At 58.5% G+C, this 68,659-nt stretch overlaps 3 protein-coding genes across 6 annotated transcripts; 2 read left to right on the top strand and 1 right to left on the bottom strand.

Moving 5' to 3' along the window:
- Nucleotides 1-21,863: 21,863 nt before the first annotated feature.
- CCDC194 (coiled-coil domain containing 194) lies at nt 21,864-29,026 on the top strand. Of its 4 annotated transcripts, none has more exons than XM_050934103.1 (5): nt 21,864-22,199; nt 24,594-24,690; nt 25,220-25,352; nt 25,914-25,979; nt 27,014-29,026. In XM_050934103.1, exons 1-5 carry the CDS (start codon nt 21,870-21,872, stop codon nt 27,021-27,023), a joined length of 636 nt encoding a protein of 211 aa, XP_050790060.1. In that variant the 5' UTR covers nt 21,864-21,869; the 3' UTR covers nt 27,024-29,026. The 4 variants fall into 4 exon arrangements, with proteins under 4 accessions (XP_050790060.1, XP_050790059.1, XP_050790058.1 ...); XM_050934102.1 differs by having other exon boundaries at nt 25,914-25,994; XM_050934101.1 differs by having other exon boundaries at nt 25,914-26,003.
- Nucleotides 29,027-38,496: 9,470 nt separating this feature from the next.
- PLVAP (plasmalemma vesicle associated protein) lies at nt 38,497-49,293 on the top strand. The gene is made up of 6 exons (XM_050934068.1): nt 38,497-39,299; nt 42,881-42,977; nt 45,911-46,557; nt 47,181-47,367; nt 47,946-48,033; nt 48,959-49,293. Exons 1-6 carry the CDS (start codon nt 38,919-38,921, stop codon nt 48,963-48,965), a joined length of 1,407 nt encoding a protein of 468 aa, XP_050790025.1. The 5' UTR covers nt 38,497-38,918; the 3' UTR covers nt 48,966-49,293.
- A 5,608-nt stretch (nt 49,294-54,901) lies between these two features.
- On the bottom strand, nt 54,902-67,796 carry GTPBP3 (GTP binding protein 3, mitochondrial). The gene is made up of 9 exons (XM_050934113.1): nt 67,556-67,796; nt 66,398-66,636; nt 62,182-62,268; nt 61,540-61,742; nt 60,799-60,871; nt 59,632-59,775; nt 57,948-58,113; nt 56,610-56,900; nt 54,902-55,494 (listed from the first exon to the last, which is right to left on the bottom strand). Exons 1-9 carry the CDS (start codon nt 67,618-67,620, stop codon nt 55,263-55,265), a joined length of 1,500 nt encoding a protein of 499 aa, XP_050790070.1. The 5' UTR covers nt 67,621-67,796; the 3' UTR covers nt 54,902-55,262.
- Nucleotides 67,797-68,659: the final 863 nt, after the last annotated feature.

Genomic DNA, 68,659 nt, shown 5'->3' with positions numbered 1-68,659 from the left:
AATTAACCTCCAAGCCTCAGCGGGAGTTTAGTGTGTTTGCCAGGGTATTAAGTGGGCTAGGGACACTGTGTGCCAAACCCTGGACCTTAACGCTGGTAACGCTGCTTCATGCTGGACAGTGACAGGCTCAGGGGAACACTCTGGACTTATTCCATTTAAATTAATACAACAGGCCTGTAGGTACTTGCAGAAAGAGACTCCCCAGCATGGCTGGGCACAGCAGAGCCAGACCTTCCCCTCAGCCACCTCCTTCAGCCCAGGACTGGGCTGGTTCTTCTAGTCACTCGGGCCCACGCCACGTCCTGGCCACAGTTTCACCCCTTCTGGGGCACCAGATTCCGCTGTCCAGGTGTGAACACAAACCGTACCACAGCCAGCTCTGCCAGCACGTGGCAGTGAACCCCCAGTTGGTTGAAGATTTAACTCACTCCAGCTTATTGCATCCCCTGCTCCTCCAAGACCCAGGACAGAGACCTGCCCCTCCTGCAGCTGGGGCCAGTCTGTCTCTCCTAACACTGCTGCAGGGGCTGCCTGGCGTCCTGGAGCCCCGGCCAGCTGCGCTGAGCAAGAGGCAAGCCCTAGTGTACCCCTACCCCAGCCAGGGCCGGTGCAAGAAGTTTCGTGCCCTAGGTGAAATTTCCACCTTGCACCCCTCTAGCTAACCCGGCCCCCCCATAGCAGCTAACTCAGCCCCCCACCTGGGGAGCCCCCCCCACAGCAGCTACTCCCCCCCACCGCGACAGCTAACCCCTCTCTCCCCCATCCCCCTGTGGCAGCTAACCCTGCCTGGGGAGACTCCCCCCTGCCATGGCAGCTAACCCTGCCTGGGGAGACTCCCCCTTCCCCGCCGCCACGGCAGCTAACCCTGCCTGGGCAGCCCCCCCAGCTCACCTCGGCTGCGCCTCCTCCACTCAGCACACCGGCGCAGCTCTAATTCTCCAACCCACCCAGGCTTGCGGCACTGATTGGAGGAGACAGAGCTGGGCTGTGTGCTCAGCGGAGGAGGCTGAGTGGAGATGAGCTGGAGCGGGGAGCAGTTCCCCTATGCGCCCCCCCCTCGTTATTGCGGGCAGCCCTCCCCACGCTCCCCCCCCACCCAGCTCACCTCCACCTCCTCGCCTGAGGGGGCTTTTAGGCACCCCCAACCACTAGGCGCCCGCCTAGTTTACCTACATGGTTGCACCGGCCCTGACCCCAGCACCCCTAAGCTTCCTCCTCCTAGCTCCACCCTGCCTGACACCCCCTTCCCCAGGTGCAGCAGTGTAGGTCTGACAGGGCTCTGGTGCTCTCATTAACCCCTTTTAGGTCCAGCTCCCATGCCTGTCCCCTCCCAGGGGGTCGGAGAGGGGTGAACAATCAGCCCCCTCCCCTGAAAGGGGGAGACACCCCGTGACAGTACTGTTATTAGCTGTCCAGTGGTCGAGCCAAAGAGCCCCAGCAATGGGCCAGGACCCCGCTGCGCTAGGGGCTCTACATGATAATAAACATCAGTGCAAAGTCCATTATCTACCAAACACCCCCAGCTCTTGCCAGGCCAGCAGGCGGGTTGGCCTGTGGGGTTCTCTGCCAGGCAGCAGCCAAAGGCCGGGGGCTACAGAACAGGGGCGGGTCTAGTGGGTCTGGACTAGCGTTTCTTCCTCACCTGCTCCCCGGCGCTGAAGCCCAGCCCCTGCCCGTGGATCTGAGCAGGCTGGAGCAGGGGGGCTGGTTTGGGTTTTGGGGGGAGGGGTCCAAAGAAGGGGCTGGCTCAGCAGGGGGGGAAGGAATGGCCTGAGGTTATTGTGTTTGGCTGTGGGGGACCCTGGGAATATTGGGGAGTCTTTGGGGGGCGAGGATTGAAAGGAAGAAAGAAAAAATTCTGTAACTAACAAAAGAGCCAACCAGCTCCATGCTCCAAGTCCCCTAGTCCCTCCGCATCGCTCGGGCTCTCTCCTCTCAGCCCCTCTGGCAAACAGCTTCCGCAGAGAAACTAAACCTAATGGGGGGGGGCGAGCAGGGGGGAAACCGAAACTGATGAGCCCTGGCCACCCCCAGCGGATGGAAGCTGACGGGGGGGGGTGGAATGCAGCCTCTGGGCGGGAGGGTGGATTGGGGGTTTTGGGGCTGATGGGGAGGGGGACCACGGTCCCATCCTGGGGCAAGAAACGTGTTTGCAGTGGGCTGGTAGTCACAGCCTCTCTGTGCCTCAGTTCCCCCCCACCAAGTGAAGCAGGGATGATCCTCACCTGCCCCTTCCCTGGGTGGGGGTTGAATTTATCCCAGCTGGTGACCAGATTGAGGGGGCAGCGGGTTATTAATTGATAATGTCCCACTATTTCATCTTCACGCAGGGGAACGGGCATAGAATAAAACGTAGCTCAAAGGAAACCCCCACAGCCCCGGGAGTCCAAGACCCAGAGTCCAGGGGGCTGGCATGGCTCCCAGCAGGGGGCCGCACCCCCCACTCCAGCAGCATCTCCTTTCTCCAGGGGAACTCCGCTCACAGACCCCCCCAGCACCCCAGGGCATCTCACCCACACAGCACATCCCAGATACCCGCAGGCTGCCCCAGGCAAGGCTCCTCTCTCTGTCCCTGCTGCCCGCCCCTAACAGAATGGAGCACAGACCACAGCAGGGCAAAGGGTGTCTACTCTGCACCAGCCTAGGGGGATGGCAGAGTGGGCCTGGAACCCGGTGCCAAGCCCCAAGGCTGTCTGGGCTGCAGGGCTCCCAGCCTCTGCCAATGCAGGGGAAGGATCCAGCTGGGTCATAAAGCAGCCCAGGGGCCTCACCGCATGCAGGGGCACAAAGCCCAGCCCCAGTCTGCCCTGTGGGGTAGCCCAGAGCGCTAGCCACCATGGCCAGCTTCTGCAGCATGCCCACCTGTTGGCAGCTGGGGAAAGAAGTGGGACCAGGAATCAAACCCAGGTCTCCCCCAGGGCTAATCACAGCGCTAGCCAACAGCCCTCACCGGCTTCTGCAGCATCTGGCTACAGGGCCATCAGAACAACGGATGGGGAACTGGGTCTTCAGCCAACCAATGCTGACCTCAGCGCTCCCTAGCTGCCTTTAACAGGAAACCATGTGATTTTCTGGAAAGCCCCGTTCCAAGGGGAGTCCATCCTCCCCAGCCGAGGAATCTGGAGCTGTACCTCCCAGCTAAGAAGGAGCACAGCGCTGAACACTAGGGGGCCAGAGAAACTCTTCTGCAGGGAGCAGCTCGGTGGGGTTGGTACAAGGGCAGCAGCTGCATCCAAAGACATGGTGACAGGAGAGGAACAAACTGTGAGGAACATTTGTCGCTCAGCTTCCTCCCTTCTGAGTCTCTGGCGAGAGAGCTGGTGGGGTTCATGCCCAAGCCCATCTGTTTAGGGAGCGAACAAATGGGCAACAAGCGGAAGAAACTTTGCATCTGCCTGGTAGGTGCCTTCATCCTCATATTAGCTGCCATATTAATCACTCTCACCTGCTGTGTGGTCGAGTGCCAGGGGCAGCTGAAGACCTCAGATCTGGATGAGAAACTCACCAGCCTGGAGGAGGAGAAGAGGTCCCTGGAAAAGCAGCGGGATGGGGCAAGGGCAGAGGTCACGGCGCTGCGGTCAGAGCTGGCCGACACCAATCAGACCCTTTGGGAGACGCGCGGGCGCTGGGACTTCTGCAGGAACCTGACGGTGGGTGCTTTGGATGTTGTTGCTGTTTAATATTGGTGTACGGTAGCGCCCAGGAGCCCCAGTCCAGGATCAGGGGGCGCAGTGCTGGGTGCTGTACAAAGGTGCCGGGCCCTGCCCTGGGAAGTTCACAGCCTAAGGACCTTTCCAGGCTGCTGTTGGGGGAGTGAATGTGCTTGTCTAATCCATACCCCCACCAGGCCCAGTACACGAAGTTTCTTTCACAGGCTCTGACACTGGTGCTATGCCCCTCACTCCCCACGACACCTGATCCAGCCCTGGGCTCCCCACACAGTGACGGGCATCACTTCCCATTGGCCCATTCGTGACCAGTGCAACCATTTAGGTGACCTAGGTGGTGGCCTAGGGCACTGGGATTTGGGGGGCACCATTTTCTTTGGCAGCAACCGCGGCGGCCGGCATTTAGGTGGAGGGAGCTGTGGCAGCAAGTAAGGATGGGGGGCTGCACGCAGGAGAACTCCCCGCCCCAGCTCACCCCTGCCCCGCCTCCTCCCCGAGCACGCCGTGACTGCTTCACTTCTCCTGCCTCCAGGATTGTGGCACCTAAGCTGACTGGCACCACAAGCCTGGGAGGCGGGAGAAGTGAAGCAGCGATGGCGTGCTCGGGGTGCTCGTGCTTGTGCACGGAGCAGGGGCGAGCTGGGGCGGGGGGGGGGGGTGCCTCAGGGCAGAGGGTGGGGAGCTGCCACAAGGAGGGCGCCTCAGGGCGGGGGGGGAGGGCGCAATGTGGAAGTTTTGCCTAGGGCTCGAAACATCCTTGCACCGGCCCTGTTCGTGACTGTTTCCTAATCAAGGAATTTGTCCTGCTGCTCTGTGGGGTGGGGTGGGCTGGGGCCAGGGGCCCCAGTCCAGCAGCTCATGTCACTTTCTCCCGCTGGGGAATTTGAACCCCGCCTTGCAGGGATGGAAGGCTGCTGCATGGACCCTGGGGGCATCCAGTGGCCTATGTGACCAATATCATGTCACTGAATTCTCCGTATCTGCGTGGACGTGGGGTTGGGGATTCCATAGGCAGCTCCAGATCGAGCCAATGACCCCACGGGTGTTGTGCGGCTGCACGTGCTGTGACTCAGGTCACAGGAAAGCTCCCCTTCTCTATTGCATCTCCATTAACTCCGCTCTGCCACCCTGAGGTGCCAGGGGGCTAAAAATGGGTGATTAAAAAAATATATATATATTTTTAAAAATCCAGTATTTTTATAATGTAAATTGAACACCGTTTTCTTTTAAAAAATAAATCTATTTAAAATCCTGTTTTGAGACCTAAACGTGCTATAATCTGTTAAAATCCTGTACATTAAATAAATCAAAGTCAAACAGTGAGTGGTTTCTGCCAGGTTTTAAAGAAAGCTGCCCACTGAACTGGTGGAAGTCCCTGGAGCCAGAGAGGGCTGAAATGCTGAACCAGCTGTTGATATTAGTAGTAATTTCTGGACATGCAGAGAAAATATTTTCTTCTGTTCAGTTTATGCCCCTAGTTCAGTTCAATGAATAGTTCATTCAAAGTTGAGAAACTAGTTGGGAGTTGAAAAAGCAGGAAAATGACATGTGAGGGGATGAGTTCTTAAATCTTAAAGGACACAGTGGCCAGAAACGATCAGTTTCACACGTGGATAAGGGCTTTCTGTGTGGCTTGCACAGTGAGTGATAATGGTTCCTTTTCCTCTCTCTTCCTCCTCTTCCGGTTCAGCATAACCTGCAGAACAACATCACTGCCCTGAGCGACAAAATCACACAGCTGGAAGCCAGAGACTCTGAGCGGGAGGTCAAGGAACAAGGTTTACAAGGTGAGATGCTGTTCATTCCATGGGGCCTGGATGGCTTGGCAGAGATCCCTAGTGTCAGAGGGGGATGGAGACAGACTGGGTGGGATCTAGGGGTGAAGGCAGATGGAGAGGGGTGCATGGAGCTAGGGAATGGGGAATGTTGGGGTGAAAAGCAGGCTGGGTAACACACTGACACCTGGCTGCTTTCCCTTCATCTCCTTTTCCAGATGAAAATGGCAGGCTCAGAGAGCAGCTCTCCAGCCAGTCCCAGCAGCTGCAGGATTCCCAGCAAGAATTCCAGAAGCAAAGGTAGAGACCTGCCAGTCCCAACCCCGTGGGGCTGAGGTGGGGCCCTCCCCCCAGAGCTCTGAGTTAATGTGCATTTTCCTTTCGCTTGTTCCCCCAGAGATCAGCTCGAAGCTAACATCCATTGGCTGAAAATGGAGCTCCAAAGCCAGAGGAATCAGCGCTCCAGCACGGACAGCCTCAGGGGTTACAATGTGTCTCTCTGCCTGGCTCTGCCCCTCCTTGGGACCCTTCTCCTTTAAGAGCAGCAGCTTTGTACAGGTATCGAGGAGCCTGGCTTGTCCAGAGACCCCTCCTGCTGTCTGACCCCCAGATTCTTGGGCAGAGGGGTCTCGTCCTGTCACCTCAGCCACCTCTCTCTGTGCCTGCTCATCTCTGACCACTCCACATGCTCTCCCCACAGCAGGCGAGAGAGCTGTCTCCTGTGCAGTTCCCGCTGCCTCGCCTGGCTTCACTGAACAGTCCGTCTCATTCCAAGTCTCCTCCCAGCGCATAGAAGCGCTGCCAGGTCCCAGCTGAAGTCAGGGCCCACCTGTGCCAGGCCAGAGACACAGCTCGCAGACCAAATAGCAGCACAGGAGAAAAAGAAAGATCATTATCTCCTTTTTATAGATGGGAAACTGAAGCACAAGGTGATTAGTGAGTCGCTCAGGAGACTTGAACTCAGCTCTCCTGAGCACCAGCATGTAACCCTAAGGCCACACTTCCTCTCCAGTCCTCCCTCGCCTACATCTCCTTTCTCTCCCCCTCTGCTGTTCTTTAGCTCAGTGCATTGGGTCAGGGGATGGGGACACAGGACTGTCTCTCTCTCTCTCCGTTTATTTCCATCATCTGTCCCCAGTGCCCTTTCGATCCCTCGGGGTTTGTGTTTCAGGGCTGACCAGGCAGTGGAAGAGTGGAGAATCCCCACGGGAACACGGTGCACGGCGCAGCCAGCTCGCTCCCCTCCAATTCACCCTCAGGTCTAAGCCACTAGCTTGCTATGACCTCAGTCCTTCCCTGGGTCGTGCAGGGAGACGGGTTCCTGCGCAGCCCAGCCCTGGCGGAAGGATCCCGTTGGCTCCTGCCCAGCACTGGACGACAATGGGAAAACAGTGAAGAAGATCCAGCCGGTGAAGGGCGCAGGGAGGATGGAGCCGCTTCACCCAGAGCCAGAGCCCCTGGGGTTTCTTGGACTCAGATTATCCCAGACAACAATTGCCCTGAGCGGAGTCAAGCCCCAGCTGGGGTATTTGCTGCTCCCTTAGGGTTTCTGTTTTTCTAATGCAATTTTGCCAACCCCAAAGGTTTGTGGTGTCATTTAACCTCCCACACCCTGCTGGTCAGAGACCCGGGGCTCAGAGTGAGCAGCCCCGGAGCTGTATTCGTGGCCATCCCACGCCTGACCTGCCTTCAGAGAGCAGGGAAGGGGCAGCTCGAACTTTGCTGCTAGTTTGAATCACGGGGCAAACCCGTCTCCCTGCTCCTGGGCTGGGGTGACGGGCTCTGCACAGGGTGCTCTTAGGGGAAAGCCCTGTAGGCCTAGGCCTAGGGTCCTGCCCCAGGAGCCAGGCGATGGCATCAGACCTGGGACTTCCATATATATGTCAGTTTTTAATCCTCAAGGATGCCAAGAACAACTCACATGGTGACCCGGTTGTAACCAATGCAGTGACACTGCCTGAGTCTGCAGAGAGCCTGAGTCAATTGGTCTGGATGGACAGGAAATAACAAGACAGTGACCGATGCAGCGACCCCTGTCCACATTTACTGAGAGTCTGAGGTAAATACTTATTGCCCTTCTCCAGCACCTTCCACTGATGAGCTCAAAGCACCCATCCAACATGGATGAACTGAACCTTGCAGCACACCCTGGGTGATCAGAACCATTAGCCCCATTCTACAGGTGGGGAAACCGCAGCAGATAGAGGGAAAGGGACGTGCCCCAGGGCACCCAGTGGCAAAGCTGGGAATGGAACCCAGGAGTCCTGGCTCCTAGCTCCCAGCGCTTTAATTCACAGACCACAGTTTCATAGAGTCTCAGGCCAGAAGGGATCATTAGGTCATGTAGTCTGATCCCTTGCATAGCCCCAACATTAAATTTCACCCTCTTCCCCTGAATGGAGTTCAATAACGTGTTTGACTAATGTAACTTCCCGGAAGGCAGCTGGTCTGAATTGGACGACACTGAGAGATGGAAAATCCACTGCTGTCCCCAATACCATCCAGTCTCCTTGACAACCACAGCCCAACTACCATCCCTTTGTCCAGAAGGGGAACAGATGGGAGGGAGGTGGGAAGGGTAAGCGGGGCTGTGGGAGGAAGAGGAAGAGAACTGCCCCCGATCATTCCCAGAGAAGATCTTTTAGAAAATCAGCCAATCTTTAAAAATGGCGAGTGAGGGGGAATCCACCCCGACCCCTGGTACATGGCTCCAGTGGTTAATTATCCTCACTGTTAAAAATGCACAGCTTATTCTAGCTAATAGCCTTCTAGGTAGAAGAGCATCTCACTGGCCAGCATTGCAGGAACGGCCTTTGAGGGCCATTCAAGCCCTGTGGTGGTCTGGTTCCCCTAGTGCCTCAGCCCCTGGCTACATGCTGGCCACAGTCTCCTCCCTTCGGGGTACCAGAGATCCAATGTCAGGGTTTGAACACAAAACATACCATAGCTGGGTCTTCTGTCCCTATTTCCCAGGGCTGGGAAACCCCCCAGTGCCTTCCCCAGCGCTCCCTCAAAACAAACTAAAGGAAAGACACCAAGGGGAAGGGCATCCGCTAGTGCAGTTATACTCAGCCCTCAGGGCGATAAGGCAATATGCCGGGTTTATTGAGAGTTTACGTGTACACACACCCCCACAACCACCCACCCCCCCAAAAGGTTCTGCAGCTGGATCTCATAGTTACCAGTCCTTAGTGTTGCTCGGCACACAAAGGAGGTGGAGCTGAGCTCCAAGGTTGATGCAGAACGAACCCAAAGTCCCATGGCAATATCCTCTTCTTTTACAGTGCTAAGTTCCCATACAACCCTACGGACCTTGCTGTGTCACAGCAGAGCTGTCAGTCATGAGGTATTCAAGGTTGCTCTGTTTAGCATTATTCTGAGTTGTTACTGAGAGGATCCGCAGCTGTTTCTTATCTGTCCCTCTGGCTCAACTCCTTATCTCCTCCTTGGGACTTATGGGTGATTGATAATAAAGTTGGTGCCTCTTGACTCCTCTACTCCCATCTGGACCATCCGGCCCAGCTGTCCTGGCTCAGTTAATCACCGGACATTCTTCACTCACACCAGCCAGCAAATAAAGCAATTACAGCCCTAAACCTGCTCCCCTGTTAGGAACGATTTCTTCTCACTAATTCAAAGCTGGCAAAATAAGCAACATGGAGTACAATTGGACTTGAGACAATACCTTCCCCTTAGGCTTTTGGCCTACACCATTACCCTAAAGGGCCACCGTGGTGGGAATTCAGTGTTTCATTTCCTATTGTGCTCACTAGTCCTATCTGAACAGTGCGACGGGGAAATATTTCGTGTATATGATTCTCCCACAGCAAAATGACAGACCAGCTATTATTATTTTCTCAACGATGATCAGCCATGCTTCTGACTTCCGTGCTATCCAAACTTCAGGTGAGGAGCCTGACCTTTGAAGGCCCTTCGTGGGCTGGAGCCTGGTTAACAGCATGGTAAGAGCCACCTGATTGGTTAATAATTAAATCACCCGGTGGTTTAATATCATGTGCTGCAAAGAGCTGCAGGAGACACATTAAAGAGCCACTGGTGGCTCCCAAGCCTTGGGCTGAGTATCGCTGCCCTAGCGTGTTTAAAGACAGAGCCTGTTCCAGCTTATACTGTCATCCTCTGCTCCTCTCTCAGCCCCACAACAGAACCCCTCTCCTGCAGCCAGTGCCAGCCCTCTGTCTCTCCCCAGGGCCCGCCACAGGGACTGTCTCACTTCCCCCAGGCAAGAGAAAGCACTAGTGTACTGTCTGTCCCAGCACCCCATAGCTTCCTCCTTCTAGCTCCACCTGGCCTGACACCCCCCCCCCCCCGCCCCGCAAGTGCAACAGAGAGTGTCTGATAGGGCCCAGATGCTCCCATTAACTCCTTCTTAAGTCCAGCTCCCATGGCTGTTTAACGCCCCCCCCCCCCCGGGGAGGGGTGAACAATCAGTCACAGGGGGCTGGATCAGTCCCCTACCCTTAAAGGGGCAGCCACCCCATGGCAGTACCTATCAAAAGAGCCCCAGCAATGGGCCAAGACCCCACTGCGCTGCGGGCTGTACATGATAATAATCATCAATGCAAAGTCCATTATCTACCCTATGCCCCTGGCCACCCCCAGCTCCTGCCAGGCCAGCAGGCGAGTGGGCCTGTGGGGTTCTCTGCCACGTAGCAGCCACAGACCAGGCACTCCAGAACCAGGGGTGGTTCTAGTGGGTCTGGACCCAGCATTTCTTCCTCACCCGCTCCCCAGAGCTGGAGCCCAGCCCCCACCTGTGGATCTGAGCAACTTCTCCCCCTCTTCCCCCGCAGTCTGGAGCAAGGGCCTGGCTAGTTTTGGAGGGGGAAGGGCCCAAGGAGCTGGCTGGCCGCTGCCTCAGCAGGGAAAGAGGAATGACCTGGGGTTATTTATTGTGTTGGGGAGGAGGGGTATAGAGAGCAGCCCAGGGGCCTTGCACTGCACAGGAGGCACAACCCAGCCTGGAGCCAGCACTCCCGAGTTCTGCCGGTGGTGGTGGTCCAGGGATCAGACCCGTGCCCCCTGCGTGGCGGAGCTCTACCCAGCAGCACCTCTGGCATCAGCAGAGCAGAGCAATGGGGATGGATTCGGAGCTAGGTGTCCCGCTGGGCAGAGTGCTGCTGGCAGCTCAGGGAACGGGAGGGACAGGGACTCAAATCCAGGTCTCCTGCAGGGTAGCCCAGAGCACTACTAGCCATGAGGGTGGCTTGCAGCATCTCCCAGGCAGCCCGGTTACATGGCAGCTGGGCAGAGCACTGGGGCTACAGCCAAAATCTGTGCGAGCCCAGCACTCCCCGACTCCCTCGAACCACATGATCTCCGGGAAAGGGCCGTTCCTGAGGAAGTCCATCTCCCTCCAGAACAGGAACTCTGGGGAACACGTCCAATATGCTAATGAGGAGCACCACTAGAAAACACTAGAGGGCAAAAGAAACTCTTCCTTTCTGCAGGGCGAGGCTGCCGGGCTGTCAGCTCAGCTAGATTCACATCCTGGGATGAGCACTGGCTGCTAACTTCCCCTCCCTGCCTTCCCTTTTTGGAGAACACAAGCATGGGGAAGAAGTGGAAAAAATGCTGTGTTTTCCTGTCAGTTGCCCTCACCCTAGTGTTCATCGCCCTGATTGCCTGCATGGTCTACATCTCCTTTGCCCCGACCCAGCTGAGACAGTGCCAGGAGCAGCTGAAGAACGACACCTCCACTCTGATGGGGAAACTCACCAACCTGGAGGAGGAGAAGGGGGCCCTGGAACAGCAGTGGGACGGGGCGAGGGCAGAGGTCATGGCGCTGCGGTCGGAGCTGGCCGGCACCAATCAGACCCTCTGGGAGATGCGTGGGCACTGGGACTCCTGCAGGAGCCTGACGGTGGGTGCTTTGGATGTTGTTGCTGTTTAATATAAGTATATGGTAGCGCCCAGGAGGCCCTGTCCAGGATCAGGGTGGCACAGTGCTGGGGGCTGTGAAAAAGTGCCAGTGCCAGGCCCTGCCCCAGGCAGCTCGAGCCAGGGGACCATTCCAGGCTGCTCTTCAAAATGCTGCAATGATTTGTCTTGTTGGGGCAGTGCCTGTGCTTGTCAATACCCATCCCCCAGCACAAGCAGCTTTTTCCAGGGTCCCTCCCCACAGCCCCTAGTGCTATTCCCCACACTGTCATGTGCATCGCCCCGTTGGTCCACCCCAGAGCTTCCCTGAGCAAGGAATTTGTCCCGCTGCTCTGTGGGGTGGGCTGGGGATGAGTCCCAAGCAGTTCATTTCATTTGCTCCCCGATGAAGGATTTGCAGGGGTGAGAGGCGGCTGCTGGGTCTCTGGTGGCTTTTTGTTACTGATCAAATTAATTTTCATCTCTGCACATGTTTGTGTAAACATGGTGCAGGGACTCGACCGTCTGGGGAGCTGCGGTTTGCAGGGTGGCCTGGGGAACGGACTGTCTTGTTCTGTGGCGAGGAGATGGTCTCTCCCCTCAGAGAGAGGGAAAGTCACAGCTGGAGGGGTGGGGGTGGGGGACAGCGGCAGGGAGGCAACTTGGAGCCTGCAAGAGACAGAGAGAAACTGAGTCTGTGACTAAACTGGGAGAAGCTGGGGGAAGGAGGGAAGCCAAGAGTAAGTGAAGAGATGGGATTGAGTGGGACAGACAGACATGAAGATGAGGGTCCCTTTAGAAGAGTAAAGCTGGCTGGTCTAGTCAGTCCGTGTTTGATGGCCTGTTCCTGACCCTCCGTTCCTGAGCATCGGAGCTGGGCATCTCCTATCATTGGTCCAGGCGGTCCTGGAGATCCAGAACGGGAGAACCACAGGTCCTGCAGGTCCAGTACGTCTGGTCTAACGTGCACTCCCCTACACCAGCACCACTGGAGTCGAGTTCAGTTCTCCACGAGAGGACGAAAGGGTGATTTGGGCATTAGCAGCACCCTGGGAGAGAGCTGGGGAAAGGGGAACCTTGAACTAGGATAAAATAATATGCACTTGTCAGATAATAGCTGAGAGGCCTGTTCCCCTAGGCCTGAAGGACATGGGGTTGGTGCCGCAATAGGAGGCTCCATTCCTTGTGAATCCACACAGAGCAGTGCCCGGCGCTGGGCTATGGTTATTGCTGGAGGTGCTAGCTTTCAGGTCTGATGCAAGCACCCCTTGGCCTGCTCTAAGGGCAGGAATCCATCTCCAGTAACTCCACTCCGCTCCCCCTGGAACAGCAAGGAGTATGTGTCCACGGTCATTAAGCTGCCATGTGGTGTTTTTCTGAGCTGCTGCACAGCTGCCACCTTCCGCCTCAGAGGTGGCTGCACAGCACAAGTGGGCAAGCGCTTTCCTGTGTGCATCGCTGTCAGAGATGCTGATTCTTCTCTTTCGTTTTCTCACTCAGCACGTCCTGCAAAACAACATCACTGCCCTGAAGGATGAAATCACCCAGCTGGGAGGCCGAGACACTGAGCAAGGATGGGGACAAGGTGAGACGACCGCTCTGAGCAGCTCCTGGCTAATGGCCAGGAGAGGTCCTGTCTAAGGCAGGGGATGCCATTCTGGGGTGCATGAGTGGAGCTTCCAGGGCCAGGGTCAGGGAAGTGTGAAGCCGCCTGTGCTGGGCCCACTCCTTCCAGCCAGATCCAAGTAACATTCCAGGAGCAGCAGCACCAGGACAAACCCTCCAGAGTCAATATAACCTGGGCCCAGCCTGCTCAGAGCCAGGTCACTCCAGGTGGGGGATTTTCTGCTGCCCTGAGTTGGGACCTACTTCCACACTCCTTGTGGGGGCAAGGGGACTGGTTGGCTCGTGGGGTTGCTAATCGGCTATGGAGCCTTGCACCCCTAGGTTGCTGGGTGCCCTAGATGCTGTTTGCTGACAGTTACGATAAGCTTAGCCGGGTTCAAAGGGGACATAGGTCCCAGGCGCTGACATAATCCAATAAATTATAATCATCAACTGCAGAAGGCCAAAATCTTCTTGGCCGATAAAGGGACGGGGGAGGTGAATAGGCAGGGCCCGTTCCTGTGTTTATCTCAGCCCCCAACCTTCTCCTCGGACCCTCAGCCCCATTGACACAGAGGCCTGGCTCATCAGAACTAGAGGCAGGAGGTACACTGCAGGCAGCTGTCCCCGATGAGACCGACGGAGGGGTGGGGGTATCGAGGGGGACGTGTTCGAAGGAAGGGGCACACCCTGGGGGAGAAGCACGCTGCCTTATCTGACTGGTACTGCCTCTGTGTCCCGTCTGTCATTTTCCAGATGAAATAGACATGCTCAGACAACAGCTCCAGGAGGCTCAGCAGCACAGGTGAGACCAGCCCATCCTTGCCCCATCGGGCTGTGCTGTGGGGGGCCCCTCCCCCAGAGCTCTCTGCTACCATCTCCTTCCCTTTCACCTGTTCTCCCAGTGATAAACTCCAAGCTGACATCTGGCAGCTGGAACAGCAGCAGCTCCATTGCCAGAAGAATCAGAGGTCTGGTGGGAGCAGCCTCCAGATCCCCATTGTGGCCGGCTACCTGAGCCTGCTGGCTCTGTTCCTCATTGGGATCCTGTTCCTGTAAGAGAAGCAGGTTTGTACAGGTACTGAGGAGCCTGGATGTGGACTCGGTTCAATTCCCCATCCTCCTGCTATGTTACCCCCATGCGCTTAGGCTGCAGGGCCCCATTCTGTCACCTCCACCTCCACCCAAGGCAGCTCCTGCCTTCAGCCACTGCCTCCATGGGCATGAGAGCTTCCTCCTGCCCTGCAGCGCAGCCTCCCTGTACCTCTTCATCCCATGCCAAGCCCCTCCCCAAGCTCAGCAGCACTTACAGGGCCCAGCTGTACCAGGCACGGAGAGACAGCCCTGCCCAGCTCACACTGTGAGTAGCCAAGCCAGGCACAGGAAGGATCCTTAGCCAGCTTTTACAGATGGGTGGGGGGCTGAGGCCCGAGGAGATGAGTGAGTCACCCCAGGAGCACAGGGCAGTGACCCTAGAGCTGCAGAGTACCAGCCCCGTGCTATAAACACAAAGCCGCTCTCTCTCTGCGGTCCCCTGCCCCTCACTCCCCATCTCCCCTTTCTCTCTCCCTCGGCTATTAGGTAGCTCAGTGCACTGGTTTGGTGACGGGGGGATGCAGGACTCTCTGTCCCTTGGGATTTGTGTTTCAGGGCTGACCAGGCTGCAGGAGAGTGGAGAATCCCCATGGGAACACGCCACACTGCATAGCACGGCCAGCTTGCCCCCACCCCAAAACGGTCACGGGAACTATTCTAAGTCACTAGCTTGCCCAGCCCAGCCCTGGCGGTCGGCGGAAGGATCTTGTTGGCGCCTGCCCAGCACTGGAGGATGATGGGGAAATGGTGAAGAAGATCCAGCGGGTGAAGGGTGCAGGGAGGATGGAGCCAGTTCACCCGGAGATTGCTCCAGACGACGGTTGCCCTGAGCAGGGTCAAGCCCCAGCTGGGGTATTTGCTGCTCCCTTAGGGTTTCTATTTTTCTAATAAAATGTTGCCAACCCCAAAGGTTTGTGGTGTCATTTGTCCTCCCACGCCCTGCCCGATCAGAGACCCAGGGCTCAGAGTGAGCAGCCCCGGAGCCGTGTGCGTGGCCATCCCACGCCTGACCTGTCTTCAGAGAGCAGGGAAGGGGCAGCTTATAACTCTGCTGCAAATTTGGATCACGGGGCAAACCCCTCTCCCTGCTCCTGGGCTGGGCTGCATAGGGCACTTAGGGGAAAGCCCTGTAGGCCCATGCCTAGGGCCCTGCCCCAGGAGCCAGGGGACGGCATCAGAGCCAGGGTTTTCCTTGAAAATCAATCAATGTAAAAGGTCAGTTTCTAGCCCTCCTGCTGGCCAAGAAAAGTTTAAAAACGTGACCGGAATGTAACCACTGTAGCGCTGCTGCCTGAGTCTGCAGCCAGCCTGAGCCCATGGCTCTGAGAGGGCCCCTTGTATGTCAACGGGGTGCTAACCCCCAGCCCACAGGGGGACCCTGCACTGCTCAGCACAGGATTCTGCACCTAGCCAGAGAAATGTGCAGTGAACCCCCTGTCCCCCCCCACAGATGCCCCCTAGGTGAATACTGGGGGGACCCACTGCCAGCGCTGCAGAGACGGGACCCCAGCTGCTCCTATGGGGAGGGGGCTTCGCTGCTGCTCCTGGTAGCTGGGCGCCCCATGTCACTGCCCCGCTGGGGCAATGGGAGGGGGGGCCAAGCCCGAAGCCAGCTGCCCGGCCCGCTGTCCCCAAGGCTTTGGGGGTCCCCCATGAACTCCGCAGCGCCCCCTCTGGCCCCAGGGGTTCGCCGCCTGCACGTCCCCGCGGGACCGGCCCAGTCCCGCCTCCCTCCCCTCCCCGCGCAGCTTCTGCAGAGAAACGAAACCGAAGCGGGGGCGGGGCGGACCCGAAACCGACCAGCTGGGATTTCCCGGCCCTGGCGCGTCCCGTCGGGCCGAGGTGAGACCGGGGGGGCCAAGATCCCCCGCGCCCGGAGGTGCTGCGGGGCCGACAGGGGTTAACGCAGCCCCCCATGCACCCGGCTGGGCTGCCCGGGACCGGGACGCAGCGTCCGGCCCCCACCCCCTCCGCTCTGCGGCCTCTGCACTGCCCCAATTCGCCCCCCCGCCCCGGGGAGGGCTCGGGCCCAGCCGGGGTGACGTGTTAATGAGGGCTATGCTAATAATGAACAAGCAACGACAACGATGGATATGTTAATGAGGGGGTTGCTAATCACCGTGTTAAATATGTTAATTACTGGTGGTAATGAATTCTGCTAGCGGGTGATCTGCTAATCTGGGCTGTGCTATTAAGCCATGTGTTAACGAGGGGTATGCTAATAAGGAGGTTGCTAGAAACACTACAGGGCCAAACTGCCCCTTTCCTTTGCAGCGTGTGGCCCCCGCTAGGCCCTCTGACCCCGATGGGTGACCCTGGGGGTCTCGCCTGCGGCAGCAGGAAGGTCTGGCTCCCCGTGGCCATCGCGGAACTCGCCATCATCCTCATCCTGGTGGCTGGGCTGGGCCACTTTGTGGCCAAGGAGCAGTGGCTGCACAGCGGCATGCTGGGGCTGCGGGAGGACATGGCCAGGGCCAACTGGACACTGCAGAAGAAGCAGGAGGGCTGGGACTTTTGCAGGAACCACACGGTATGTGGGGCAGCTGCCCCAGCCACGCAGTTCTGCCACCGACGCCCCATCCCAGTGCACGGCCCCCTGCGAATCGAGCCTGAGGCTCCCTGTCACCAGCCCCCTGCCACCCTCAGTCCTGGCCCGCAGCCCCACCTCTTTCAGTCCTGGGTATCTGTTGAGCAAATGGAGATGAGCCTTGCTCTTCGCTCCATGATCCTGACCAACACCTACCTGGGGTGACTATGTCATGCCTGTCTCCTGTTCCACTTGGATACAGGTGCCTCTTCTTTTCCTGTCCTGAATTGTTCAGTGTCAGCTGATGAACAGATGTCATGCCCCACCCCAGAGGTGGCTGCATCTCAGTGCTGGGCTGAGTGAGTCCCAAGCAGTTTGGAAAGTGCTTTGAGGATGCAGGGCTCTCTGAACATCTAAGGTGTTTCTTCTCTCTCTCTTCCTTCAGCACGTACTGCAGAAGAATGTCATTAACCTGACCCAGGAGGTCACCCGGTTAAATAGCGACATTGCCCAGCAAGAGGTGGAAAAAGGCAGGTTACGAGGTGAGACAGCTGCTGTTCTCAGCCCCTCTGCACAGGCAGAGCCTGCTCCTAGTTCTGCAGGTGCCTGGGGGGTCATGGGAAGTGCTTCCTGAGGGAGGGGGTGCCTCATTGGGGGGATAAGGCAGGCAGAGACCTCCCTGGGATGTCGCCCAGTGCCAGCATCTCCAAGGATTGCACACACTTGCCACTGCTGTGTGCTGGTCACAACCTGGACAGGTCTGAGCTCTGGCACCCCCAGGGCAGCCCTGCAAAAACAGTCCCCTGGTTCTGTCCCTCACCGCATCCCTCTCCTGTCCGGTGACCTCATGTGAGGCCTCATCCAGGGTAAACCGCCTGGGCCAGGGGCCTGGTCTGGAGACTGGATGGGCTTCACAGGCAGTGGGAGAGCTCCTAGGAACAGAGAATGATAAAGGGGGGGAGTGGGTGGCTGATGGGAAAGGAGAGGAGGATGCAGTGTGATACAGGCAGCAGGGACAGGTCCCTGATGACTGATGCTGCAGATTCAGGTAAAGGGTAAGCAAGTGGCGGCCAGTCCATCCAACAGAACAAAGTGGGCGGCTGGGGGGTCAGCAACGCATTGGGAGCGGCTCAAGGTGCCCAGGCATCCCCAGTGCTAGGGGTCAGAGCAGCACCTCAGCCCTGCACAACACCATCTGGTGTTTGATTGGCAGGGGTGGAGAGAGGAGAGGGTTAATTCTGGCCCTGATGATGGGGAGTGGGGGACTAGCATTGTGGCGGTTCTGATCTCAGCTTCCCTCCCACTCCTGTTTTCCAGATGAAATTAGCGCCTGGAAAAACACAGCCCAGCATCTCCAGGAGCAAAAGTAAGGCCCACCTGCCCCCTTGGGCGCTCCCTGCACTGCAGTTCTCCCCTGGGGGCCCTTCCCCTGGGACCAGGCCTTGGGGTTAAACGCCTGCAGTCCCTGGCTCCCAGGGTTGTGCTCACCCCGTTGCCCTTCTGGGCAGCATGCTGTAGAGAGGGAGGGTCTTGAAATGAATGAACGTTTCCAGGGGGCCAGCATGGAAACATGGCACAATGGATGCAGAAGGTCAGGGTGAGTCACCCTTCCCTGGGGGCTCCCGGAGTGGATGAGTAGTTGCCCCCCATGACCCAAATCAACAGAGCAGGGGATATGCACTGGCAGGGTACGAGGAGCATCGAAGGGCTATTTTTCACTCTTCTGCATTTCCCCTCCTCCTCCCGCAGGGATCAGTACCACAGGGAGGTCAGCTGGCTGCAGCAGCAGCTCGAAAAACACCAGGAACTTCGCTCCAGTGTGGGCAGCGCCAGGCTGCTCAGCCTCCTGCCTCTGCTGGCAGCCCCCTTCGCTGCGCTGCTTGTCTGAACGGCGCCAGGCAGGGAGCAGAGTCAGCACCCAGGTATTTAAGGCCCTCAGGGGCCCTGTATTCCAGTACCTGCTTTCGGGGGATGGCAGAGCTGTGGGCGTCCTTGACCCGTTCTTCCTGTGCCCTCTGCTCAGCCAGGCCCTGACCCCAGGGCCATTGAGACTATGGGCTGGCCAGCCTCTTCTCTGGCCCTTCATTCAGGCTGGGGTGAGTCCTCTCTGCAGCGGCGCTCCAGCACCTCCTGCATTGACAGAACTGCTGGGGCTGGTTCTGGCCTCTCCTGGGGTGGGGGGAACCCAGAGGGCATTGATACCCCAGGGCCCAGGAATCGCTGTCTTTACACAGACAGGCCCCGGTTCTCAGCTTCATTGGAAGTCGGGGGAGGCTGATTCTCCATTCACGCTGGTATCCCTCCATTGGAGTCAGTGGGGCCAGATCCCTAGCTCCACTGGAGTCAGATCCCAGCCAGCACACTGGTGCGGTCACACTGCCATGAAGAGAATTAGGCTGTGTGTGAACAAAGGCCAGAGCCACCCAAGTATTCAGGCACTGAAATCAGTGGGAATCAGGAGCCTAAATACTTTTGTAGATCTGGGCCAGACAGCATAGCCAGAGCCCCAGGGATTCACTGGCAACATGAACCCAGCCTGACACCTCTTTATTTGATTGGTCTGTTTCAGGACTGAGTCCCCCAGCTGGGAGAGCTGAGATCTCCCAGGGAATAAGCAGCACTGGATCCTGTGGCTGGCACACACGCCTTCTCCATGTGATCTGTACTGAGTGATCAGTGAGACTCCAAGCTGGCTCTTCCCTGGGCGTGCATGTGGAGGACTGCCAGAGGACTGTTTACTGAGGGAGGGGGGCTGTGACGGACGAGGGGGACGCAGTGATGGGTCCATGGATGGAGGTGATCCTGTGCTACAGTTTAGACATGTCACCCAAAGCTCCAGATGACTGTTGCAGCAAGTTGGGCCTGTGACATCCTGCTTGGGTAGGAAACACCAGTGGACTGCCAACATTTTTTCAGAGGTGGCCACTGATTTGGAGTGACCGGTTTTGGGGTGCCCCTGGCCGCCATGTGAGTCACACCCAGTCTAGGACCCAGCGACAGCATCATCTGCTCTCACGCTTTTGGGGGGGGCGGGGATTTAAGTGACTAATAAACTGGCCCTCGGCAGGGAGAACATTTGCAGAATAAATAGGCTTTGCCATTCACCATGCATTCCGCTCCCATTCTGCACAGGGGTCAGTTTTGATTTGGATTTGCCATTATGGGGCCTGCTGGGAGCACAGGGAGCAGTGTCTCGGAGCTACAGGTTGGTAGGGATGGAAGCTCCTTCTGTGGAATGGGAAATACCAGCCCTCTGGAGCCACAGCCTCCGTCTGAGTCTTGTTCTGCACCCTAGGATGCCCCACAGATCTCTGAGCGACGCTGCTCTCTGCCTGCTTGGCATGCAAGTGAGATAAATCATTATCTGCCACTGTCTGCGGCGCACCTCACTCTGAAGGACCAGGAGGGAGGAAAGATGCACCACCCCAAGGATCCTTCCCCCTTTCTCTAAACAAAGCACCAGGCCTGGGCCAGTGCCAGAGGCAGGATACAGGAATGGCTGGAGCAGGGCACTGAGCTAGTATCTGCAGTGGTGAGGATGTTTCACCAACCAGCTGGCCTCGCGCCTGCTGTAATTATCTCTTCCTGAGGCACCAGCCGACTCACACATGGAGGAAAAGTCTCTCTTGATTCTGCCTCCTTCCAGTGCAGAGGCCAACAGGCCAGATTGCAGCCCTGGGTTTTGTCTGCAACTGAAATCCGTGTTTCCCTTAATCAGGCGGCGCTCGTGGGCAGGAGGGGTTGGGCCGAGCGGCTGCAATTCATCTCCCCAGCCACACTCAAACTCTTCCCCTGCCACGTAACAAAAGATCCCCCCATGCAGAGCGCTCTGCATCTGAGGCCAGCAGAAAAGAGACAAAGAAAGTAGCCCGAAGTTGGAGGAGGCAGTCTGACCCACTCGCTGGTTCCAGTGGGTCTGGCTGTTGGGTGGCTGCATGACCCAGGAATTTGGGGAGTGCTGGCTGGAGGCACCAGAGCTGAGTCTCCCCTGCAAATCCTGCAACATCCAGCAGGGAGGAAACCTTAATGGAGAGGAAGGATCGCCCAGTGCTTAGCGTACGGGCTTGGGAAGCCGCACTCGGGGTTTCTATTCTTGGCTGTAGGAGGGAGCTGTTAGAGTAAGGGAATGGAGAAACAGGACTCCTGGGTTCTATTCCCACCTCTGCCATTGTGTGACCTTGGGTGAATCAGTTCCCTGCTCTGTACCTCGGTTTCCCCCTCTATCAATACAGTGATGCGTGCCTGCCAGGAGAGCTGGTGCCTCCACTGGTTGCTGCTCTCCACCCCAGAGGTGGCTGAATTTTGGTCTGGGAAGCGCATTGGGATCCCAGAAGGGAAGAGATCAGTGTAAAATGTGGTTTATTTTCCCATCCTTTGGGATGCAAAGTCTGAACCCAGGAACTGAGGCTGGACTCTCCCTCCCCTCCCCCTCTCAGGAGCACATGGGATTGCTGTAGAAACTACTGAATGAAGATGGGTCGCGGTGCACAGATGGGGGGTTCTCAGCCACAAGTCACTGTACAGGCAGTCACCCCACAGGAGAGCAACCGCCGCTTCCTGCCCTGCTCAGCACCACAGACTGACACACCGGCTCAGCCTAGGGTCTCAGCTTTTAATTCCTCTCAACACTTCAAACCAAAGAATCTGACACTGGCTAGAGCTAGGGGCTGTACACGTGTCCACCAGCCAGCTCTGCTGCTGCCCTTCGATCCTGACCCACGGTCCCCGCCACTGTCCCAGCCCTGGGCACCCCCACGCTTTGCCGGTGCCCCCAATCCCAATTCACAGCCTCCTGCTATTCCAGCCCTGAGCTCCACCCGTTATTCCAGTTGTAGCATCCCCCTGCACTCCCAGCTGTCTGTAAGGGAGGGACCATGGAGACTCAGCCCTTGGCTCCCCAAAGCCTAGGGGCAGCCAGCCCCCTCCCCTTTAGACCCACCCAAGAACAAGCCCCAGTTGAAGGGTTCCCTCCAGGCATAAGCAGCCGAGGCAGCTTTTCCAGGCTCAAGGCAGGTTCTCCTCCTGCTTCATCCCAGGGATTTTAACCCTTTCCTCTCCCTGCTGGCCTGGGGCATGCACATCCCACTGCAACCCCCTCTTTGGGGACTGCAGAGCCCCCCAGGGCCCAGTCCAGGGCCCTTTCCAGCATGTGCCAATTCTATAATGGTCCGTGGGCCGTGACCTGCAGAAACCAGAGGCAGGAGCTTTTTTGGTGAAGGAAGCCCACACGTAGTAATTAAAGTGACACAGGCAGTGACCTGGCTGCTGGCTGCCAGCACACGGCAGCAGCAGCTGCAGGCAGCAGGTCGCGGCACCGTGACCATGGACCCTTCAGTGACCAAAGCCACCCTGAAGGTGCTGGGGCTGTGCGTGGTCCTGCTTTTCCTGGTCGCCGCGGTGATGGTCTCTGTGGCGGTGATGATGTGGCACTCGGAGGCTGTACGGATGCTGCAGGGATGCCGGGAGCAGGCAGCCAATGAGACCTCAGCCCTGGGGGGCCGCGTGGCCGAGCTGGAGCGGGATGTGGCCGAGCTTACCGGGCGGCTGCAGGAGGACGCCCAGAAGAAGAAGCAGCTTCAGAGGCAGCTGGGCCAGGCCATGGATGAGAGCAGGAAGCTCAAAGCCACCTTGCTGTCCTGCCGGGAGCGTGAGGTATGAGCCAGATTATGGTGAGGTTGGGGGAGTGGTCCAGGGAGCCCAGGATTTAGGGTAATGCTGGGCTCCCTAACTGGCCCCTTACAGATTCTCCTAGGGGCATCTGACAGTGAGTGCCCAGCTGTGGCAGTGGGGCTGTAAGAGATTCATAGATTCTGGGACTGGAAGGGACTTGGGGGTCAGTCTGGGTATTATTTCACTCGTAACCCAACCAGTTGGCACAGCCTCCCCCCACAATAATGACTTTCTCAGCTGTGGGTCTCAGGCACTGGCATGCTGCAGCAATATTCAGCTTGCCAACTGGGCAGGGCCTAGGGCTGAGCTGGTGGGTGAGTTGAGGGGTTCCCTGGCATCCTTAGGGGCACTGGTCTCCTCCCCAGGAGGAATCGCATCCAGCAAGCGAGGAGACCAGAGCTCCTGGTATCTGGGCTCTGCAAAAGACTTAAGGGCATTAAAAAGGCCAGTGAAAAGTGTTGGCGCTGATGCATACCCAGCACCATCCCCAGGAAGCTGCCTTGGGCTTTGCCCCTGGTCCACCCCGGATTTCACAGCCTGGAACGCAAGGGAGCAGGAGGGATATGCTGAGATCCCAATAATGCCCTGACTTTCCTCCATCCCTGCTGTGGGATAACTGGGCTGCTGAGGGTCTTTCACCCAACAGGGCCATTTCCTGAGCAAACAGGATTGAGCCCTGGGGCGTGACCAGCAGCTGCTCTCGGGGTTCTGCTCAGGCCAGGCCCTGCCCACGACTGCAGCAGAGATTGGAGCAGGAGCCCTGCAGCTATTCCTAGCTGAGACACAGACCAGAGCCATTTGGGACACGTATAATTAGGTGTCTTGCAGCCTGTTCTTTTCCCCACGTCATTGTTAGCTCCAGCTCCCAGCTGGGAAAGGGCCGGTCCCAAGGGGCAGCCAGTCCCACCCGCCTCTCCTTGCTCTCAGCCCAGACCGGACCAGTCCAAAGGGCTGGCTTTGGATGCTTCCTGCTCAACAATGGGCTGCTGTAGGCAATGAAGGGTCTGGAACAATCACTCCTGCTTCCCATTGTTCTCCCAGCCCCTCTTCCTGTCCAGCTGCTGGAGGCACAGAAGACACACCCAAGGGCCAGGGGTCGGCGCATGCTTGGGGTGGATTCCATTTCTTCTACCCCCCTGGAAGGGCGAGGCTACCCGCCATGTGCCCTTGCGGGGGGCAGGGCGCTCAACAGCCCCCTGCATCTGTTTCCCACCCCTTCAGAACTCGGGTCACAGTGAATGCAGTTGTTCGAATAGGTGGGTCCACTGGGGGGACACTGGTGCTCCAGACCCTGCCCCGAGTTCAGTCCCTCTTCTCCCCCCCATCCCCCGGCCCAAAATAACCCAGGCTTTGTAAAGAAAACACAAACTCTCACAGGTTTTACCCCAGTCAGGAGGGCCCAGCCCACTCCCTTAAGGGCCTCTGTCTGTTTCCCTGTATCTTCCTTGCCTGGACCTTGTCCTTCTCCACAGGCTTTTCCAGCCAGGTCCCTGCAGTCTCTCCCCCTGCCCGGAGAGCTTGCTCCCTCCCTGCAGTACCCACAGACATAGCTGCAAACTCCTGAATTTCTCCCCTTTACTGCAATTTCCTGCTCTTTTTAGCCTGGGGGCCCCTGAGCCAACCCAGGTGGGGCTTATCCTGTTATCAGGGCTGGCGTAGCCCGAGGCTCTCTGGCCCACGGGCAAGCCACCCTGTTATGCCCGCTATAAAAAGCCTTTCTGCCTTAAATAATCACAGATCGGTGGGGCAACTTGCCCTGCCACCGGGAGCATGGCTCTGCTGAGCCCATGGGTTCACATGTCTCCCCAGCACTACAGCGGACCTGGCCCCGAGAACAGCTTGGTTAAAGATTCCCCTTAGGGGACGGCAGCTGGATGGGAGCTGAGTTCAGAGCTCACGCTGCCACCCGAGGCCGGGATTTCCAAGCAGCCTCGATCTGGGGAACCTGGTGTGTCCCCCTGCTTCGGGAGCACAATGGCCATGTGCGAATGGAGGTGGCGGCGTGGGGAGGTGCGAGAGATGCGGCGGTAGTGCTGGCTGGCGGGAGATGCCATGGGGAAAGTTCTCAGTCTTAATCATGCGGCGGGGGGGGGGGAAGAGGAGGCTGGAGTTAAATAAAGAGATGGGGGGAATGAAGCCATTATCGATCTAATCTATCTAGCCAGCCACCAGTCCCCCGACATCCCTACCCATATCCCTCTATCCCTGCATGTACCCCTCTATCTACCCCATCCCTCCATGTACCCCTCTATCTATCCCTCTATCCATCCACATACCCCTCCATCCCTACCTGTTCCCCTATATCCCCCCAGCCCTCCACCGCCGTTTCTAAGCCCTATGCCTGCTCCTTTCCCTTCTACCCGTATCGCCCCGCAGAGCATGCTCTCTGCCAACATGACAGCCCTGCGGAACACGCTTGCAGCCATTCAGCTGGAGGGCACCGAGATGGACACCAGAAACATCGCCTTGCAAGGTGGGGGAAGGCAGGGCATCAAGAGTGAAGGATGTGTGGTAGGGGGTGGGAGAATCCCCTCTGCCAGGCTCCACTGCTGAGCAGGGTGAGGGTCTGCCCCATGGGGACGGGCCCATCCCACACTGGGATGCTCTTGTGCCATTGCCAGGTGCCGCCCTGCATGGGTCCGGCTGCGCTGGGAAATCCTGGCAGGGCCCCACATGGCAGCTGTACCCCGGCCTCATGGGAACTGGCCTCAGTCCACTATTCACCCTATTTGCTCTTCACTGAGCAGCCACAGCTGAGCTGGGCCCTTCCCGTCCAGTCGAACTCCACCCCGCTGGGGCATGCTGGGTTAGCACTCGATCCCACTAGCCCCGGCTGACCGGCGCCTGGGCATCCTCCCCGGGGTCCTGCGGCTGTGAGCGTGGCTGCTCCTGGGCTCGCGGGTCAGGCACGGAGGGAGAAGGCGCAGGAAGGGGGCGGGTATCCCCTGCCCTGCCCTGCCCTGCGGTGGGTGTGAGCCCTGCTCTCTGCCTGCCGCCCGCAGCGGAGCTGACCCAGTGGCAGGGGAAAGCCACGGAGCAGGAGCTGCGGCTGGAGGAGGCCCTGCAGCAGCACCAGGCGTCGGAGACACGGAGGGGGCAGTGCGAGGCCCGGCAGAGTGAGCTCCAGCGCAGCATGTGAGGAACTGGAAACGGCCTGGCCCCCCACACCCCCGGCTCCCAGCCAATCATATCCTGGGGAGGGGTTAGCTCTCAGCCAATCATATCATCAGAGAGTATTAACATCTGGCTCCCAGCCAATCCTGGCCAAGCATCTGGCTACCTCCTAGCCAATCGTATCGTCCCTGTCCATTGACCCTGATTCCGATCCCTTCCTATCCGTGTTAAGCTCAGCCCGCCAGCCAATCAAATCCCCAGCCGTGGTCACCTGACTCCAACCCAGCCCTGTCCCTCTTGCTCCCAGCCCTCCACCAGGGCCATTAACCCCTGGCTTTCAGCCAATCACAGCCTCAGGAATTGTCCCCCCCCCAGCACTCCTAGCCAAGCCAACCCTTGGCAATACTGAGGTTCCTCCTGCAGCCTGGCCTCCCCATTCCTGCTGCAGGGGCCTGGAGCCCCCCGCCCCATCACTTGTGGGCAGGGGGCAAGACTGAGGCTGCTGGCTTTTTGGGAAGGGGCACGGTGTAGCCAGTGGCTTTGTCTGGAATGTCCTGACCTACCTGTGCTTTCCCCCCACAGCCGGGACTACAGGGCCGAAATCGAGTCCCTCCAGCGGCAGCTGAGCTCCCGAGCCACCAGGCGCAGGTGCCCCCCATTCTGGTATTTTGTGTGGGTGATGGCAAGCACTTCTTGCTTTATTTTCTCGCTCGTAAGTCCCACAGAAATGAGAGACTTTGAAATAACAGCATGTGGGGGGGGAGGGTTGGAAGGAGGGGTTCGGCAGGGAGGAGTCACCCCCTTGATCACTGGGGGATTGCTGGCACTCAGCCCCGTGCCCAGTTCCACTCTTGTGTCCTGAAACTAGCTTTCCTCGTACGGCTGCACAGCAGAGCCAGGCTTGGTACACAAAGCCTGTGCACAGACACACCCGCATGCGCACACATACATGCAAACACACACAGGCAAATGCACATGCTCACACATGCATGCACACACCTGCTCTCCCATGTGCTCACACATACAAACACGTGAATGCATGTATACTCATGGGCACATACATGCACATAGGTCCAAACATGGACGCACATGTGCCTACTCATGTATGCACCCATGCCTCACACACACCCAAACAGGTATGCATGCGCACGCGCACACACACACACACACACGGGTTTTGGACACACACAGCTGTAAGGACATGCTGCCTTTTTGTGGCTGCCCACACTTTATCCTAACCTCCTCTGCCTTGTGCACATAAAGCCACTAACTTCTTCCTGCAAATCAAGACCCGTTGCCATGACACCAGCTAGAAACTGGCCCAGTAGAAATGGCTTGAAGGACAGATGGGGAGGGCATCCGTGTAGATGAACAGCTAAAATCATATCCTCAGCTGGCTCCCAATGGCATAGTTCCATTGACCTCGTACGCCAATGTACACCCAGCCAAGGACACTGGCCTTTATGTGCAGAGACCCCTCGCATGGTACTTCGACTGTACGAGCAGGGACTGCCTAGCGCAATGGGCTTTTGCTGCTGATTTCTCTTTGAGTACTTTTTGCTGTGTATTCCCATTAACCCTCTGTGTGAATGATAGAAACGGCATGGAGTGCAGACATGTATCTAGCGTGTGTGGATAGATGTGAATGACTTATGTTTCCATATATGTTCTCTCTTCTGCAGGAAGGGTTGAAATCTTACATCTGAAGCATCTAGGGGAAGCCAGGCTTAAAGGAGATGACAGGGCTCGTGAGCAACCATTTCCGATTCCCCTCTCCCCCTTACAGAGCAGGGCACGCTGCTCTCCACACCAGAGACAGCTGCAATTACCCAAAAACAGCTGCACCACGGAACGGCCCGTCCCGCTCCAGAAGCCAGCAGCCGCTTCCTGCAACAGTAACAGCCATAAACTAATTGAAAAGACACCGAGTCCGCTGGATCCTACTAGGCTGAGGCACCCCAAAGGATGCTGGGAAATCTGTCATTGTACCCTGCCACATGGACCTCTCTCTCTCTCTCTTTCTGTCCTGGCTCCATTCTGTCTGCCTCTCCCTGCTCCTCCCTTCCCTCCTTCGCGACATGCTTCTGCCTGGAGTCTGCTGAGCTCTGCACAGTGTGTGCCTGCATCTAAGCTGCCTGGTGTCGTTCTTGATCGTATAATCTACTCACCGGGAGGAAATCAGACCACCCAGTGCTAATATCCCCTCTGGGGCTGGACTCACTCACGAGGGAGTCTAACCAGCATTTAACAGCCTGTGTTTGTATGCAGATCTGCTCATTAATATTTTAATAGTGTTAGGCAAATAGGCTCGTTTCTCCCTGGAGCTACTCAATTACCCCAAGGAGGCACGGAAGACAGGAAGATGGGTACCAAACTTTTATTCTCGGTCATCTGATCGGGTGTTTCTCCTCTGCTAGTGCCAGAGAAGAAGACACACCTTACTGGCTTGGAACAGCCTTTATATACTAGGTTACAAATATCTTTACGTGCAAAACTTCTGTTAGTCCATACATTTCTTGAATTCCTTTTTCAAATAAGTTGGATCTGTTTAACATCTTCCTCCTAGGTATTTTGCCTACGTGCATTTAAGAAGGGTTACATACGTGCAAAGATTAACTGGGATGATACTGGGATGATAAGCAGAGGATTGCCATAAGCGAAGAGTTAACAAATTCCTTTTGCTCTTACTATAGTAGCTGCCTGATGGGTCTCATTAGTGACATCAACACCACACCAAGAACCAGGTATCCCTGCAAGGCCTTTGGCCTCCAAGAACGTAAGAATGGATTGGCCCTACTGGGTCAGACCAAAGGTCCATCTAGCCCAGTATCCTGTCTTCCGACAGTGGCCAGTGCCAGGTTCCCCAGAGGGAATGAACGGAACAGGGAATCATCCAGTGATCCCTCCCCTGTGGCCCATTCCCAGCTCTGGCAAACAGCCCAGCATTTCAGAGAACCCACACCTCCATCCTTTGGAAGTCTGGCAGGTTGTACAGGTGTTAATGGGGTTAAGATCTGGCCCTGTCTCCACAGGGATTTTTCACCCACCACTGAAATCTACCCACCCTCTGTGGAAGAACTTAGCAATTGTTTAACAGCACCCAGCCAGGCAGCACCACCACAGCAGGATTTGGGACAGGAATAAATTCTCCAGCACAAACTACAGAGAACATGTAGGGAAGCAGAATTCGACACTTCAAGACGGAAATAGGCCAGGGTGCCTGGGTGATGGCACCGTGTGGGTTAGAAATGTTGTTCTAGGACTACGTCCGCTTTTGAGCTAGGAGGCGGGATCCCCAGCTCCTGTGGATGTTCCCATGCTAGCTGTGCTCGAACAAGCACCCAAAACCAGCAGAGTGTCCGCAGCAGCTTGGGCTAGCCGCTCGGAGTACAAGCCCGCCTCAACCCCAAGCATGTACTCAGGCGGTAGCCTGAGCCCCCACAGTCCCACCCACATGGGCACACTGCTAGTTGCACGTCCTAGCACCCGGGAACAGCTACGCCAGCTGGAATCACACCTCCCAGCTCGAATGAAGATGGACTCTCTGGCTCCTCTGAAAGCTGGTATTTCCTGCAGCTCAATAGGCCATTAGTCCAACCCAACCTGAGGCATCACCACGGGTAACTAAACTCCTCTCTTTTAATAGTTTATACGAGTCATTTCTATCAATATTAAATACTTCTATTTTCACTGCAGGGGCATAGCAATGAATAGCCCTTGGAACACTGGTTATGGAGCTAGATCTGTAGAAATGCCATTTAGTAGCTAAAAACCAAGAAGCAAAGAATTGTGCTGTTCCATCTCGGGTAACTCTGCCAGAGCATCCCCTGTACCTGCACACGTTGTACTCATTTAGTTCATGTACATGTGCATTTAGTGCACTGGTCTTGGGTGGCAACCAGTTTGGGAAGGACGTTGTTTGCCCACTGGAAGGCAGTTTTGTAACAAAGGCAGATCGGTTACACAGAACGTCCAAATTCCAGCGTCTCCCCACAAGCTCATTCTCTCCTGCCTGTCCCAGACCGGAGGCCAAAAAGTTAAACAGCTGGCCACATGGGTGGCTGGATTTTAATGTTTGCTCTCTCAGTGCTAAAGCCACAGCGAATTCTCTTCTCCTAAAGCAAAGGGCCCAGGGATTCCTAATCCAACCAGCTCAGTTTATGACCTGCAAGGATTTTTCTAATGCCACCTGGGTACTGCTAATCCAGCCTCATGTTCCCTGCCTTCCAGGGCACCAGCAGTATTAAAAACTCTGCCACAGAGAGTTCAGCTACCACTTGTGTTGGTGGCACTTGGCAGGATAGGCGCCATCTCGCCTGCCCGTAGTTGCGTTGGCTCCCAGGGGACTGGCAGGGGTAACAATGCAGCAGGACAGGCCATGGAGGGCAGAGATGAGGGTATGCAGATGTTGTTACAGAGTCGTTTATCGGAATCTGATCACACTTGAAACCAAACAAAAGATTTCCAGGAAAGTCACAGATGCTTCTGCCACTGCTATAGCAACTTCCTGTGCAGAGGGCAAGTGGTTAGTGTTTGCATAAGAGCTTCTGGCCTACAGCCTGCAAAAACCATCAGAGAACTACACCAACAGCACTGAATTCTGAGAATCACAAAGCAACGGGCAGGCAGAGTCCAACCCGGGTGAAAGTGTCCCAGCTGGTCCACACACTTATGCAGCACTGATGCACACATACATTGTCCCATGCATGGGACAGACCAAGCACAGGTGAGCACTAATAATACTTTCATGAACATGCTAAAACGGGGATGCTTGACTCTCATGCTTCAGGCCATGAGCTGATCACAGCAAGGGTCAGGAGGGACTTCTTCTCCAGAGTGTACAGCACTGACTAGACATGCAGAGGGCACTTGCACCTGTTCGTGATGAATCAGACATTAGGCCAAGATGGTAAATCCAGTGTCCTTGCGTGCATGTAAACTCATAAACACATGCACAGACACACACATATATGCACAATTAACCATATGCACATCCATACACCATTCCACATATGCACCTCCGTATCCACATCCATGCATATACACGTACCAGGCACACGCCATTGTGCATGTGCACACACACGCTTCCCGCTGCCCTGCCCTACAGAGATTTTTAAACCCTGCCAATTCGCTCCTCTCAGCATTCACGGTAGGTGGGAGCCCTGTTTAGACTTCACAGCCCTGGAGATTCCTCCCAGAGCAGCAAACACACCATGAGATTCACTTTCACGGCTGGGTCTCAACCTTCATTTCCCTATTTGTAATTAATCCCTGTTTGAAGGTTGCTCTTTGCTGGCCGAACAGCTTGTGGAGCAGGAGCTGGGCTGGGGCTTGGGAGATTTGAATTAAGTTCCCAGCTCAGACACAGACTCCTTGGGTAACTCCGAGCCCCAGCTGCCCCATGGGGATATTGATTCTTCGGTTCTCCCCCTCATTTGCCTGTTCAGTCTGTGTGGGGCAAGGCGTCTCTCTCCCTGTGTCTGTGCAGCATCAGGCCCGATGCCCCATCCTCACCTGGGGGCTCTAGGTGCTACCCCAATGCAAATCATATCAGAGAAGTTGATTTTCACTGAGTTGCCCACTCCCCACCCCCCTCTACTCCGCTGATGGCTCCCTGCATGTGCAAAATCGGGCCCTACTAAAAAATGTCCTACGGATGCCCAACCAGAATCCTTCCTTCCCCTTGCTGGAGCCGCCCCCCTCCAGGCCACATGGGCCCAGGTGCACTGGCCTGCAGATGGCCCTGGCTCCCTGGGTTAGGATGGGGAGTCAAGGTAGGACAGAAACTGCCCGTTGGCTTCATGGCCCAAGGGTCTGGTGGTGTTCCCGAGAACCCTCCCGCAGGCTGCACAGACAAACCACGAGAGGGAGCTGCCAGCTTGCAGGCCCAGGGAGATTTACTGCTCTGAGTCACCACTGGGAAGGGAGGGTTTTAGCCCAAGCCCAGGATAGTTCATCCACAGGCTCAGCTCACAGCAGCCTCGCTAGATCCCAGGGGCAATCGATCCTGCACGAACAGGGGAGAGGAAGGATTCACTTTCCACCAGCTTTGCAACCCTTCTAGAAAATATCCCATGAGTAATGCACTGGGGTCAGCACGAACTCCGAGGGGAACACCCCCTACTGACCACCTGCCTCATACTCTGAAAAGCAGCACCCCCTACTGACCCACCTGCCCCATACCCTGAAAAGCAGCACCCCCTACTGACCACCTGCCTCATACTCTGAAAAGCAGCACCCCCTACTGACCACCTGCCTCATACTCTGAAAAGCAGCGCCCCGAGCACTGCACTGGGGCCAGCACTGCCTCCTGCTAAACCACCAGCCTCATTCTCTGCAAAACAACCGCCCCATTCTCTGCAAAACAACCCCCCCCCCCGTGCCACGCTAGGTGCCTGGGGTCAGCACGGATGCAGAAGGGAGGGCACCCACTGCTGAAGTACCACAGGCATTTTCTGCTGCTCCCTTGGCCCTCCATCCCAGGCCTAGCGGCGGGGGTCTTACCCTGGGTTGCTGCTAAGAGCAGAGGCCCTGGAGTGGTGCTGAGAGTCTAGCTGAGCTGTGTGGAACAACTACCAGCCTGAGGCAGAAGAACCAGACAATGGCGAGCCAGCGGGGAGCCGGTCTCCTGTCCCAAGGGCGGCTGGGTGGGAGGTGACTCACAGCTGCTATTCCCAGTTCAGGAAGGAAGCCACAGTAGCCGGCTGACACTGGCCTCAGCAATTACAGACACTTAGCAGCCCCCAGCCAGCCCAGCTGCCTCTGGGAAGATGCAGGAAATGGAAACCAAGATTGCTGCTGTGGGGTCAATGCCCAACACGTCTCTGTGCCCCACAGGGAGCCCCTGTGCACATGCGCTGCTACCCCAGGGCTATGGCACCAGGGCAGCCATGCCAGTCGCCCCAGGCTGACACCTCTTCGCACGCCCGAGCCACCCCTGGCCCATTTGCTCCGGGTCTGTGCTGTGCCCCCGTGGGCTCTCTAGGGCTGCAGGGGTGAAGGTGAGGGCCCAGTGCAGCCCGCTCCTCCATGGGAAACCTCAGAACGAAGTCCCACCAGCCCATCTTCATCCACCAAGGCTCCCCGCACAGCCATGGGCGCACAAGCAACCGCAGCTGTGACTCGCATCCTGCGCTATCGCTAGATGGGGTGAATTGGTGTCAGGACCAGTGTTTTACCCGGCCCACCAGACCTGCGACTCCCCCTGCCCAGCCCAAGCCCTCGGGAGCAGCTGAGCTGAACAGAGAGGGCCCCAGAGGCGGCTCCTATATGTCTGGTGCCCCCCAGCCCCCTCCGCAGAGAATCTCCCTCCCTTGCCTCCAGCTGGGGCAGGAATGGGATCGGAAAGGTTGCATGGTAATTTGGTAGCACCTGCTTGTGAATGGCCAGCCCCAGAGACCCAGCTACTCCCAGCCCCAAATGGGGCGCTGTGGTCTCTCTGCACCACCCAGCCCTGCACCCCCAGTGGGCGTGCAGCCCTGTGCACCCACAGTCCCAGCTCCTTTCATTCTATCTTCACCCGCTTCCCACGGTGCAACCTTCCCAGAACCCACTGGGAGAAGCAGCCCTGCCCTGAGCCTGGTCTCCCTGGTGCCCCTGTCTGGGCCGTGCGGCGTCACACGCTCTAGGTCCTCCACGCTCTCCTTGCACCTGGGACCTGCCCAGGGACAGACCCTCTCATCTCCTTCAGCCAGGCTACAGCTGGGCTCTTTCCTCCCAGGGTGACTCCAACTCGCAGCCTCCTCGCCGCAGACTCTGGATAAGCCAGGAGACCCAGGGCCCGATGCCCGTTGCTGTCCAGAGCTTCCATTGGCTTCCCGAGGGCCCCAAAAGCACGCGCAGGCACAAGGTGCGGTCGCATCCTGCCCCGTTCCTTCCCTCCAGCCTCCCCGCACTGCGGCTGGACACCGGCACCCCGGCCTTCCTGGAACCACAGAGCCCTCCAGTTCCCACTCCTTCACTCTGTCCGCGCCTCCCTGTATGACCGCCCCATTGCGGGGTCACAAGCTGCCTCCTCTGCATCTCCTGCTGTGTGGGGCAGTCAGCCTCCCCAAACCTCTCTGCCTGCCCCCGACTGTCCGCGTCCCCCCTCAAATCCCAGCTGCAAAGATCCCCATCCCCCCAGCTTAGGCCTCCCACGCTGCAATCTGCTCTCTTATGTCACCTCTGGGCCCGGTCTGTAGGGGGGATGCTCTGTACAGAACAAAGCCGAGCATTTAAGTCAAATGGTGCTGCTTTCCTGGCCAGTCCCAGGTGCCTCATCACAAATTCCCTGCACTGAAAAGCCCCTTCCTGCCCCGTCCCCAGCAGCTCAGCCCCTCCTGCTACCCCCACTCACCTCCCTGCCTCACCCATGTCAGCCACAAAACCAGGCACCCGGCTCCCAGCTCCACTTTCCATGCTCACGAGGGACGCAGGCCGTAGAGTCTGTCCAGCAACAAGGCCTGGGGCTGTGTAGCCATTTGCAGTGGGTCTGGCTCCAGCGGAATCTACTCCTGGAATGGGAAGGGGGGAAAATACCCCAAACCCAGGTCTGTTTTCAGCCACATCCCAAGACTGTGAAATCTGGCAGGATTCGGCACCTGTGGAATTAGCCTCTGGCCTAAACACTCCCCAGAGCTCTCCTACGCCAGGGGTCAGGGAAGGAGCGAGCAGGGGGTTCTGGGAGCTGCCAGACCCTCATAAACGGTGAGGATTTCAATGTGCCAGGACACGATTCAAGCTATTTCCTCCATCGTCCCGGTGAATTAGTGAGTTACACAAGGGGGTGTTGGTACCAAACAGCCTCAATACCCCCCAGGAAAGCTTTTCTCTGGCCCAGCACTGAGTCCCTACAACCCAGGCTCCCAGGATTAACCAGAGAGCTGTAAATTGGACAATGGCCCTGTAATTCTCTTTCCAGCTCGCTGGTTCTCTCCAATGTGTGAGCTTTCTCTTCATTTTCCAGGTGGGATGCATGGTACCCCTCCCCCAGAGCGTGGCACATTATCTCCCTGGAAGTGCCACGATCGCCTGTTCCAAACACCTGCACTAGAAAACATCTGTGGCGTGAAAGCCTCCCTGCTGGCAACATCTGCACCATGAGAAACATCTGCATTACGTCCTGCCTGTGGGAACAGACCTGTGCTACCTGGTGAGAACATCAGTGGTGTGAGCTCCCTACTGGAAACCCCTTTGCTACCTAGCTGGAGAGAGCTGAAAGAAGAGGCCGAGCCGGTGCCACCTGGCTTAGCCCGCAGAGAACTCCCTGGTATCTTTAAAGGCCAGAGTTCCTGGAATCCTGCCCCGGCCCTTCGGAGAGCAGATTCTGCCTGCTGTCTGTGATCGGGTTCTCCTTGCTCCCCTGAATTGCTAGTGGCTCTCCAGATGTTACGGGGGGTTGGCTAGATGCACCTTCTGCCCGATCCAGGCATCTGGAATTTGCAAACAGCCCCCGTTATGTTCACAAGATGCTGGAGCACAGAACCGCAGCCAGAAGCAGGAATAAGAGACTGTTCCCCCTGGACCATCTGCCAGCTGAGAATGGCTAGAGCACAGTAATGCCCTGGCCGTACCCCCTCCCACCCCACAGGTGTGCCCTTTACTCTGGGGCAGGGAGCAGGGATGGCAGAGAAGCCAGCTAATGACTCCCCTATGCTGGGAGCCTCTCAGCTTGGCCAGATCCAGAGCAGTGTAAATCAGAACAGGCGACAGAATGGGGCCCTTTTATTTTCACGGGCCCGATTTCTCCACTCCTCTGCCCCTCATTTGGTCAGGTACACGAGTGCCCCATTGACACCTGACCCCAGAGCGTGCCCTGGGAGTGCCGTGCCCCCATTCTGATAGCTGGGGTCCTGTGGGACCCTCCTCCAGCTCCAGCCCAAGCCCGGACGTCTACACTGTAGCTTTATAGTCGCGCAGCCTGAGCCCGAGCCAGCTGCCCCGGGCCAGTGGCGGGTGTTTGATTGCAGTGTAGACACACCCTCAGCGTCAGCCCCTAGATCTTCTCCTCAGCGACGTTTCCCAGCAAACCCCTTGAAAAACAAGCCAGTTTCACGTCACACGACTACTCTTCAGTTTCAGCCTATGTCAGTTTCCCCTTCCCGAGTGACCTGAGTTCAAGCAAAGGCAGGTTGCACAGCAAGTCAGGCTCAAAGCCAGGCACAGAACCCAGCAGCCCTGAGTCCCACCCCCGCTGCATGGCTGAAACCAGCTCCCCGGGGACGCTGCAGAGCTCCCTAAAGAGACCAGAATTCAGCCCACCGACAGGCAGCACCGACCAGCACCATCTCGCTGTTTCCTTGGGGTCCCCCCTCGGTCTGTCTGTAGCCACGTGCTGGCTCGTTTTGTACTTCGACTGTAAGATCCTTGGGGTAGGATCTGCCCAGGGCTGGCTCCAGGCCACAGCGCGCCAAGCGCGTGCTTGGGGCGGCACGCTGCGGGGGGCGCTCTGCCGGTTGCTGGGAGGGCGGCTGGCGGCTCCGGCGGACCTCCCGCAGGCGTGGCTGCAGACAGTCCACTGTTCCTGTGGCTCCGGTGGACCTCCCGCAGACACGCCTGCGGCAGCTCCACCAGAACTGCGGGACCATCGGACCCTCCGCAGAAACGCCTGCGGCAGGTCCACCGGAGCCGCGGGACCGGCGAGCGGCAGAGCGCCCCCTGTGGCGTGCCGCCATGCTTGGGGCGGCGAAATTGCTAGAGCCGGCCCTGGATCTGCCTTTTGTTCTGTGTCCATAGAGCACCTCGTGTGGCGGGGTCCTGGCACCGCGTTATGTTCATACAGATAATAAATAACAACTAGCACCTTTGTTCTGCAGGGAATTCAGGAGACCTGTGGGTGGTGGGAGCGTCGGGGCTGGGCTTTTCCTGTCCCACATCAGAGACTTTGGGGTGACTGTAACCACCAGTCCCTTTAGCTGTGGCGTAAGAGAAGATGCCAAACACAGGATATTCAGACATGTGACCGTGCCAGAGACGGGCTGGCCTGACTCACAGAAAGCCCCTCAATGGGCCCTAGGCGCAAGCCCAGATCTCCGTGCAACCGAACCAACTGGCGTTTTGAGGGCCAGGCAGAGTCACCTAGGGACTGAATCTCCACCTCAGATCCCACAGCAGCAGAAACACTACCCCCAGGCAGGAGCCGGGTCTCTCTAGCCCAGTCCCACCCACCCTTAGAGCCAGGAACTTCTGCTCTGACCTTCCCCATCTTCGGTTTTGGCCTGCGGCTGCATTCCTCCTGCTTTGCTGCACGATTTTGTGCGGAAAGCGCAGCAGCCACAGACTGGCTCCAGGCGGATGTGAAGCGTGAGCCCGTTCCCAGCCCGGCTCTGCAGAAATCGGGCCTAGGTTTCTCGGAATGAAACGCCAACCCTGGCAGTTTTCCACTGGTGTCCCATCAGCATCCTCTGGGCTGCAGGTGGGAGACAGGCAATGCGGCTCCTGGACAGACTGGCTGGGCAATCAGAGACGTCCACTACCGTCATGTCCACTTTTACCATCTGGCTAAGGGAACCCTAGTGCCACCACTGCCGTGCTCAGCACTTAGGTCTGGTTTTACATCCCCTCTGAGCCGCTGCCCTGAACGAGGGACAGCTGCATTTCCTGGACCTCTCCCAACCTACATCCCAGCAGGTGCCAGGTCTGGGGGAGTATCCGGAGAGCGGCAGCTCTCACTGCAAGAGACACCGGCACTGGTCCCAGCTGTGGGACTGGGGAATCAGCCACATACGTTCCGAAAATCGGCTATGCACAGTCACTTCGCTTCCACCCTGCTACCAGTCCCTGCACCCCCATGGCTAATCTGACCAGCACCAAACCATTCCTGTGAAAACTAACGAGATGGCCACCGTGTGCTCCCCTCACTTTGCACCAGCATCGCTGGACAATCCAGTCACTGGCTAGAGAAAATCTGCCATTTAGTTAATAAGGAAGACATTCTGCAAGGCAGCGTGGCCCAGTGGGTAGTGCACTAGACTGGGACTCAGGAGACCCGCGTTCTGTTCCTGTCCCTGCTCTGTGATTTTGGGCAAGTCACTTCCCCACTCGGTTCCTCAGTTTCTCCTCCTCCTGCCCTTTGTCTTTTAACAGTACAAGTTCCTTGGGGCAGGGACTCTCCCTCAACACATGGCTGTGCAGCACCAGGCACAGTGGAACCCCTGATCTCAGTCGCTGACGTAATAATAAGGGAAGATGCTTAGGGGCGTCTCTACATGCGAGTTCCTGCTCAGCAAGCCGGGGTGTGAATCTGCAGCTTTCTGGGACCATCACTGTGCTGTAGCAGTGTCCACATGAGAGGATACTGTGCAGCCAACTGGTGCACTGGAGATTCAGTTACTCGCCGCATAGACAGGCCCTAGGAAGAGACCAAAGAAACCCCATGCGATAATGAAGGACATTGACTCTAGCTGCAGTTATTGTGCAATGAAAGTGTAAAGCAGCAGATTTAAAACAATTCAGGAGCAACTCAGGTACAATTGGCCTGCGGAACTCTCTGCCACTAGGTCGTACTGAGAGCAAAAGGGTGGAGCAGGATTCTTCAAAAGATGAGAGATGTCTATGCATCCTGAGATCAACAAGAGCTACATTCCAGAGGATAAAAACCCTTAGAAGGGCTAAAAACCCACCTGCTTCAGGGCATAAACAAACCACTGAGCAAGTGGGGTCAGGAGGGAATTTTCCCTCAAGGGCAGGTTATTCCATAACTGTCCACTAGGGGCTTTCTTGGCCCTTCCTCTGAAGCAATTGGTAGAGACAGGATATGGGACTAGATGGCTGACTGGAACTAGAACACCCTCCTGTTGACATTGATCCCGGTCCAGCAAAGCACTTAGGTACATGCGTAATTCACCATGCGAGTAGCCCCAGTGATGCCGAGGGGATGAGTCACGCGCTGGCAGTCACACAGCGTCTGTTCTGAGCCCTGCCATGCACCACCAAGGGTCACTGGCTTGTGAGATCCGTTCCTTAGTCTAGTGCAAGTGCCCCCAATGGAAAAACCCCATCGAAGCTAACGCAGGAGATCTTTCCTGTACCCTGCAGCGGGGGCATAACCCTCTGTTCATTACACTCTACAGGCTGGCTGAAAGCTTTGGTAGAGGGCTCTGTTCTCCAGTAAGTCTGATAGGAAGCCGTGGTATCTGACATTTCCCACAAGGAGTGGAGCTGGCTGGAATCAGAACCAGGCTGTTTCCTGGAGAGACCTCAGCCTGCTGGGACGGACTCGGACAGGAGATTTTCCATTGATTTCACAGAGCCTTAGATCAGGCCCTGTGAGCCTGTCCCAGGGAGCATCCCCCTCGCGCTCACACATCCCTGCTCCCGAGTAGCAGCAGGGACGTCAGTTGGAGAAGCACAAATAAAGCTGGGGGGGAGGCGTGGGGCGTCTCGCCCCTGTCCATTACAGGCTGGGAACAATAGCCCGTGTGGAAACGGCAGCCGTGTTGTGCCAGCGCATCCGGAGAGGCAGGAAGGAGCCAGGCAGGAGGAAATATTAAATAGAGCAATATAAACACTCGGCTGGGGGGATTAAGGGGCGGACGCGCCCCGCCCCACCACCATTGCCAGTGAAAGCGGGGCCAGAGAGCTGCGCGGCGGCAGTGAGCCTGCAACATGGACAAGAACGCCTATGCCATGGCCAAGTTCGGCCTGGAGTCCAGGGACAACCTGCTCCCCAAGCGGGACTGTGGCTTCTACATGAAATACATCTTCCTATTCACCTCGGTCATCCAGCTCCTCATTATCCTGGGGCTGGTTCTCTTCATGATCTACGGCAACACCCAAGCCAGCACCGACACCCACCTGCGACACCTGGAGGAGCAGGTCCAGGAGTTCTACAACAAGATGACGCTGCTCAACGCCAAGAACAAAAACCTCACCCAGCAGCTCAACGCCACCAGCAAGGAGAAGCTCGGCTGCTCCCAGCAGCTGACGGCAACCCAGAAAGAGCTGGAGAAATGCAATTCCAGCCTGCGGGCCTGCATCGCCTATCAGGTAGGCCTGCCTCGGAGAACCATCCCCTGGGGTGCATGTGCCCCCGTACCCAAGCTGTCTGTCCTTCCATCCATCCCTCCGAGCGTGTCTCTCTCACCACCTTAGAACCCAGAGTGTTTCTAGCTAGCCACCCCTAGACCCTAGGCTATCTGTCTAGCCGCCCACCCCAAAGAGTAGAGAGAGTAAGGATCCCCTCGGTCGCAGCCAAGAAATAACAAATGCAATGCTGATTTCAGAGCCAAATTCACCCCCAGGGTAATTCGGTGGAATCCCACCATGCCTGGCCCATCTGTCCATCTCTCCTTTCTGCTCAGGGGCTGACCAGGGTGATACGATCCACTGAGACACAGAGGTTCTTTTGCAAGCACGAAAGTGACCGATTCAAATTTCATCTCCAAATATCCTCATCCCCTGAGGCGCTGCAGATGTTTGTTTTATTAGCATGAGGAACCTGGGACCACACTACAGAGCATCCTCTCCATAGGGTTTAACTGTAATACTCATAGATGGGATACCACTAAGCAGGGGAAATGCGGAATTTTAAGAGTGATCTCTTCTTGAGGGCGCTGTGCATTGTTAAACATCTGTCATGCTCCACCCCAGAGGTGGCAGCATTTCAATGGTGGTGGGTGAAATTACTCCTCTATCATTTCTCCATTCTTCCCATGCTCATTGGAGGAGTTTCTTAACACTTATCTATTGCTCATTAGCTAGTCAGAGAATTGGAAAATGGAATTATTTTTTTGTGAACAAGTCATGCTGCTTTTCATTTTGCAGCTGTCTAACAGAAACGCTGATTCAAAAGTTTCCATGAAAATACTTATATGTTCAGTTTCTTGGTCTTGGGCTGCCCCTCTCTTGAAAAAGGAGAACTCAAAGCCACAAACCCCTATTTTATGGTTTGATTCCGAGTTTCTGTTGAAAAAGTTTGTTTCCAAACAAAGGTCGATTTTGGAGCAAAGAAAAAAAAGCTTTATTGGAAAACTCTCAGCTCCTTTTGGGTGCTCATGGGGCTGATCATCTCCTGCAGCTATTCTGACGCCCAGAGCGCGACCGCACCCTCCTGCGCCCTCAGGGTTTGCACTGCAATAAGGCCTTAAAGACACAATTTTCTCTCCTGTTATACACTCAAAACCCAGACTGTTTTTCTTTAACTTCTCATCAAAATCAGCACCAAGATCGGCTCTACTCAGAGACTCAAGCTCTCCTCTCCCTCCGTCTTAGGTTCTTATATGACCCTGTGCCTGCCCCCTCCATCTCTGTGGAAGTGCTTTTGTCCACATTCTATAGATGGGGAAACTAAGGCATAGAGAGGCTACGGGTCTGTCTCTGTTGCAATTAGACACCCACCCTGGCCTGTGTCAGCTGACCCGGGCTAAGGGGGGATCTTTATTTGCAGTGTAGATGGTTCAGGATCCCCCTATCGCAGGGTCCTAGAGCCTGGGCACCAGCCCAAATGTCTGCACCACTGCTGAAAAAGCCCCTTGGCCTGAGCCAGCAGACACGAACCAGCACAGACATTCCCCAAATGACTTAGCCAAAGTCTGTGCCTAAGCAGGGAATTGAACCCACAGCTCCCAAGCTATTACGCTAATCACAGTAACACCCTTCCTATGGAGCAGCCCCCCCATTCCCAAGCACGGTCTCTGCAGGTCCAGGTTAAGCAGCACCGGCCCTTGCTGTAGCTGGTCTGTGGCCAACGCTCAGAGTGAATCCATAGGGCTGTCAATCCAGCACCTTTAACCAATGCTAAAGACACACACACACACAATTCCATTTACAGGCCAGATTCTCAGCTGTGCTGGAGCTGGAGCCAGGGGAGCCAGACCAATTCCACCAGCCGTTTGTCCACTGATTTTTACATGTAAGCACAACAGTCACTGTCCGACACACTCACAATCACACAGGACACTGGGCTAGTGATTCCTAAATATTCACCTTTGCCAAGATCTGCTCGAGTGTCCGACAGGGATCTGGCACAGGTTTGTTCTGAACTGGAAAACGGAAAACTCACTTTGCCAAAAATTAGAACCTGCTGGAAAAATCTCAGGTTCTGGACTGAGGGCAGCGTTCAAGCCATTGGCAAATGCAGGTTCTGTTTGGTACCAGCCACGTCCTGGGCTGCTGCAGAACTTTTCATTCTGTTCCCCTGTTGTCTCGGTCCATGGGCGAAAACGCCTTTCAAACCAAGTTCTGATGGTTTGATTAGTGCTGGATTCCAGCTAGTTACACGGGTGTGTGTGAAATTCTCTTAAATGGATCAGGGGCTGGCAGGCATTTGCAAAACTCAACATCATCTTGCAAACCCCAACACACTCAATGCAAAAGTCTCCGAGGTTTTCCTGGTCCCAGGCCCCCCCAGCATCTCATTCCATCCCGTGAGCTATTCGGAAGAGGGCAAAGAGTCCCTTCGTCTTTCGGAAGCACAAACGGGGTCACAGCATTGACTGAGCAATTCTCAGAACTGCCGCCAGTGAATCCCTGCTTCCCAGAAATGGGACTCAGCCAGATCTGGATCCATCAAGTTCACTGGGGAGCTTGGATCCAGGATTTTGGCTCAGGTCTTCTTATAAAGACCTCGTGTACTAACCATAATGTGTCCTGATTTGCTGGGGCACACAGCTCCCAGGGATGAGCAAGACCTAGAGTTCAGCACCTCTGAACACAAGAAATGAGTCAGGGGAAACACGAGAAATGAGTCTGGTATGTTGCAACATTCCTGTTTCATCAATGAACATTTTCCTCCTTCCATCCATCTGTCTTTCCCCACTCCCCAGTGATCAGACAGACTGATTCACGGGGCCTCCCTGCGAAGTTCCACTATGGTTTAGACAGATGCCCCAGAGCAGAATACAGAGACAGGCTTGGAGCTTTGCCAGCGCCAGTCCTTGAGGAAAGCGAATGCACCCAGTGATTCACCCACAGCCTTCGTCCCACTGCAGATCCTACTGCTGAGCGCACAATTCACACCACACTGGGGGGAAATGAGCCAGGGAACCAGCAGGCCAGGGAGTACTGGCTCTTCTCTCCTGGTGACTTTGCACTGGATTCTTCTTCCTCTGAGCTAACAACCCTTCGCCTTTCGCTGGCTCCTTCCACGCAAGTTTCACCTCTCACATTCTCTGCTCAAATGGGTTCTGGGCAGCAGGAGCAGCGGGTCCGTGCAAAGCCACCCAGCAGCAGCATGGCACAACTGGTCAAGCATCTACCCTCAGGAATGGAATCCTGGAGGGGGTGATGCAAATCAGGACTGAGCAGCACTGGCAGACCCATGTGTAAGGTGAGCCCAGGGCTGGGATAACAGAGGGGCTGAGAGTCAGGAGTGAGGGGCACCAGCAGGGCAGGAATGTTCAGAGAAAGCAGCTTCCACGGTGCACATCTAGACAATGCACCCCCCAACCTTTGTCTCCAGGAGTGCCCACATTCCTCACCGTTCTGCAAAGTGAGAGCGGCCAATTCCCTTCCTCCATCTCTGCCGCCCTCCCAGGAAATGTCTGGGAATGGCTCCCGCGGTGCTGTGGTGGCCACCCGTCCCTTGTGGCAGGGAAGCTCTGACACTCCGTCCCCCGTTCTCTCCCCAGGCCCAGTGCCAGAATATCTTGATCTACGCTGAGTACAACAAGGTGATGGCGGAGCAATGCTACAGGAACATGAACATCCTGAATATCACCTGCTACGGTGGGTGAGAGCTCCCCCCCCGCCCCCGGCTCCTCTCCCTCCCCTGTTAGCTCAGTCCCACTGGTGTTGGTGGAATCATGTCAGGGCCAGGCGGGGTCCCCAGAGGCTGTCCAGGGCGTGGATGCAGCCAGCCCCCAACAGCCCAGGCAGCGGGGAACTTCCTGATCCTGCTCACTGCACCTGCCTGATGTCAGAGATTCTGGCCTGTTTCCCCCGACACCACTGGGGCTGGTCATCCCGCATGCACGCGTCCTGCCCCAGGCAGCAGGGCACCAGGACGGCCACATGGCAGCACTGTGGAGCTCACTGTTGTGGAGAGTGGGGTGCAAACCCTACTTTGTCCGGGATGCAAGAGCAGGTGCCTTTCTGGCCCCAGTTGGAGTCCCTGGGTCTCCCTCCCCAACCCCCCCCGTTTTAGCAGCAGATAGTTTTAGCTTTGTACGACCTGATCCCAACCCAGGGTTGTCAACTTTCTGCTTGCACAAAGCAGAATACCCTTGCCCTGCCCCTCCTCAAAGGTCACACCTCTCCTCACTCTATTCGCCCCCCCCCCGTCGCTCATTTTCACCCGGCTGGCTCAGGGGGTTGGGGTGTGGGAAGGGGCTGAGTGAGGGTTCCAGCTGGGGGTGCAGGAGGGTGCTCTCGGCTGACCTGAGGGGGATCAGAGCTGTGGCAGGAGGTTGGGGTGAGTGAGGGTTCCGGCTGGGGGTGCAGGCTCTGGGGTCCAGGGGGGTGCTCTCGGCTGACCTGAGGGGGATCAGAGCTGTGGCAGGAGGTTGGGGTGAGTGAGGGTTCCGGCTGGGGGTGCAGGCTCTGGGATCCAGGAGGGTGCTCTGGGCTGGCCTGAGGGGGATCAGGGCTGTGGCAGGGGATTGGGGTGAGTGAGGGTTCCGGCTGGGGGTGCAGGCTCTGGGGTCCAGGAGGGTGCTCTGGGCTGGCCTGAGAGGGATCAGGGCTTTGGCAGCGGGTTGGGGTGAGTGAGGGTTCTGGCTGGGGGTGCAGGCTCTGGGGTGTGGCTGGGGATAGCAGGTTTGGGGGGCAGGAGGGTGCTTCAGGCTGGCCTGAGGGGGATCAGGGCTGTGGCAGGAGGTTGGGGCACAGAAGGGGGTATGGCTCTAGGCTGGGGGTGCAGGTTCCAGGCTGGGGCCAGAAATGAGGGGTTCATGGTGCAAGAGGGGGCTCTGGGGTGGGACAGGGGGTTGGGGTGGGGGGTGAGGGCTCTGGCTGGGGGTGCAGGCTGTGGGGTGAGGCCAAGCGGTTTGCAGTGCAGGAGGGGGATCAGGGCTGTGGCAGGGGACTGGGGCACAGGAGGGGGTGAGGGGTGCAGACTCCAGGCAGCCCTGAGTTCAGGCAGCTGCCGGACGCAGCAGCACGTCCCTCCTCCGGCTGCACCTTGGAAGCGCGGCCAGGCGCCTCTGCGTGCTGCCCTGTCCGCAGGCACCGCCCCGCAGCTCCCAGTGGCCGCGGTTCCTATGGCCAGGAGCCGGAGCGGGGACGTGCCGCTGCTCCCCAGAGCTGCACAGAGCCATGGCAGGCAGGCAGCCGGCCTCAGCCCGGTCACAGTGCTGACCAGAGCCACCAGGTTCCCTTTTCCCCTGCGCACCAGGCAATTCTATCCCAGCCCCCGAATTTCTGCTGGGAATGGGATCAGTGGGGTCACCCCTGCCACGTGGGAGCAGAGTGCGGCACTGAACCGGGGCACCCCAACGGGGTCCCCCTGGATTTCTCCCCCACTCAGCACTGCTAACCCCGAGAGTTCAAACATCAGGAGTCAGAGCCCATGAGATCACCAGCGAGCTGCCAGCGACCCACGCCCCAGAGCCTAATTAATTAATCTCCCTCCTCTGCCCCTGCCCCAGCCCAGCAATTAACTCTGTGCACACCCATCACAGCTGCTCCTTACCCCCAATCTCACGCCTCTGCTCCTGTGGCTCCAGGGCTCTTGTTGGAGGGGGGAGCAGACTGATCATTGTTCGGGGGGGGGGGGGCACGAGCCACCCGTCCCTCCAGTGAGAATGTTCCTTCACCCTCCCTCCCCTACCCAAAAACTCTTCTGGGAGCAGGGAGGGGGTTGCTCTACCTGCCTCTTACAGCAGCTGTGATTGGCTGCTCTTCCCCAGGAGTCCCTCCCCCCCAGTAGAGCTGACTCCAATGGGGGGATGCGGTGCAGGGGGAGGGGGAACCATGGCATTTGGGTGCAGGGGATGGGGGTGCTGAGGGAAGAGGGTGTATGGGACGGGGATGTTGGGGGAGGAGGGTCCAGGGGGATTGGGTGCTGGGGGAGGTGGGTGCAGGGGAAGGAGGGTGCTGGGGGCATTGGGTGCAGAGGATGGGGAAGGAGGGTGCAGGGGATGGGGGTGCTAGAAGAGGAGGGTCTGGGGGGGATTGGGTGCAGGGGATGGGGGTGCTGGGGGAGGAGGGAGCAGGGGGATTGGCTCCTGGAGGAGGAGGGTCCAGGGGGACTGGGTGCAGGGGATGGGGATGCTAAAAGAGGAGGATCTGGGGGGATTGGGTGCAGGGGATGGGGGTGCTGAGGGAAGAGGGTGTACGGGATGGGGATGTTGGCGGAGGAGGGTCCAGGGGGATTGGGTGCTGGGGGAGGTGGGTGCAGGGGAAGGAGGGTGCTGGGGGCATTGGGTGCAGAGGATGGGGAAGGAGGGTGCAGGGGATGGGGGTGCTAGAAGAGGAGGGTCTGGGGGGGATTGGGTGCAGGGGATGGGGGTGCTGGGGGAGGAGGGAGCAGGGGGATTGGGTGCTGGAGGAGGAGGGTCCAGGGGGATTGGGTGCAGGGAGTGGGGGTACTGGGGGAGGAGGGTCTGAGGGGATGAGGTGCAGGGGATGGGGGTGCTGGGGGAGTAGAGGGCAGGCGAGCTGGATCCCAGGGAGACGTAACACTGTCGGCCCAACCCCTGCCTTGTCCTCTCCCGGCACAGCCGAGAAGCTGAGCCTGCGGGAGGCCCGGGACCGGCTGGTGCGGGAGGCCCAGCAGCAGCAGGAGAACTGCTCGCAGGTGACGGAGAAGCTGAAGCAGGCGGCCAGCACCGCCAACGGTGAGCGGGAGCTCTGCCGGCAGGAGAGCATCAGCCTGCGGGCACAGTACAGCGGGCAGAGCCAGGGGCAGAAACAGTGCTGCAGCCTGGGGGACAAGATGCTGGGCGAGTTCCAGACCATCCGGCAGGCCATCCAGGAGAAAGTGGGGACCCTCTCGTTCTACCAGTCCAGCAGCTGCACCTCTCTGACCCAGCAGGTGAACGCCCAGCTGAAGACGCTGGGGGACAAGCTGCAGCACGAGCTGCAGGCCCAGGCGCAGGAGAACGGGCGGCTGCACGGCGAGAAGCTGCTCAGCGAGGTGAACCTGCAGGAGTGCGAGCAGCAGCGCAACAGGGAGACTCAGCAGCACCAGCACCAGCTGCAGGCCCTGCAGGCCGCCTGCGACGCCGAGGCCAAGCGCAGCTACCAGGAGAAGCAGACGCTGACGGAGGAGAAGGGGCGCCTGAGCCAGCAGCTGCAGGAGAACAAGCAGCTTCTTGCCCAGGCTGAGAACACGAAGGCCCAACTGGAGAGCTGCAGGAAGGCAAAGGTGAGGGGGCCCCGGGCTGCCGTCTGTCCGTGCCCACGTCCGTCCTGAGGCACCTCCTTGTGGGTACATAGGAACGTGCCCACAAATCCAGCCTGCCATCTGGGCATGTTCGGTCCACCCTGGTGAAAGTCGGGGAGAGCGAGGGAGGGAGGGAGGGGAGGTGCAGTGGGCAGGGGTGGGGCCTCGGGAAGGGCCGGGGTGGGGTGTTCAGTTTTGTGCCATTAGAAAGTTGGCAGCCCCACTGTTCATCCATTGATGTCCTCGTAGGTTGGGGGGGTAGATAGTGTTTATCTCGCCGACCCCCTCCTCCCCACATACACACCGTGGAGCAGATCCACCAAGCCGTGCGACTCCCACAAGGCCGCCGGGCTGCCTGCTGGCTCACAGGGCCCCAAGGGCCGGGGCAGTGCGTAGCAGGGGACAGAGGCCTTCCCCCAACCTCCTCCAGCCACACCCTTGCCAGGAGTCAGCCAGGGAGGGTCTCCCCAGTTCCTCGGGGCCGTGCACATCACTGTCTGGTGCCGAGTGGGCAGAGCGAAGCGTTCCGGCTGCACACGTGCTGGCTCTTGGGGGTGGCTCCGTGGCTGGCAGCTGAGCTGGTGTGACTCTCCTCTCATTGACAGGGCAGCGCTTTCAACCCAGGCCTGAGAAATCCTGGCAACCCCGGCACCTTTGGGAACCCTGGGACCTTCGGCAACCCCGGCACCTTTGGGAACCCCAGCACCTTTGGGAACCCTGGGACCTTCGGCAACCCCGGCACCTTTGGGAACCCAGGGACACTGGGGAATCCCGGGACATTCGGGAACACTGGTGAGTGCCCGTGCGAGGAAGGGCAAAAGGCAGGTGTCCAGATGCTTTCCCGAACTAGCCTGTAGCTTTGGCAGGTGGCGCCAGCCCCTGGAGCTGGTCTGTGGGCACAATCCTCACTCCCCTTCCTAGCCCTGCTCTGAGAAACCCCAGCCCCACCTCATCCCTCAACATCTATCGCTAATGAAACTCTGCAGCGTTGGTGAGGTTGGTGCCACGGAGCAAGCGGCATAGAGGCTTCCAACCCCCCACCCCCACCCCCTGGCTCTGCTGCTGCCCCACCGTCCTGACCCACAGCCCCTGGGGCTCCCTAGCAGCGTTGTGCATTCACATCATTCCCAGCCTGGAGACATTATACAGCAGCTGGGGGATGGGGGTGCTCCTTGCTGGGCCATCGGCACACCAAGCCAGACCCCCCTTGTGTTCCTGCCCTGCCAGGGGCCCCGTGTCCCAGATTCCTCCAGGAGTGGCGAGGCCAGCCCAGGATTGGGGGGCTAGTGAGGAGGAGGGAGGCCCCTTCCCCTGCACATATGGGCAGTAGATTCCAGCCAAGAGACCTCTCGTGCTTCTCACCCTGTTAGACAGCACCAGCCTGGATGAAATTGGAAAGCGAATCCTGGAGGCCAAGCTGCCCAACCAGTTCCCCCTCAAACCTGTGGCGCAGCCTAGGTAAGGAGCAAAGGGCAAGGCAGGTTGGGATATCCCCTGTATGAGCACTCTGAGCAACCTATCATAGCAGCTGTCCCTCTTGCATCTCCCTCTACCCCAGTATTCCCCCCATATTAAAGCAGACCATTGGCCCCTCATGGCCAGTATCCTGCCTCTAGCACTGGCTGCAGCATCCACTTCTCACTAGTGCGCCTGGTTGATTGCGCAGTACAGTCTGTGTGGGTCTAGAACCCTTCCTGACCCTTCACACCCTGAAGCATGAGAGTTGGGGTCAGGCAGCATCTGGCCTCTCTCTGCTGCTGCTAAGCAGCCCCATGAGTAGACTCTGTCGCAGCGTAAAGCAGCTGGCATGTGGGTGGGGCGTGGGATAGAACTAACATCTCTTGTAAAGAGCATTTCCTGGGGGTCGGGGCGCAGAGCTCCTGTCTCACAGCTACACTCACTTGCCCCCGGGGGTGACGTGGAGGGAGGGGTCATTAGCATTTACAAGGCAAGGTGCTGGGGGCCAAGGGCAAAGCATGATTGCAGGCGCTGAGGAGCGTGGGATCAGACCCCTACGGAGCATTTCCTGAGCGGCTGGGGGGGCGGGGGCGGGGACGGGGAGGGGCCTGGTATACGTTATTAGTATTCTCAGTAGCTGGACAATACCAAGTCTGCCCAGTGACTCCAGCGGGCACAGGATCGGACCCTTTGTTTGCTGGAGACGGGCTCGCCTGGGGGCATGAGAACCTGCCAAAGCCCAGCAGCAGCCTGCCTGGGCTCTTTGATGGGGGGAGAGGGCAGGGGCCGCGGGAAATCCTGGGGCAGCAGGATACCACAGCGGTTGGCAGCTTCCTCGCAGGGCAGGAACCCGGGTGCGACCACTCGGGCTGCGTGTGAGCGGCGTTAGCGCCGACCTTTCTCGCTGTTTTCTTTTCCACGCCAGCGGCTAACCAGGGAGCGAGGCCATGGTGAGCAGAGGCTGGGAGCTGAGCTGGAGCGAAGGGGAGGAAACGCGACTTGATTGGCAAGAAACTTAGGAGACTGAACTGATGCCCAGCCTGAAATCGCCATCTCACTCAGACAGAGACAGGCACGCCTGGGCAGAGACTTCCAGACAGGCGCGCACACGTACATGTGAATCCCCCACACACACACACACCCAGCTGAAATCCGTCTTATATCCCCCTCCCCCAGCTCCCATCTCTCACTCACACACTTGGCCAGACTCTCGGATCACCCAGCTCATGCTCACCCCAGGTGCACACGTCCACTGGGCCTCCCCCTTTCACCCCTTATTCCTGGTCCTGTTACCCCTGGTTTGCCAACCCCGGAAGCTGGGCATGCTGGTGGGAGGGGAGGTCATGCTGACCTCGCCCTTTGGCAGCCCTCCCTCCGACGGGTAGCCCTTTGGGTGGGGGGGTCTGGCCAGACCTGGCAGCACGGCCCAGGCCAAGCCAGGGGGATGGGGGAGGACCGTGGCTCCCTCTGTCTGACCCTATTCCCTGGGTTTTACTCACCCTCACAACCCGTGCTGAGATCCCCTCCATCCTCCCACCCCTGGGCCTGACCCCCACCCTCCTCCAGCCACTCCTGCGTCCCTGCCCAGCCCTCGCTTCCTTTAGGCCTCAAGCCCCTGGTCTGCTCAGGCTCTGCAGCCCCAACACCCCTCCAGTACTGCAGCCCTTTCCCCAGCCTTTTGTATCTGGGCCCTTGTAGCTCACCCCATCCCAGGGAGGTTAGACCCTGGGGCCCTGCCCAATGCCACAACCCAGGGGGTGCAGGGGGCCGGCTGAGCAGGATCTGCCATGAATGTGAATGCAGGGCCAGGAGCTGAAGGGGAACTGCCGGGGCAGCTCTGGCCTCTCTCGCTGATTAGCCCAGCGATGCGGCGGAGGCTCATGGCGCTTTGCTGTAAATTCTTCCACCCTGCACTGAATACACGCCTGACGGCAGCCCGGCCTGGGTGTTGTGTGCTTTGTTCTGCCCACTGGCAAGCCAGGCGCTGGGGGGGGAGCCGGTGGGTCTGGTTCTGCTCTCTCTGACCCTGGCCCAAACCTTGAGCCAGCGGAGTCCCCTGCCCTGAGCCAAGGCTGGGGACTCGGAAGGGCCTGGAAGGCCCCTGTGCAGCAGGGGGGTTGGGCGCTGAAGATCCTGTGGGGGTGACATTCGCTCGGGAGCTGAGTTCCTAAAGGGGCTTTTGCCCCAGAGTGCGGAAGAGGAGAGGACAATTGGGGGAGGGGGCAGGGAACACAGGTCCCCATGTGCCTCGTCTCTTCCACCACCCTCCAACCTGCCCCATCTACCAAGGCCATCAGCTGCTGTCCTGAGCCAACTGCCCCTGCCTTGGGCCCAGCCACCGCCAGCGTCCCCTCAGCCCCCGGGCAAGTGGTGCAGAGGAGTCTGGGTGATTGCAAGCAGGGCCCAGCTCTCGAGCCAACGGGGAACGTCCCGTTCTGGCCGCCCTGGAGGAAGGGACTGACAGGTGCCGCAGGAAGAGCAAGGCCAAGCTGGGACCCAAACAAAGAAACAATGAAGCACGTTCCCAGAACTGCAGGGGGCAGGATCCAAGCCCGGCCCAGTGGCCTCCGGCCAGGAATTCTGCACACTTGGCCTCTGGCTTGTTCCTGCTCACGGACCGCTCTGACCTCGGCCCGGCTGCTAGCTCCAGCCGCACCAAAGAGGGGCTGGTTCCGGAGCCTGCTCTCAGCCCCAGAGGAGCGGGCTGGGGGGAGAGGGGCGCACACGCACAGCTGCTTACCAGCGAGAGCAAGCCCCCGGCAGGCAGCAGCACACCTGTGCCACCCACACCCGCCTTTCCAGCTGGCAAAGAGACAAGGCTGGAACCAGGGATCATTGTTGGGAGAGCCAAACTATCTGTTTCCCGGCTGCTGGCCTGCAATAACTGCCCCCTCTCCTCCCGCCCTCCAGGGAAAGGGAATTGCCCTCTCCTGCTCCACAGAGCAAGCTCCGGTGGCCCCTGAGAGGGAGAAGCACCCAGTGATGGGTGGATAATCCACGGAAGTTTTGCTGGGTAAACCAAGGGCATCTGGCCCCATTTAGATCAGCTGCCAGGCTGCACTCGCCTGGGGTCTCTGCTCCCAGTCCCACCTCTGCCCCCCCTTGGGGATGTTCCCCTTTCAGGCCCCCGGCAGAGGGGTAACCCTTCAGCAGCTGACACAGAGCATCCTCTCCAGGCCGGAAATCTAGCCCCAAAGCCTTGCTTCGTTGGACAAGGAAAGCGGCCTGAATAAATGGCCTCCCTGGATGTTCCCAGCAGGCCCCATTGGCTCTGGCGCCGCCAGAGGGGAAATGTGCTGCGGCCGGTGAGGCTGGGCGCTAGAGGCCCTGGCCCTCAACTCAAAGCCACTTCCCCTCTCAACCTGAGGCTACCTGTGCTGAGCTGGGTTTCAGCAGCCCTCAGCTGGGGCTCAGTGCACGACCTGGAAGTTAGTTACGTCTCAGAGCCGCCCACATGGGAGTTATCAGGCCCTCTTACAGAGGGGTAAACTGAGGCACAGAGCAGCAACGTGACAGTAAGCGAGTGGCAGAGTTAGAAGGAGAATCCAGGAGTCCTGACTCGTGTGTCTAACTGCTAGGCCATGCTGCCTTTCCCAGAGCCAGGAACAGAACCTTGGAGTCCTGGCTCCGAGACACCCCCCATGATTCACTAGATACAAACCGTGCTGCAGAAGTAGGAAACCGATCGCCTGACAAAGAGATTCATGTTAAATACATTAATCGCACCATGCGGCTCAGCTCTGGGCCAGGCTGCGTTTCCTACGGATGGCCCTGAGCCTTGGCAGGATGAGAGGGTTAGTTTAGAAACCCAGAGGACACGCTAGATCCTGCGAGCAGCCGTGTTGTTGCCATGGTATGATTTATAGCTGGGCCTTATCTCCCCTTACTAGCTATAATCAGTCTTTCCTAACACTCTGTGCTAGATTGTAAAATCCTTTGGGAAGTCCCTGCATCCTCCTGGCTCTATGCTCAGGGTTTTAGCTCACATCCTAAAGCCAGTCACAACCCCTGCTCACAGGAATCACTTACGTTCCCCTGCCACCGAAATGCAGCCACCTCTGGGGGACAAGGCAGCAGTTTAACAGGGCACAGCGATGCTATGAGAGGACTAAAGAATAATTATGTATCCAGCTGACATTTTGAATCGAGGGGGAGCAGGATTTAGAAAAGTCACAGGAACCCCCAGAGCTGACGGTGGGTCAGGACAGGGGAGTTAATGAACAAACGGTTTCACGAGATCTTTCAGGACCTGTCTCACACAGCCGCTCCTACCTGCCAGGTAGCGCTGAGGGGAGAGCCCCCCCTTTGAGCCCCCTCAGCACTGCGCAGGGACAGTGGGGTCAGCACTGGCTGCGAGGGGAGAGCCCCCCCCCCACTTCCTGCCTTTTCTCTCCCACACACGTGCGAATCAGACAGTCCTAATTAGCAGATAAAGTCGCAGCTCACAGGGAGCAGTGACAGGGAACAGAAGAGCCCCCACCCCCACCCCCACCTCACTCCAGGAAGGGGCCATCCAAGCACTGGCTGCTCTCTGGTTACACAAGGCCACAGGGCAGGCACTTGCCAGAGCTGTGGACTCGTCCCAGCTTCCTCCTCACCTATGGCTCATGGAACCCGGGACCCACCCAGTGCTTCCTCGCCTGGGAGCTGCTGCGCCCCACGCTCAGGAGGCAGCACAGCCTGGGGGGAGCACCCAAGGGTGGGCCCTGGGAAACTCTGCTGCGGTCGCATGCACCAGGGCTGGAAAGGCCCCCCAGGAGGCCACATTGCCCAATATTGACCCCACACCCTCAACTCCCCTCCTGCCAACTGATTGGCACCCCCCAGGCTCAACTCCTGGGCCAGGCTCAACCCCTGGACCTGACTCACAGCTACACCAAGGCCCTGCTCGGCCCCTCTGGCCACACAAGGGGGCCTTAAAGCTGGTGGAAACAGCCCCCTGACTCCTACCATGTGCACGCACCTCCCTGACCCCCATGGAGCTGGCATAAGGACTCTGCGTCCACCCTGTCCCCAGCCCCAAGGGGCAGAGCGGAGCCATGGAGGAGACACTGGGCTGCAGCTGTTCCCTGGAGTTATGGGGAGCAGAGTGTAAGTTAGAGCAGGCCCAAGGCTGCTGTGGCAGGCACCAGGCAGGGCCCTGCCCTAGAATAGGGGGTGCACAAAGGTGGCTTAAAGCCAGCCAGACACCACCACCCCCACGCACACACTTTAGGAGGAGGAAATGGAGAATCAGGCCTCTGCAGTGGTTTCGCCCTGGAGCTCTGCACTCTGCTGTGCAGGGGTAGCTCACCCCAGGGCTGTCACTCCATTGCCTGTCCCCAGGGCTGCCCTGGATGGGCCTGCAGGGGACTTGGCTCCTGGATTCTGGTTCCCCCGCCCCGCTGGCAGAGCAGGGGGAGAGCTCGTTACTTGGAGGAGCATCAGGAAATCCTCTATAAATAACCCAGCCAAACAAGGGCTTCCTCAGCAGGAGGCCGAGAACCCCAGCGGTAACGAGCCCCAGGGGAGAGCATGGGGCCAGTGAGGCAGAGGGGCCAAAGGCCACGCACTGGAAACAGAGCCAGGCTGCCAAGGGGGGCAGGGGAGGGGTGGCCCAGCCCCTGGAAAGGGCACGCAGGGCGCAGGCTGCAGCAGAGAGTGGGGGGAAGGAGGGCGACATGGCCCCGGCTTTCTGACGGAGGCAGAGAAACTGCCCCGGGACGTGACGTTCAGGCTGGTTTTACCCTTCTAGCTGCTCGAGGGCCTTGTTTAATCTCCTCCCCTGGAAGCAGAGCTGCTCTGAGCCCCATGTTTTTCCACGGCTGGCCCAGGGGACCCACGGTTCCGGAGACGCCCACCCCCAGAAGACAGGCAGGGAAAAGCCACCCCACATGGGCTCCCTCACCCCTTGGCACCCTCCACACTCAGGGGCACCCCCAAATATAACCCTCCTGAGGCAAGGGGTGCTGCCCCCCACTCCTGGGCAGGGTAGAGGCTGCTTTTGCTAGCCTTGCCTGGAGAGAAACGGCCTGACCTTGCTCTGCGGCACCCCTAGCTGGTTAGTCTAGGAACAGCACTGGCAGCCTCCTCCCGCTCAGCCTGGGCCCTGAGATCAGGGGAGAAACGTGTCTCCACTGCGGGAGCAGAACCTGCCTGGCCCAAGAACCATCTCCTGGCAAAACCACTGTGCCAAGCACCCAGCGCCCTGCTGCTCCTAGCTTCCGAGGCTTGTGACCCGAGCAGACGGCCCGAGGGGCCAGACACCTGGGTTCCATTCTTGGCTCTGCCCCCAACACATGGACAAGCCCCAGCAGCTCCTGCAATGCAAGGCGCTGCCCACCCCTAACTCCAATAGCAGCGCTAGGCAAAATCCCTCCCAGCACGTCCTGACTGCTCCACCACCACCCTGTAGCAGCCAGGCCCTGTACAGCTCCGAGCACACAGCTGACTGAATGGAGAGACTCCCTGCCCCCTGCCTCAGTTCCTCCCCTGCCCCCATGAAGCGGGGCTCCTGGCGCTGGGAGGCTGAATTCATTCATATGACCAAAGCGTTCTCGGACGCTGCACTGGTAAAGGATCATTCATCCTCCATGTTAAAGGGAACACCCCACAACCCCAGCCAGCCTCACCCCTCCCCGGCTGTACAGAGCACAGGCCCAGTCACCCCCCACCTTTCCTCTTACAGGGCCAGCTGTACACACAGCTTCCCCAAGCCCAGGTGTTCCTCCACCCCTGGAAAGAAGGAAAATAGTCCCTTCTCCCCCTCCAGCCGGGCAATCTCCCCTTGCCTCCCCACGGCCCACTGGTCATCAGGCAATGGAAGGTTGGGCACCTCCACGGGTCTCATGCTGGCAGGAGGAAAGAACAGAACAGATGACAGGGCAGGGAAAGGGACCAGGGGGGTTTAATAAACACAGTGGGGGGCAAATAGCCCTGAGAGTTGGGTGCAGGTGCAGGAGGGGGCTGTCCTCTGCCTTCTGTGCCCCCAGCACACCCAGCTCTGCTGCTGCCCCTCAGCCCCGACCCACAGCCCCTAGAATACCCCCCACAGACCTCTGTCATTGTCCCTCAGCTCCTCCAGCCCCGAGGACAACTGCTGCGGGAGCTAAGCTGAGACCGGCACACTCATCGCTGCCGAAGCGGATCGCAGACCCAGCTCCTCCCATGCCCGGCGTTTTGCTCTTCCCACAACGCCGCACGGGTGCCTCGGCCCCTGGCCCGAACGACACCTCAGCCCCGCCGGCCCCTCACTTCCCGACACAGAAGTCCCTGAAGACGATATCCAGGATCTCCTCGGCACTGACTCGGCCCGTGATCTTCCCCAGGTGCCTGCGGGCCAGCCGCAGCTCCTCGGCTGCCAGCACCAGATCCAGGGACTTGTAGCCGTGGTACCGGCCCAGCGAGCCCAGGCAGCTGGTGAGGTGGAGGCGGTGCCGTGCCTGCGTGAGGCTCGGGGAGCCGGCCAGAGGGTCGCCGCACCTGGCAGACGAAAGGAGAGGTCACGCCCGTAGCCCAGCTCACTTAGGAGACCAAATAGAAGCTTCGGGCAGGTGGTAGCACTGCTGCCCTTCGTATCGCTATGTGTCATAAACCCTGTACTGCTCGCAGTTGATGGTGATTCTCCTCTAGTTCCTAATCCCACTGCCACCAGAGTGGAGCCCTAGGGTGTCACCAACCTCAGACACTATGCGCATGGGGCCTGTCTTCCTTTGCTATTGATTGGCAGCAAGGAAACTCCCCGTATAGGAGCCGCTCCCATCTTCCAACCACACAGCAAGCAAGCTCAGTTTGAGCGAGCCAAGGTGCCTTAGCAGCTCCATTTCCAACCCCCCCAAAGCCACCCCCTCCTATCGAGCTGGGACGAGGATGCAGGGCAGGGCTGAGGCCCAGCTTCACCTGCGGGAACCACTGGAAATCAGAGGCCTCTCAAAGCTCTTGCTAGTTCTAGCTGTTCTGGGCGTGTTCCGCACCTCCAAGCTGCTAAGCCGTTCCGTGATCAGAAGGAGGCTGTGCTGTCTAGTGGATGGAGCACTGGGCTGGGGCTCAGGGAGCTGGGCTCTATTCCCAGTTCTCCCACTGCCTGCTGAGTGACCATGCGTATGTCACATCACTCTGTGCCTCAGTTTCCCCACCCAGCCTCTCTCTATTCAGGCTGGGAGCACTGTAGGGCAGGGCCCCTCTCAGTGCAGTGCCTGGCACAGCAGGGCCCTGAGCTCACCTGTGGCTTCCAGATGCCACTGGGATACTGATAACGGCCAGCCACAGTGCGTTTGGCCAAGCCCCCCGCAGGGAACGAGGCCCCGCTGGGCTGGGAGCTGCATGGACACCGATGGGATGGTGCTTAGAGCCAAGCCAGCAGCTGAGTTAACACCCCAGAGAGTTTGCAGCATCGATTTCCAAAGTCAACAGATCCCCCTAGCCCCATTCTCCACCCCAGACAGCGCCCCCTGCTGCCAGAGGGCATCACTGCATCCTCTGTCACAGAACAGCCACCCGGGGCCCAGTCCATGAGACGCCTCCTCACCCCCGCCTCCAAGACCTGGCCTAGTCCCTGCCCCCCTCCCCTCGCTCGACTGTGAGCCCCGGGAACTCACATCTGCTCCAGCTGTGTCCCCAGCAGGCTCAGGAGGCTGTCCACACCCTCTCCAGTCTTGCAGGAGAGCAGGCAGGCGGGGGGCAGCGCCCCCTCCCCGCAGGCTCCCAGCAGGGCCCCTCCGCGCCCCTCCTCCAGCAGGTCAGCCTTGTTCAGGACCAGGATGCAGGGTGCCTGTCGGGCCGGGACTCCGGGGGGCAGGATGGCTTGCAAGGCCTCGGCAAGGCACCCAGGCTCCGGGGCAACGTCCACCGCGGCCAGCACAGCCAGCACCACATCTGCTCGCTGCAGCCTGGGGGGCACGGGGTGTGTGTGTGGGAAGGTTCATTGCACTGGTCACAGAGAGACATACAACCCCATGCACACCCTGGGAGTGCTGCCCACTGAAGAGGGGGCATTTGCTCCCAATGGACGGCAAACGCAGGGTTAATGGTACCAAGAGGACACTGAGCGTAACTCCCCCCTGCCCCGTTGTTGTGCCTCCCCCCACACCCAGAAAGGGACATGACCTTCCTCCCCCCACCATCATAGCCCCCGTGAGTGGGTCTCAGAATCTGCCCCACAGTCAGCGCCTCACCCCCTACCCCCCGGGAGCCCGAATGGACGGGACAGAGGCCCAGGCCGCAGGATCTTTGCCAGGACACACTCAGGATGTTCCAGGAGGGGCCAGGATGGGCCTGGCTCACGGGATCCAGCAGTTTGTTTAGCGCCTGCCTGACACCCCGCAGGCCACAGTCAGAGATGGGCGGCCCCATGCAGCCGGCCCCCAGGGACCCACTGGCCCGGGAGAGCCAGCAGGCAGGGGCTTTCCCAGGGGAGGGGCTGTTTGGCAGGACGGCTGCCCGGCAGCTGCTGGGAGAGGCGCCTGCGTCTGGGCTGCAGGTCACTTACATGTCAGCTCAGCAGAGCAACACGGACCTTACAGCTAACATGGGCCCCTCAGTCCCAACCCACAGCCCCCTGCTATGCAAGCCCTGCCGGCACCCCTCAATCCCAACCCCCAACCCAGATATCCCAGCCCTGCTGGTGCCCCTCAATCCCGACCCCCAGGCCCCTGCTCTCCCAGCCTTGCTGGCGCCTCTCAGTCCTTACCCCCAGGCCCCTGATATCCCAGCCCTGCTGGCGCCCCTCACTCCTGACCCACAACCCCGATATCCCAGCCCTGCCGGCGCCCCTCAATTCCAACCTGCAGCCCCCTGCTCTCCCAGCCCTGCTGGCACCCCTCAGTCCCGACCCACAGGACCCTGCTATTCCTATTTCTCAGAACAAAGCTGCTGCGAGGCACACGACAGGCCACGGGGAAAGGCCACCGGTCGCCTTTCCACCCCCCCAGCCTCACCTCTCCCGAGCTCGGCTCACGCCCTCCCGCTCAATGGCGTCCTGGGTCTCCCGCAGCCCGGCCGTGTCACTCAGCACCACGGGGTAGCCGCCGATGTTCAGAGCCGACTCCACCACGTCCCGCGTCGTCCCCGCCACAGGGGACACGATGGCCGCAGGCCTCTGGCCTAGACAGAGGGAGCGAGGGGCTAGGGGGGAGTTCAGGGACCACGCTGGAAACAATCGGTGGGGAGGACTGTTGCTAAGAGTGAGACTGGAAGGAGAAGCCCTCAGCACAGGGGTGCCGCCCCCCAGACACACCTTCCCTGGCCCCGACATCCAGCAAGACCTGGGCCCCCACCTCTCCCAGGGGCTCCTCTGGGGAGACCACTCTGGGCAGCTGCTCTGTGAAGATCCCCACCCTGCACACCCCAAGCCTGGGCTGAGCCTCCTGACCCCCCAGACAGGGCACCCTCTGTACGGCCACCTCCCCGCAGGGAACATCCTGCGGTCGTCAGGGCTTGTCACTGGCGAGGGGAGCTGCAGAGATGTGGGGAGGCCAGACCCAGCAGCTCCCTCCCAGTCCAACCCATAAAGAGGGAGAACCCCCACCCCCGACACCAGTATGAGGCCGCTGCTCCTTCACGCTGTAGTGGGGGGGCTGGCGGCCGCGTCACCCCCATGCACCTGCTGGGGCCCTGATGTGGCACCAACGCCAACCCATTCGTCGGGGCCCAGCAGCCCCTGGGTACGCAAAGATAACGAGCAAGAGACTCGGCGCACTCGTGCTGCCATCTAGTGGGCACTGGGGGGGGCTTTCCAGCGAGTTTCCTAACCCCGGGGAAATCGAGACGGTTTCTCATTAGCAACCACAAGCAACTCACAAACCCAAATAAGCAGGTGGAGTCCCCACCCTGGGGACTCATGACCTGATCCAGAGCCTCACCCCCACCCCATCCCACGCAGCCACTGATCCATCCCACATGCTACCAGCATAGGCCCCGAGCCTGGGATGCCTTGGGCCCAGTTCTAGCAGCGTCAGACACCCGCAGTGCAGGCTCCAGTCAGCAGGAGCTGCAGGTGTCAGCACCTCCGAGAATCAGCCCCAGGTGTCTCCAGTTGTGCCGTACCCTCCCCCCAAGCAAACCCGAACGCCGGGGCAGCCAAAAATCAGTGGCAGGTTTTGAGGACTTTGGCCCCGGGACCAAATTCTGCAGAGGGGTGGGGGAGGCAGCAGGATCAGGCCCCACGGCTTTGGTGTCTGGGGTGCAGAGGAAGGAGGCACCATGGTAGCCCACCAGCCAGGGCATGTTTTGCGTTGCACTCTGTGCCTGATCCACAGAGCGTAGCAGTCTGTCCCAGCCCCCTGTACAGATCCGGTGGCTTTCGGCTCTGGAAGCCCCAGTCTCATCCCTGGCATCAGCCACGACACTATAATAAAGACCCTGGTGCTGAGGCAACTGGAATCCCTGGCACAGATGCTGGCAAAGAGAAGCCAGGGCTGAATGGAGAGTGAACTCCCCTCAGAAGCAGGAAGCTCTTGCAGGGCCAGTACCTGATCGGTGAATTAAGGGCCCTTGTCCTGGGCTCAGCCAGCGCCTAGTCCCACACGGGACTGAACCATCCTCTGCGGTGGGCCAGGCACCGGGTGACCGGGGACACTAAGAGCTGCGGATGGAGGCTCTCCCCCCACCCCCTCGACTCACACAGGAGGTTGAGCAGGCTGCTCTTGCCAGCGTTGGTGGGGCCAGCAATCACCACGTGAACTCCCCCGCGCAGCCGCTCTCCGCGCCGCCCGTCCTGCAGGTGTCCCCTCACCTCCTCCTCCAGAGTCTGCACGGCAGCATCCACTGAGACCAGGGCAGCACCCGGAGAGCGGGGACGAGGGTAGAAACAAAAAAGCAAAGTGAAATGAAATGAAAACGCAGTACAGATGAAGGGACCCCAGCAACTCACTGCGGCTCCAATCCAGCAGCCAGGCCTGCACAGGGGACGGTTCCATGGACAGGCTGTTACCATTTCACGCATTACAGTAGCACCTAAAGAGAGACGCCGCCCGAAAGCAGGGCCTCACTATGCTGGGCGGACCTCGCCACAGCACAGGGCCCTTTCCTGCAGACACAATCTCTGCCCCACAAAGTGCTCAGTCTGGAGGGGCAAAGGGAGGACCGTCACCCCTCGTCACAGCACAAATGGAAACGGAGACCTGGGGAGATTAAGTGACTTGCCCCAGGTCACATAGGGAGTCTGTGGCAGAGCTAGGACTTGTACCGGACCAGTCCTAATCCTGTGCCACAACCAGATCAGCAGCTCAATCAACCACCAGCTCAAGGGCTCAGAATTTAGATTTTGGTATGAAATTAAGGGGAGTTCACCAAACTAAACAGCCACCGATGGCATTTTTCAAGAGTTCCAGTTAAAACAGGCTCCCCCTTGCTGCCAGGGAAACTCAGGCACTGCTGCTGGGTGGTGCCCTGTGAAATTGACCTGGGACAAGATGAAACTGACCCCTGGCCAGCAGAAGGGTTGGGCAGCCCTTAGCCCCTGTGCCCACGTGGGCATGACTGGATCCGTGGCTCAGGCTGTGTCAAATGAACGAACCAGACAGCAGCAGAGGAAATTCAGATTTCCCAAAAGCCTTTGCAAGGCAACGCTCCAGGGCATCACGGACAGAGATCTGTAGGGTCCTAGAAGTCACAGACCCAGGTCACTGCTCTCCAGAGCCCTGTGTTGTCACTCACGCCAGCCCAACCTGAGCGAGGAACGCTGCCATGGCAGCATCTCGCCCCTGCTTCGCCCTGGCACAGGGGACAGTGTGAGGGACAAGGCACAAGCGGACGCTTCCCCTTTAAAGGCAGGCCAGCACCACTCACCTCGAGACAGCACACCCTCCTCTAGATTGTCGTCTTCGCTGAAGTCAATAAAGGCTTCTACATGGGCCAGAGCCTAAGGGGTGGAAAGGGGGATGGCACGTCGCGAATTACAGCCCTTCTCCGGCTCCCTTGGGTGTCTTCTCCTGGGATGCAGGGGTCTCTTACACCAGGCCAGCTACTTCAGTGACCCTGTGCTAGCCCCTAATACCTCGCCCTTACCTAGCGCTTCCCTCCTGGGAGCTCAAAGCAGGGTCAGCGCTGGAGCTGGGGACACAGAGTCCCACAGAGAGGATGCCACTTGCCCAAAGCCACCGACGGAATCAGTGTCAGAGCGGGGAGCACAACCCAGGAGTCTGGACTCCCAGCCTTTCACATCACCCCTTGCACTGCGGAGTTCTGTTCTCCCAGAACCTGCCCCGGGCTGGCACAGGGCGGGTACGGGCTGATTCTAACCTTGTCTGGGGATGGAGTCAGGTGCTGCCAAATGCAGCTCTTGGGAACAGGGGTAATACCACTTGGTGCAAGAATATTTAATCCCTCTGTGCCCATGGAGCTCAAAGGAGGGCTGGCCCCAGAACCCTCGTTACAGATGGGAAACCAAGGCCCGGAGGGATGGAGTGACTTAGGCAAAGTCACGCGGACTCAGGGACAAATCCAGGAGTCCCCTCTTCCAGGCCACGCCCCTTGCCACACTGCCCCCCTCTCCCCACAGTCAGGCCTTGGGGGAGAGGGGGCCCTTGCCTTGGTGAGTTCCTCACTCCAGCGCTGGTACAGCTGCCCCAACTCCCCCTCCATCTGCCGCAGTGCCTGCCTCCTCTGGGCCTCCGTCTCGGCATGGATCAGGTCCCCCAGCCCCTCCACCTCGGTCAGGCCCAGCTTGCCGTTCTGGAACGCTCGCTTGGTGAACTCGCCAGGGTCGGCTGGGCGCAGGCCGGGCAGGCGCCCTAGAAAAACCACACGCAGCAAACCTGAGCGGGGGCCCCCGGGGCATCGCTCCTCACGTGGCCAGGCGGGGCTGGGCAAGCTGCCCCAGTTCCAGGAGACGCGAGCTCCCCAGCAGGAGAATCAGTGCCTGCTGGGGCCGTATTCTGGGACCACGCAGGACCCCTGCCCAGCCCCCGCTGTCAGCCACAGGCTCCAGGCTGCTCTACGTTATACTCGGGGCACTGAGATACACAGGACAGCCGCAGCACACTCTGGCCATGCCCCCGACGCCTGCGGGAGGACCCCAATGCCAGCTCAACCCAGCCAGGGAGCTGACCCACTGCACCGCAGGGATTGCCAGGGGCCGTCTCTCCCTCTCCAAGGCCCAGAGCGCAGCAGGGACACAGCGACCGAGAATCCGGCTGGCTGAGTTTCAGAGGGATGGAGAGAGACACTTACCCAAGGCCTGGAGCACGCCGCCCACCACTGCTGGCCCCCCGTGGATGTGCAGCTCGGAGCAGTCCTCCCCGGTGAAACTGTGGGGCCCTGCAAAGCACAGAGTCCATTAGAGGCTGCGCCGACAGGGATAGGATATTAGGAAACACTGTTTCACTGGGAGGGTGGTGAAGTGCTGGAATGGGTTCCCTAGGGAGGTGGTGGAATCTCCTTCCTTAGAGGTTTTTAAGGCCCAGCTTGACAAAGCCCTGGCTGGGATGGTTTAGTTGGGGGTTGGACCCTATGACCTCCTGGGGTCTATTCCAACTCATGATTCTATGACACGTGGCCCTCGGGGGTGGGGGAAGGGAGCCACCCAACCTGGGCGGGCACAGGATGAACCATTAAAGCAGCTCTTTCTGTGTCCACGCTGGTGCCGTCAGGACGGGACTGTGATGAAGTAGGAATGTTCTTAATGTTTTCTCTGAATACTAGTATCAGAGGGTAGCCGTGTTAGTCTGGATCTGTAAAAGCAGCAAAGAATCCTGTGGCACCTTATAGATGCTCACGAAAGCTCATGCTCCAAAACGTCTGTTAGTCTATAAGGTGCCACAGGATTCTTCTCTGAATACTGTGTTGGTGCCTCAGTGTCCCCATGGCAGTTCTTAAGTACCTGGCAGAGCAAAGGGCCAGTGCACCTAAATGCCTGACACTCTGTCTCCTAGCAACTGATGTCCTGGGCCTCTCCCCTGCAAAGGTGCCAGCTGAAGGTGTTGGAGACAAAGAGGTCAGGTGACCTCCTGGCCCGGGAAAGGGGCTGAGCAGAGAGGAGGGACTGGAGGGGTTGTTAGTCTGGAGCTGGCTGAGGGCAGATGTGGGGGTCTGGCTCACTGCCCCCCAGAATGGACCCAGCCGAGGGGTCCGGTTCGCTGTATCTACAAGCTCTGTTTTAGACCCTGTTCCTGTCATCGAATAAACCTCTGTTTTACTGGCTGGCTGAGAGTCACGTCTGACTGCGAAGTGGGGGTGCAGGACCCTGTGGCTTCCCCAGGACCCTGCTGGGGTGGACTCGCTGTGGGAAGCGCACGGAGGGGCAGAGGATGCTGAATGCTCCAAGGAGAGACCCAGGAGGTGAAGCTGTGCGAGCTTCTTGCCCTGAACAAGTCTGCTCCAAGGGAGAGGAGGCTCCTCAAAGTCCTGACTGGCTTGGTGGGGAGCAGTTCCAGAGCATCGCCCGGGGACTCCGTGACAGGGACACAGGCCCAGCAGTTGGAATGAGGACGATGGGCTCACGTGCTGCCTGGAAGGGACACAGCTGAGACTAAGGACAGCAGAGAAGGAATCAAAAGCTCCATCTGTAGAAAAGAACCAGACAGTGACTAGGGATGGAGGGGGAAGGGGCCTCTCCTGAAAGGTGCCTTCAAATGGAGCTTCATCTACAAATCACTTCCCTCAGGCGGCCGCCTCTGGCTGGAGCACGGCAGCTTGTTTGATCGCGCCCAGCGACTGTCTGCAAGAGGTCAGAAAGGAGCAAAGACGATTCCTCTGGCTGGGGGTGCAGAACGGAGTTAACGGCTCTGCTCTTGCAAAACGCGCCAGGGGTATCCCAAGTGCTTCGGGTCTGAGCTTGAGGGGCCAGAGAGCCAAGGGCCTCCTAGTGCCATGCAGGGACCCTGGGGTCTGTACTGGCAAAGGGTAGAGCCCCCTAGTGAGCCCCTCACCCCATTCCCTGGCCCCACCCCGTGGCAAGCAACCAGCCCAGCCCTGCCTGGCTTCCCAGCGCAGAGATTATCCCAGCCCCCAGAAATCCAGTCGCATGTGTCTCACAGCTCAGCAGCGTGGCACTGTCCCCTTCTGGAGGATGGTCCGGCACTGCCGTCTATGAGCTAAAGGCGCCCGAGTTCGTTAGCTCAGACAATAGACACTGGGACTTGTTTAGCTCCAGAAGTCCTGGGTTCAGTCCCTGCAGCTGCTGCCCCAGCGAGGGGCACGCGGCATCACCTGGGAGAGCGGCCACTGAACGGGGACACACGGCCGACCCCACACAGGAGATTGGCTTGTTAGTAATTATGGTATCGGTGGCAGCCGTCCCCAGCCCCTCTGATTGCCAAGGAGGTCAAGCCCTGCACGACTTTCCTCGGACTCAGCCGCAGGAAAAAAAGGCTCCCTACAGCTGGAAACATCTCAGCCCTTCAGCGCTTGATGAAGAACCGCTCGCGCCCGCTGGGAAATCCTCAGACTACATCCTTTTTGGAATTCTGCCTGGGTGCCGTGTGCTTTCTGGGAGGTTCCACTCTATACCCCGAGGCCACCTGCACCAGGTGTTTACTTCTCACCAAGCTGCGATATCACCGCTGCTCGCTGGCAGCCTCGTGGGACTGGGTGGGAAAAGATGAGGGAGCAAAGATCCTGTTTTCACACCAAAGTGACTCAATAACAGGAAAAGGGTGAGGGGGGGGGAGTGGGTATAGAGAATAGGCTGGAGCATACAGTCCTGTTTGTAAACGCCGTAAGAAACTTTGGAGTGCTGTGGAAGCACCAAAGATACAGCTGGGATCTCCCTGCTCCACAAGCTCTTGAGCTAAAGGAAAACTCCCCATTAGCTGTTCTCGGTATAGGGCTTATGATGCACAGAGCTAAGCAGTTCCCATCCTGTTGTGCACACACACAGGGCAAGAGGCCACCAGAGTTGAGAGAGAGGTTGCAGATTTATCAGAAAAACAGAAAACCCATCTCACCTGCCCCATCCCACGTGCAAACAAAGGGCGCGAGGCTGCAGGGAGAACTGACCCTCCCAGGCCCGGCCTGGCACTGGTGCAGGACAGGAGGGGTGGGGGACAATGTCCGCTCTGGTATCTAGTGTCTGCACAATGCCAGGCAGAACGGCAGATGTTACCCCACTGCCAGGTGCTACCAGCCTCCATTTCGGACCCAATCCTGGAATCTCTCTGCTTGCAGAACCCCAGACAAGGTCAGTGCAAGATCCGCTGGGAGGGTGTCACGAAGTCCCTGGACGATGCTCTGGAACTGCTCCCCACCAAGCCAGTCAGGACTTTGGGGAGCCTCTTCTCCCTTGGAGCAGACTTGTTCAGCGCAAGAAGCTCACACGGCTTCACCTCCTGGGTTTCTCCTTGGAGCATTCAGCATCCTCTGCCCCTCCGTGCGTTTCCCACAGTGAGCCCGCCCCAGGCAGGGTCCTGGGGAAGCCGCAGGGTCCTGCACCCCCACTTTGCAGTCAGATGTGACTCTCAGCCAGCCAGTAAAACAGAGGTTTATTTGATGACAGGAACAGGGTCTAAAACAGAGCTTGTAGGTACAGAGAACCGGACCCCTCGGCCGGGTCCATTCTGGGGGGCAGTGAGCCAGACCCCCATGTCTGCACTTCACTCCTCGTCCCCAGCCAGCTGCAGACTAACAACCCGCTCTAGCCCGTCCTCCTCTGCTCAGCTCCTTTCCCGGGCCAGGAGGTCACCTGATCTCTTTGTTTCCAACACATTCAGCTGGCACCTTTGCAGAGGAGGGGCCCAGGCCATCAGTTGCTAGGAGACAGAGTGCCAGGCATTTAGGTGCACTGGCCCTTTGCTCTGTAGCAACCACACACCCTTATCCCAATACCTAGATACTTAAGAACTGCACAGGGGACACTGAGGCACCAACACAGTATTCAGAGAAAACGTTAAGAACATTCCCAGTTCGTCACAGACGGTCAAGCCCAGGATGTCACATGACAGGAGCTCACCCTTGGAGGAGTGACCAGGAGAGGAGGGACAGTTCTTTAATGACCAGAACACAACTGGGAATCCTACCTGGTAGTGGGGGGAGGAGAGATGGGCTGTGAGTACACATGCAGGGCTGGGCTGGGCTGGGCTGGGACCTCGCTGCAAGTGTCCGAGCACTGTAGGGTTGGTGCTGAGAACTGCAGACAGGGGCGAGGGAGCAAACACAGCCTGTCTAGAAGGGGCTGCAGGAGCAAACAACCTGCGCAGGCAAAGCTGACCAGTGGCAGGGGTCCATTTCTGGGGCGCTCCCAGCAATGAGCAGTTTCCATCCAGCTATTGAGGGCTGTAAGACCCAAAGCAAAATGTTGTGGTTTGCGGCCCAGAATCAATATCTCCCAGCATGCCACTAACTGCCAGCCACCCCCATGTGAATCCAAGGCAGCCCCTGCCCAAAAGGCCTCTGGGGTGCAGAGGCTGGGCACCGTGGCCCTACAGAGCCTGCTACAGTCTCCAGCTCTAACCTGGGAACCAGATGACCAGACCCTTGTCCAGAGTCTCTGCGGAGCTGGGGTCGTGGATCCTCCGCAAGGCGACGGCTCTAGGCCGGGGCAGCTCCTGCTGCCCCGTTAGACTCCGCAGAGCTGCTCCGCTGGCGGGGCCGCTGGTTCGGATCACTGCCACGCCGCATTTCCCGTGGCCTGAAGACAAGGCAAAGATGGTGTCTCTCTTCCCCGCAGGGCAGTAGAGCCGCTTGACAACCCTGAAAGCGACCAGAGACAAAGCCCAGGAGTGAGACTGCCCTGAATGACGGGCACAGGGGCAAGGGAGTCTCAGCACCCACAACTGATCAGTAACCCACGGCTGGATATAGCAGCAAAGAGCCGCCCCTCGCCACGAGCAGCACCATGTCGTCAGCCAGGTGCATTGTGGGGGTATCTTGGCACCTCCCTCTGAAGCACCTGGTACCAACCGCTGCCACCAGACTCGATGCACCATGGCCAGACCCAGCACCATCATGCCAATGCTCCTCACCCTGCCCTGTCATGCAAGAGGCTGGGATCTTCGCTCTGGGTTCCAGGTCAGGGAGGAGCCTCATGCTGGACAACTACAGAGCAGCCAGGAGGGCCGGTTCCAGCCATCCCATCCAATCACCCTAGGCCGCAGCAAGAGCTCCTGCCAGACTGGGGGAAACCATCATGGATGCACAAACTGCCCCACCCAGGCAAGCAGATGCTCAGCCTCGAGCAAAGAGACTGTTGCTGCTCACTCAGCCAGAGGGAGCTGAGAAATGACAGGGACTGCAAGCAGGCCCGTGTGCGCCCGTGTATCCAAACCCAGCCCCCCCAAATCACAGACTGCAGCCACCCAGGCATGGCAGTTACAGAGAGAATCCCCATCAGCTGTTTGCCACATGGGGCCTCTGCCACAGCTGAGCCAGATCCCATCCTGTGGCTACTGGTGGCCTGTAGTCCAGCGCCCCGTGAGCCACAGGCGCACCCCAGCCCGTAACCCTGCAGCGCTCCTGACCCCACGGCACAGCAGGGACCCCAGGAATGAGGCAGAGGCCACTGGCTCCAGGTCCCGCAGCCACGTGCAAGCCACGGCAAAGGCAGCCGATGCCATCGGCAGCTGCAGCTGCGCCCCAGGGGCTGACCCGGCCCAGAGACCCACACACACACCTGACAGCAGCGCCAGACACAGGGCTAAGCCCTGCCAGCACCTTCCTCCACGTGCCAGGCCACATGGCCCCCCGGCAGGGCGCAACAGGCGGGGGGGGGACGTGAGCAAGCCCCCGCCCCCAGCAGCGCCCCCTCCATCAGCCCCAACACGCTGGGAGCAGCCGGCACCGCGCCCCGCGGCTCCTGCCCCCGGGAAGCTGCAGCCCCTGCACCAGGCCGGCCTCTGCCAGCACCAGCTGACGCGCCCTGCAACCTCAAAGTGTGGGCAAGAAGCCCCGCCCCTGATGCACACGGATTGGTCAAAACCAATAAAGGGGCGGAGCTACCTCCTTGTGCTGCTCAGCTGGCTAAGTGCAGCCTGGCGGGGGGCGTGGTTGGGGAGCTGGCTGCCCCCAGCCCCTTCCCTGCCCGCTTGCGAGGGCTGGGCCTGGGCAGGGCAACGCCAGGATTTCACCCCTGGAATCTATGTTCATGGCGGTTCCTAGAAATCAAAGGAGTTTGGGGACCAAACTCCTGTCCCCATTGTAGCCCTGCAAACACCTCCACCCTGTGGAGAGCATTTGTCAGAAGCTGTGAAATTAAACTCACAGAACAGCCAGGGCATCTGCCCAGTTTCCGTGTGATATATGCTAAAAAACGTGCTTCAAATACAGAATTTCTACATCAGTCTGAATTCTGCCTAGACTTACAGCACGTGCTTAATTTTACACTCTGTGCGGAGTTCAATGGATTAATCGCTGTGTGTAAAGTTAAGCATGTGCGTATGTTTTGGTGACACTGTCCTGCAGGATCTCAGGTTTGTGCTGTAGAGTTGGGGCTGGGCCGGGCGAGCATCTACATTTGCACCTGCTTGTGCCCCCTGCACGAGGGAATCCGAACTCTCCCGTGCAGAAGGCCAGGAACCACCTCAGCGGCGAGGCGAAGGTGCTGTGTGGGAGCATTGGGTCATCCCTGCCTCGAAATAAAAATACTAGTTTCTGGTGTTGTTTTAAAAATGAACAGATCCTCTAACTGGAGAAAGAAAGAGATCTGCCATTGATCTAATGTGTTTCACAGGGTTGGGGGGGAGAGAGACGAGATGAGAGTGAATTATTTATTGCAGTG

The sequence above is a fragment of the Gopherus flavomarginatus genome, chromosome 24 (genome assembly GCF_025201925.1).
Source record: "Gopherus flavomarginatus isolate rGopFla2 chromosome 24, rGopFla2.mat.asm, whole genome shotgun sequence".
NCBI classification, from domain to species: domain Eukaryota; kingdom Metazoa; phylum Chordata; order Testudines; family Testudinidae; genus Gopherus; species Gopherus flavomarginatus.
This window is presented reverse-complemented; position numbering and strand designations above follow the sequence as displayed.

Bases quoted from the DNA above. Each gene is read 5' to 3' on its own strand.
- CCDC194 (XM_050934100.1), top strand. From the start codon at position 21,870: ATGGACCCTTCAGTGACCAAAGCCACCCTGAAGGTGCTGGGGCTGTGC. The intron at 22,200-24,593 runs GTATGAGCCAGA...ATCGCCCCGCAG, and splicing joins TGTCCTGCCGGGAGCGTGAG to AGCATGCTCTCTGCCAACAT. The intron at 25,353-25,913 runs GTGAGGAACTGG...TTCCCCCCACAG, and splicing joins AGTGAGCTCCAGCGCAGCAT to CCGGGACTACAGGGCCGAAA.
- PLVAP (XM_050934068.1), top strand. From the start codon at position 38,919: ATGGACAAGAACGCCTATGCCATGGCCAAGTTCGGCCTGGAGTCCAGG. The intron at 39,300-42,880 runs GTAGGCCTGCCT...TTCTCTCCCCAG, and splicing joins GGGCCTGCATCGCCTATCAG to GCCCAGTGCCAGAATATCTT. The intron at 42,978-45,910 runs GTGGGTGAGAGC...CTCCCGGCACAG, and splicing joins CCTGAATATCACCTGCTACG to CCGAGAAGCTGAGCCTGCGG.
- GTPBP3 (XM_050934113.1), bottom strand. From the start codon at position 67,620: ATGTGGCCTGGCACGTGGAGGAAGGTGCTGGCAGGGCTTAGCCCTGTG. The intron at 56,901-57,947 runs GTGAGGCTGGGG...CGTGCCCCCCAG, and splicing joins GTGAGCCGAGCTCGGGAGAG to GCTGCAGCGAGCAGATGTGG. The intron at 55,495-56,609 runs GTGAGTTCCCGG...TTCGTCTGCCAG, and splicing joins GGGACACAGCTGGAGCAGAT to GTGCGGCGACCCTCTGGCCG.